General features: G+C 35.6%; 5 protein-coding genes and 1 long non-coding RNA gene across 6 annotated transcripts; 5 read left to right on the top strand and 1 right to left on the bottom strand.

Moving 5' to 3' along the window:
* Window positions 1-2: 2 nt before the first annotated feature.
* On the top strand, window positions 3-4,310 carry LOC111912453 (DNA replication licensing factor MCM4). The gene is made up of 16 exons (XM_023908188.3): window positions 3-154; window positions 287-946; window positions 1,038-1,166; window positions 1,332-1,413; window positions 1,523-1,655; window positions 1,766-1,837; window positions 1,934-2,173; window positions 2,282-2,494; window positions 2,566-2,664; window positions 2,766-2,926; window positions 3,002-3,098; window positions 3,195-3,356; window positions 3,449-3,608; window positions 3,673-3,809; window positions 3,907-3,960; window positions 4,067-4,310. The coding sequence occupies exons 1-16, from the start codon at window positions 133-135 to the stop codon at window positions 4,139-4,141; spliced, it is 2,496 nt and encodes an 831-aa protein (XP_023763956.1). The 5' UTR covers window positions 3-132; the 3' UTR covers window positions 4,142-4,310.
* Window positions 4,311-4,817: 507 nt separating this feature from the next.
* On the top strand, window positions 4,818-7,117 carry LOC122198318 (uncharacterized). The gene is made up of 2 exons (XR_006192849.2): window positions 4,818-5,269; window positions 6,403-7,117. It is a non-coding gene; the product is annotated as an uncharacterized LOC122198318 (long non-coding RNA).
* Window positions 7,118-40,316: 33,199 nt separating this feature from the next.
* Window positions 40,317-45,195, top strand: LOC111912484 (V-type proton ATPase subunit a3). The gene is made up of 16 exons (XM_042902875.2): window positions 40,317-40,742; window positions 41,408-41,452; window positions 41,641-41,763; window positions 41,851-41,958; window positions 42,025-42,135; window positions 42,218-42,637; window positions 42,734-42,841; window positions 42,934-43,082; window positions 43,202-43,355; window positions 43,456-43,616; window positions 43,706-43,912; window positions 43,994-44,177; window positions 44,262-44,345; window positions 44,440-44,636; window positions 44,716-44,775; window positions 44,888-45,195. Exons 1-16 carry the CDS (start codon window positions 40,593-40,595, stop codon window positions 45,096-45,098), a joined length of 2,472 nt encoding a protein of 823 aa, XP_042758809.1. The 5' UTR covers window positions 40,317-40,592; the 3' UTR covers window positions 45,099-45,195.
* Window positions 45,095-46,544, bottom strand: LOC111912452 (cysteine protease RD19A). Its single transcript, XM_023908187.2, has 3 exons — window positions 46,064-46,544; window positions 45,825-45,944; window positions 45,095-45,722 (listed from the first exon to the last, which is right to left on the bottom strand). Exons 1-3 carry the CDS (start codon window positions 46,520-46,522, stop codon window positions 45,204-45,206), a joined length of 1,098 nt encoding a protein of 365 aa, XP_023763955.1. The 5' UTR covers window positions 46,523-46,544; the 3' UTR covers window positions 45,095-45,203.
* A 15,281-nt stretch (window positions 46,545-61,825) lies between these two features.
* LOC111912451 (purple acid phosphatase 2) lies at window positions 61,826-64,374 on the top strand. Its single transcript, XM_023908186.3, has 8 exons — window positions 61,826-62,091; window positions 62,250-62,447; window positions 62,538-62,649; window positions 62,718-62,947; window positions 63,105-63,243; window positions 63,323-63,543; window positions 63,799-63,920; window positions 64,021-64,374. The coding sequence occupies exons 1-8, from the start codon at window positions 61,924-61,926 to the stop codon at window positions 64,220-64,222; spliced, it is 1,392 nt and encodes a 463-aa protein (XP_023763954.1). The 5' UTR covers window positions 61,826-61,923; the 3' UTR covers window positions 64,223-64,374.
* A 7,139-nt stretch (window positions 64,375-71,513) lies between these two features.
* Window positions 71,514-71,942, top strand: LOC111912483 (uncharacterized). Its single transcript, XM_023908223.1, has one exon. The coding sequence runs from the start codon at window positions 71,514-71,516 to the stop codon at window positions 71,940-71,942; it is 429 nt and encodes a 142-aa protein (XP_023763991.1).
* The last annotated feature ends 147 nt before the right edge of the window (window positions 71,943-72,089 follow it).

The raw sequence follows: 72,089 nt of genomic DNA, 5'->3' as shown, positions 1-72,089 counted from the left end.
TACTTTCTTGGCGCCAAGCAACAGCTCTTTCCCGCCAAAAGTTCCAAGATACCCTTTTTTACTCTCCACTGGTTAACCTACGTACCATAGTTGCATCTCAATCTCCCGCCCTCAACACTCCGGAAACTGAAAATGGCTTCCGATTCTTCTCCAGGTAATACCCCCGGCGATAATCTTCTATCTGTTTGCTTGATTTGATTTTTCGGTTGTCAATTTATCTTTTAGAAGTTTGGGGTTTTACATCGGATTTAGGTCTTAACTGAATTAACTCGATTATATTTCACAGGACCTACGTCAACTGATGATTTAATTTCAAGCCCAGGCAGGAACACACTTTCTCCTGCGAACAATACTCGCAACAGCCGTCGAAAGCGCGGTCGTCCATCTGCGGCAGTTGGGACGCCGCCAGTACCATCACATTCCCGCTATGTTAGCACGCCTGAACCATCCCCAACACCCAATTCCACGGCTCCATCATCGCGTCGTGGTGGTAGAGGGAGATCCGGCTCCGTGCCCCTGACGTCTCCTTCGACCGACGATGTAGTCCCTTCATCCGAAGGTGGAGAAGAAGACGAAGCAAATGGAGCCCCTGCAATGTTTGTTTGGGGAACTAATATCAGCGTGCAAGACGTGAATGCTGCGATCTTGAGGTTTTTGAGGCATTTCCGCGAACACGAGTCGCACACCGACGGGAAATACATGAAAGCCATCAACCATGTCATCGAGATCGAAGGGGAGTCGTTGGAAGTCGATGCTAACGATGTAGATGCCTATGATAGCGACCTGTATACGAAGATGGTGAGGTATCCCTTAGAAGTTCTTGCCATATTCGATATTGTGCTGATGGATATGGTTAGTAGAATCAATCCATTATTCGAGAAGCACATACAAGCGCGGATTTTTAATTTGAAAACGTCGACTTCCATGAGAAATCTCAACCCAGCTGGTTCGTTTATTTGATAAAGCTTTTATCTTTGAATTGAAGCTGTATTAAATTCCAGTTGCTTATTTAATTTGTAACTTTTGTGCATCATCAGATATTGAGAAAATGGTGTCATTGAAAGGAATGGTTATCAGATGCAGTTCGATCATTCCCGAAATCAGGGAAGCAGTGTTCAGATGCATAGTGTGTGGGCACTTTTCTGAACCCATTGTTGTAGACAGAGGTAACTTTCTAACTCCCACATCTTACATTAGTACTGTAGTCTACAATATTGATGCTATTAACAAATGGATTGAGTGTAGCTTGTTTTCCAATATATAGATAATGTAATATGTGATTATGTCTATTCAACCTTTTTATTTGTATTAAATTTATCATTTGTTACCAGGGCAAATCAGTGAACCAACTATATGTATGAAGGAAGAGTGCAAAACAAAGAACTCAATGACATTAGTTCACAATAGATGCAGGTATATCCATTCAACATCTATAGTCTTTAATACACCTTTCTATCAACCACACCATTTCACTAATAAATGCATATGTTTTTAGACTAAAACGTGTGATACCCTGAAACAGGTTTGCAGATAAACAAATTGTAAGACTCCAGGAGACACCTGATGAAATCCCTGAAGGGGGTACACCTCACACAGTGAGCTTGCTGATGCATGACAAATTGGTCGATGCTGGAAAACCTGGTGACAGAGTTGAGGTAAGCTTCAATATGAACTTCAAAAAGTAGTAGTCCTTTTAGCTAAAGATTGATCTTGTATTCTTGTTTACTGTTATTTGTTGTTCTAAATGATTGTTCTTGTTTAAAAGGTAACTGGGATATACAGAGCTATGAGTGTGAGGGTTGGCCCAACTCAAAGAACTGTCAAGTCTTTATTCAAGGTACTTTTTTTTTTAATCCCATTTCCATCATTCCACTAAAACTTGTTCTCTAATTATTGATATAAGATAGCTAACAACTCTTTTTTTATTTTTCAGACTTATATCGATTGTCTTCACTTAAAGAAAACTGATAATTCAAGAATGAATGCTGAAGATCCAATGGAAACTGAACAGAACTCTACTCAAAATGGTGAAGAGCCCCGTGTGGATAATGAAGAGCTTGTTGAGAAGCTGAAAGAGCTATCAAAACAGCCTGATATATATGACATGCTTACAAGATCTTTAGCTCCAAACATATGGGAGTTGGATGATGTGAAGAAAGGTCTTCTTTGTCAGGTAAAATAGTAAAATGTTTTTCCTTTTCATTTTTCATCATCCACATATACATATACATATACATATACATATACCTGACTATATTTTTGTTTTTCAATCTGAATGTAGCTTTTTGGTGGAAGTGCTTTGACACATGATACAGGAGCCACATTCAGGGGAGACATTAATATTCTTTTAGTAGGTGATCCTGGAACTAGTAAATCCCAGCTTTTACAATACATTCACAAATTAGCACCACGTGGGATTTACACAAGTGGAAGAGGAAGCTCAGCCGTTGGATTGACTGCTTATGTGTCCAAAGATCCTGAAACTGGTGAAACTGTATGTTGTTCAACTTTTAATTTTATTTTGCTAATAGAAAGTATAATATTTTTTACAACTAATCATATCAGGTTTTGGAGAGTGGGGCTTTGGTTCTTAGTGACAGAGGCATTTGCTGTATCGATGAGTTTGATAAAATGTCTGAAAATGCAAGGAGCATGTTACACGAGGTGAAATATTAATATTCATTCTTTATATTTTTTATATTCTTTCAAAACCTTAAAAAATTTGAATTTATATTAATTGGTTGTGTATATATATTTACTTGTAGGTGATGGAACAACAAACTGTGTCAATAGCAAAAGCAGGGATAATTGCGTCATTAAACGCAAGGACTTCAGTTTTAGCATGTGCAAATCCAAGTGGCTCACGTTATAATCCTCGTTTATCTGTAATTGATAACATACATCTTCCCCCAACATTGCTCTCAAGGTTAAAAAAAACGTTATATGAAATAAATTTGATTTCATAACTTTTTTTTTAAACCTTTTTCTTTGTGGATTTCAGGTTTGATTTGATTTATTTGCTTCTTGACAAAGCTGATGAGGTGACAGATAGGCGACTCGCCAAACATATTGTTGCATTGCATTTTGAAAATCCCGAGGTAACGTTTTTTAAATTTTATTTTGTGGCGACAAATACAATGTAATATAATTTAAGTATAAATAAAGATTTAACTTTTTAAATTTTTTGGTTGCAGAATTCGGAGCTGAATGCGATAGACATTCCAACCTTGACTGCTTATTTGAGTTATGCTAGAAAAAACATACACCCGGAATTGTCTGATGAAGCTGCTGAAGAGTTGACACGTGGCTATGTTGAAATGAGAAGAAGAGGGAATTTCGCAGGAAGTAGTAAAAAGGTTTAAATACTTTTCTTTTTCCTAAACCTTATTGAATTTTTTATAATGAGAAAATAGAATGAAATAAATATTTGGTTTTTGAAAATTAACAGGTGATAACAGCTACTCCTAGACAAATTGAAAGTCTGATACGTCTGAGTGAGGCTTTGGCTAGAATTAGATTTTCAGAATTGGTGGAGAAAAAAGATGTTGTGGAGGCTTTTCGGCTTCTTGAAGTTGCATTACAGCAATCTGCAACAGATCATGCTACTGGTATATATATACATTTATTTATATATATTTAAAAAAAATTATTTTTTAACTGTTTTGTTAACAGGAACTATTGACATGGATCTGATAACAACTGGTGTGTCTGCAAGTGAAAGAATGAGAAGGGACAATTTGGTAGGGATGGCTCGCAATATTATTATGGAAAAAATGCAATTGGGAGGTCCATCTACTAGAATGCTAGAGGTAACATGATTTTTTATTTTTTATTTATTTTTTAGTTTAAGATACTTATTTTATGTTATCACGAGTATCATAAAAAAATTGTGATTACTTTTAACAGTTACTGGAAGAGCTGAAGCAGCAAAGTAATAATGCTGAACTTCACCTTAATGATGTAAGTTTCGCTTCTCTTTCTTTTAATACAAATAACAAAATCAAATCTATTATAATACATGAAAAATAAATATTAACGGGATTTTGTTTTGTTTTGTTTGTGTCAGCTACGAAATGCACTTGGTACTCTTGCAAGTGAGGGATTTGTGGTGATCCATGGTGACAGTGTTAAACGAGTATGAAAAAACTTGTTGTTTTATAGGAAAGAAAGGCATGAGAAAGAGGGCTCAACTTTAAGCAATCGTATTTTATTATTATTATTTTTGTTGTTAAACCCATGACACAGATTGTTGATGATTTGTGTAGTTTTTAGCTGTGTACTGAAGATAATTATGGTTTGACTTTGTGTTACTTTAGTTGTTGAGGTTGTGGTAAACTATTTTATATCAAAGATCAAATGCAACTTATCGAAAACTCTTCCAAATATTTCTGGCTGCAATAGAAAGAGGAATGCTTCTTGAGTTAAAATGATAAGATAATGATCCTTTTGATCAAACATCGGTTTCTTGAAAGTTGAAACTCTTTAGAATATTATTTTGTTAGATAATGTCATGAAAAACTGGTTAACTCAACACTCATGGCAAAAATACAATGACTTCAAATCTTTATTAACATGTTGGCTTTGATTACGATATTAAACATACCAACCTGTCAATTATTTATAATACATTCGATTGTTTTTTTTTTATATAATAAGATTACATATTTTTTTGTCCAATACTCCTTGAAACCTCTCATAATAATGTCATGGGGTCATGGTATGTTGTTTTGTAGCTCCTATGTATGTTGTCTCCACTCTACATTAGAAATTTAGAATAATAAAGGGAATAATGACATTAGTACCAGTAGCAACTTCAAGGAAGCTTCCTAAATCAAGACTTTAGTAAGCCCCACCAATGGGTAGGAAAAAAGAGAAGGTCTTCCATTATATCCCAAATTCTTTCATTCTATTCTTCCATATCAAGTAATATGCCTTTACACTGTCTGATACTCGCAAAGGTGAAACTGATAGGGCTTTCAAAATGTCACACGTTTACTGCTACTCCAATTCTTGCCACCTTAATTTGGCCATTCTTTTTCAAACTACTACTGAGTTTGAGACCAATAAACAACATTCTTGAAGCCATGGCACAAGATTCTATCCTTTTTGTCTTTCAGTTGGGCCAAATTGTCGTGTCTCAGGCCTCCAGTAGACAAAGATGGCAACGAATCCTCCGTTTGGCTCAAGAAAGGATGGCTATGGCATTGGTCCAACAATCCTACGATGATAGCTTACATACCCTTTCCATGGTTGCACTTTAAAGTTAAAGGTATTTGCTTCATAGAAGGGTAATTTGGGTGTTTTTTTTTTTTTTTTTACCATTGTCCTCAACTCATTGATATTTCTACCAAACAAGCGTTTATATTCACATGCTACATATTGTATTGATGAAACAATTCTACAATAGTGCATATGTGTCAAGGCACATGGTCTAATACCGATATTTATGGGATCAGGCCGACTCTATGGTGAGCTTTTTTAAGCAAGGGCTTAGGGCCCCAATTCTAAGGGGCCCCATATTCTCCAAACTCCAAAAGTTTAGTCCATTAAAAAATCTAATCCGATAACTACAAAATAAATGAAGCGGAAGAATAAATCAATGATCGTTGCATTCATGAAACTAAAACGACATTGCATTCTTCTACTGATCTTGATTTTTGCGACATATTCATCTTCCGAGTATAGCAAAGGCCAAAGGGCCCCAAATTTTTTGTTCGCTTTGAGCCCCCAAAATGATTGAGCCGCCGATGATGAGCATGCCTATGTTGTATATGTAGAATGAGAAAAAGAGTCTCATCATACTTTGGAATTTGTCGAATATGTTCATGATTTTGAATTTTGTTTGCAGTTTCTCTAGAATCTATATTTATATTTATAATTATACTATCTAATAAATAAAAACAAATAAAAGAATTTATATATATGAATAAGAGAACAATGCGAAAACAAAATAACAAGGATAATAGTTTATAATATTAAATTGGATTAACATCAATAAATAAATATTAAAAAGTTATTATTTTAGACTACCATTTATTTTTTTACAGATGATATCAACTACTTTTTTTTTTTCTCCCATCTCTTAACCTTCTATCTATCGTGTAATGACATGTTACACCTTCAATTAAAAATTTATGTTTTTAAATATCCCAAAGACTTAAACAAAATGTAGCTTAAATGTTTCTATACATCATTTTACTTATAAAATAAAAACTTTTTTCAACATTATATTTCAAATGTATACTATTTTACTACAATACTTTTAAGTCTCATTTATTAAAAAGTACAATATCATTCCACATTGACAATCATACTTCAATATAGTATATTGTATTGATTTTTTTTTCTTATTTTATCAATTTACTTTCATTATCAGTCTAATAAATACATGGTTTTCTACAGGTCTCTAACCTAGTAATAGGTATAAAGGCAAATAAATAAATAAGATTAATAACATTTAATAAAAAAAAATAATTAAGAACCGAGTTTTGGGGGTTCTTGTAACTATTTTCAAAAGGAAGGACTGAATTTGGCAGCTTTGAAACTTGTTGGTGCAAACATATTTGTTGTGGGGGTAGAAACTGTCATTTTGGAAATCTAGGGAGTACTTTTTGAAAATTTCGGAATTCATCTCTTATCTGGACGACTGGACGAGATCAAGATCGGGAGGCATCTTGGAACGATTCCTTCTCCTATTTCGATCGATGGTGCACGTCTTTCATCCGACCATAGCCCTCCCTTCGTTTTCTCGATGTCATTCCACAACACAACTACCATAATTGTCGTCACCTAGTGCCACCACCATTGAAATAGTCGTACGCTGCCGCTGTTGCCACAAGGTTGTCCTTGGATTTGGTTTTATATTGTTAAGCAATGTACTTTGGGTAGTGATGTTTCGAACAACATTTTTGGCTTCTTGGTGTGCTTTGGGTGTCAATTGAATGCAACGTACTTTGGATTTTTCATTTGTAACAACATACTTTGGGTATGGTTTTTCATCAGTTACCCATATATCATCATACTTTTGATTTTTCGTTTGTAACAACATACTTTGGGATATGGTTTGAAGTGTATGTGGTCATTTTGACTTCAATGGAATGTTGCTACTGTTAAGAAATTATTTTCCAACATTAAGAGTCTATGGTTGATGACTTATTGGGTTAAGATGCCAAATTAATCCAATAAGTCAAAATTGGGAAATTATCAAAAAATACCTATTCTGTCCCTATTCAATAAAAATTATAGAAAAATTATCAGAAGTTGGATTTAGGCTCTGTAAACTCTAAATGTTCAAATTTTGAGTCTAGTATGTCCTTATTTTTTCCCTGACCTGATGTTGGTCCTAACTAAGGTGACAATTGTCATTTTCACTAATTGGTCCAAAATTAGCTGCATTTATACCCCCATCTTGTAAAATCCATAATAAATTATAGAAAAATCGTATGGACTTGTGTAAGTAGTCCCTGAAAAGGTATTGGCCTGAAATTTATGAATATAGATTCATAATCTTGTATGGATGTGTTTAAGAGGGGAAAAGGTATTGAACAGGCTGTTGCTTTGGGTTAAAATGTGAAAATCTAACCTAGTAGTTTATTTGTATGTTTAGGGTAATTCATAGCCATTTTTAATCTTGATATCTATTCTTAGGAGTGTTGAAGGGTGGTGACTTGGTGTGAGTGGGTTTTGAGCTGCAGTTAGAGGTTTATTATGCTACTCGAGGTGAGTTTCTCACTACATTGTGTGATGTTGTGCATTCTTTGCTTTAGCTCGTATGTGCTATAGGATTTTTATACGGGTAGCACTAGGCTGGGTTAGTGTTTAGTGGGAGTATGATATTTTCTTACGTACCGAGGAATACATATAAGAGGGCTCGGTGTATTTGAGGGGGGATCGGGGGTAGGCAATGTGTCATAAGGGTTCGACAAACTGATCAAAAGGGATCATGCGTATCCAATGTGTCCCAATAGGTTTGGGTTTGATGGATCGAGCTTACCCAATGTATCCGAAGGACTAGACGTACTGAGAAAGGGGGATCGTGCATAGCCAATGTGTCCTAGTAGGTGTATGATGTTTCTGATTTGTTCTTTGGCATGCCTATGTGGTTGGGTGGCTGATATTGTTGATATATGTGTATTAGGGGTAGAGCTTGTATGATATGATACTGTGTATCTGTGAAATTCACTAAGATTTGTGCTTACCTATTTTCCCTTAAAAATATTGTTTCAAGATCAAAATGTATTCAGGATGGCAATGCATGATAGTACACACTGGCTTGAGACAGATCGTTGGAGTTTTTGATGTTACATTGGTTATGTTTCCTTGTAATTGGGATTTATAACTATTAATGGTTTTTGAAACTAAATGATCTTGGGGTGTGGCTTTGAACTTAAATTGGATAAAAGATATGATTTGATTTATTATGTTGTTTTAAAAAGTTCAAATTTATTGTGAAATTGGGATGCTACAGTTTCCTCGAATTCCTTCTAGAAAAAGAAAATCTTGATTGGTTACTTCAACAATTCCTTATGGAGTGAAATATCTAGTAAAAGAGAAATGAAATAAAATTTGTAGAAGTCAGGACTTAAATGGGGGAAAACATTGTTTATATGACTTTAGCTATTAAGACCTTATTTCTATAATAATAAGTAAAAAAAGGAACACCCATATATAGTTTACCAGATTAGTCCTCTCCCCACCTTCCTTTTCCCCTCCGATTTGCGGTTGTAGGTGTATGTGGGTGTAAAGAGTGTTTTGGATCACTTTTTCGTTTTTATACAAAATTGTTTATTCGCTTATAGTGGTGGTAAAATGATTTTTTTTAAAAGTGTATGTATGAACTTTTATAGTAAAAAAACTAGTAACTCAATAAGTTAAAGAGTTTCTGGCTTAAAATCTCGTTTTTGAAGTTATTTCAGTTAAAAAACAAAAAATAGTTTTATAAAAACCAATAAAATGATTTTTTTAACAGTGTATGTATGAACTTTTATAGTAAAAAAGCTAGTAACTCAATAAGTTAAAAAGTTTTTGGCTTAAAATCTCCATTTTGAAGTTATTTCGGTTAAAAAGCAAAATTGGTTTTTATAAAACTGTTTTTTTGAAACCAATACTATTCTGAAAGTGCTTTTGAGTTTTACCATTTTTTTTAGCTTATTGACTTTTGAGTTTTACCATTTTTTTTTGGCTTATTAGCTTTTCAGAAAGCCAATAAGTCATAAGTTGTTTTGTAAAGCAATCCCAAACACCTCCTAAGTTACAACTCATCTTAGACAACCCATATTTAATTTGCTTAGTTAAGAGTTGATGAATCATGAACGGCTAAATATTATTTATGTATTTTTTTTTTCATGTTTCAATCATCTGCATACAAAATTAATGTTGGGATAAAGTCATTAAACCATTAAAAATGACAAGTTTTTATATTAATATCCCAAATAAAAATGCTTTTAATTCTCTTGTTTGTTTGGTATTAAAAGTTAAGAGAGATAAGGAAAAGAACGAATTTCATTTCCATCCATTTTTTTAAAATAATACTAAAGAAAATTAAAAAAAAAAAAAAACAAAATTAGATGAGTCATAGGACCCACCTTTATATATGGTAAAGGCGACAGTTGACAAAACTTCATATCTCTCTCCCCCTCTCTCTCTCTCTCTCTCTCTTGTTGTCAAGATCCACACATCAGATCTGCTTTTATTTTGATTTATGTTTGTTGAGTTCTCACCGAGGTAGAGTTTCATAGATCTATCTGTTGATTCTTTCCAACGTCGTCATTTCTAAGCTTTCATGTACCAGTGACAGAAAGTAAACGAAAGACGAACAGTTTAAAGGAGACGAAAGCCAGAAAGATTTATCAGAAAGGGAATGGGGAAAAGGGTGGGACCCATTTGTATTGTAATATTAATTTTATTTAGAGAATTAAAAATAATAAAACTAAAACTAAAAAAATTAATAAATCATTTAACTTTATGCATCTGACATCTATTAAAAAACGCAATAAAATTATACCATAGGAATAACCAGGGTGCAAAATAAAAGTTAGAGAACAATTTTGACATGGACAATTTCGATAATTTACTCTTTATTTTATAATTCCAAATCAACTACTTGTATTTTATAACTTAATTGTCAGCCACTTCTTTCCTTTTCACTTGCAGATATGTGTCATTAACTTAACATATGATTTCATTATAGGCATATATACCATCCATAATATTTGTCACAATAAGCAACAACTTTATTAATAATCTTAACAACACTTATAGAGATTAAACTTTAAACTATGCGATTCTTAATGTGAGGAGAAGGGAGGGGAGAGTTTTCATTGCTTTGACGGATCCCATCCTTTCCTATAATATTGCATTGATGATAACAACGACACATTACTGGATTTTTGCATTCTCCAAAGGAATGATGTCCATAGAGCTTAAGGCATACATGAATACATGCATACTTTTCACATATCGGTAAAAAATGAGTGGTAGTGCAAAATTCTTGGGCCATGAGCAACTCCATGCCTGCAAATTTCGAATACATGTATGGTTTTGTATTCATTAATAAATCTAGTGATGTAATATATCAAACTTTCATTTTTAGCAATAAATTTAAAAAAGAAAGGAAAATTTTCTTTTAATTTTAGAAAGTAATATTAATGGATTTTATGTTAGTAACTTATAGATGTTTTTGTTAAAATATAGAAAAACCATCGATCTATAGGAAATTACAAAACTTTTAACTGGAAAAAAGAGAATTGAAAATTACAAGTCACAAAACTTTTAACCGAAAAGAAAAGGATTGGAAATTACCTGTAATAACAAGAAGCACAAGAAATATGTTGAATATCATTGAAATTTTCATGTCGATGTTGTCGGCTATATGATATAACGCTTACTTATTATATAAAAAAAAAAATATCAAAGTTTGTACACCATTAATTACAATATATAACATTTATTGATGAATTAAATAATAGAAACCACCAATCAAACTCAAATACGGTAAGTGCATAATGTATATATATATATATATATATATATATATATATATATATATATATATATATATATATATATATATATATATATATATATATATATATATATATATATATATATATATATATATATATATATATATATATATATATATATAAAAGAGATATGTTTACTTACACACATGCATTTGAAACCTCTATGACTTTTCAATTTATTTCTAATAATTATTATAAATTGGTTAATAATGTTAAATTAATGCAAAGAACTAAATTTTAATAATAAATTAACTAAACTACAATGTTAAAATATCGTATTTTACTTTTACTAATAAAATTATGACTTTAACTTTGTAACATATTATAGTTAACTTATTAGTTTAGATATTTTTTCGTATGTGAGTAATTGTCATTTTAAAGACACATTTTTTGTAAGTTTATGATTTTTTGCAAAGTAGTTAAATTATTAATTTCAATTTAATGTTAACAGTTAACTTAAATAAAAATCTCAGTTAAACTTGAAAAAAAAATCGAGAGACTATTTTATAAAGGGTTTAGGTCATTTTTAGTCACTTAATTTTGGGTTTTGTTCTCATTTGGTCACTTAACTCTTTTTAAGTTTTAAAAAGTCATCAAAATTTTGGCTTTGTGCTCATTTAATTACTTAACTTTTGGTTTGGTCACTTAACTTTTGAATTTGTACACATTTAGTCACCTAACTTTTAAAATTGTGTTCATTTAGTATTTGGATGGGCTAGAGGAAAACATGCATACGTGTATCTAACAGGGGTTTCCCCTCTTGTAGGCTTGGGGAGTGGACTTTTCACTATGGGGCAAATTGCATTAAAAGCTGCATTAAGCAAAGTGGAAAAACATGAGAAAGCGTGCATGGAAAATCAACACACGTTTATAACCTTTGCATTTGATACTTTCGGTTTCCTTGCACCAGAAGCTGTGGAGCTACTCAATAAAGTCCAACGGGTCATGCATAGTAATGTTATGACTCCAAGATCTATAGATGTTGTTTTTAAAAGAATTAGTTTTGTCATTCAAAAAGGGGTTGCAGCACAACCTGTTGCTCGTTTACCCGCAACGTCTATGTAAATCTTTCTTATGAATTTGGTAATCAAATTAACGTTTAAAAAAAATTTAGTGACTAAATGAGTACAATTTTAAAAGTTAGGTGACTAAATGAGCACAAATCCAAAAGTTAAGTGACCAAACCAAAAGTTAAGTGACTAAATGAGCACAAAGCCAAAAGTTTGATGACCTTTTAAAACTTAAAAGAATTAAGTGACCAAATGAGCATAAAACCAAAAGTTAAATGACCAAAAATGACCTAAACCCTTTTATAGTTAAAAGTTATAAAGTATAGTGTTAAACATAAATTGCAATCTCAAATTAACAAAAAAGAACATGAAACTATTTTTTATAATCATTAAAAATTTTCAAATAAGTAGCTTAAAAATAACTTACAATAAGAATAGCTAAAAATAATATTATATAAAAAAAAATTATAATATTACCTTTAAAAACAAAAATAAAGTTTGTTGTTTTAAATAATTACAATCAAAGAAACTAAAAATATTCATCAAATAAATTTTAAATAAGTTAAATTTCTGAAACAAAATTAAATTAATTAAGAGTTTCCAGATATATTATTTTAAATAACTTAAAACAACAATAGTTAAAAATAATATTATACACAAACATTATAATGTTACCTTTAAAAACAAATACAATTTTTGATGTTTTCAATAATTACAATGATAAAAATTAAAATCTTAAGCAAAAAATCTTTTTAAAATTAATTAATTATAACAATAATTATAAATATCATTAAACCATATATTATATTTAATTTTATTCATGAGTAACCAACATGTAGAGACTATTGAGACAATTAGGATTATAGAATTTTAAAAGATGTATACATTGTCATATAATTCAAAACAAACAATGTTTATACCAACTTATTATAAGATTTATTATATAAGAGCTAAAAACAGTATCAATGATATATTTAAAAACATACATTTGTAAAGATTTCAAATATATTGTTGTATTCTATGCAACGTACGAGTATTTGTCTAGTTTATATATATACTTATAAAAGAGACATTTTTTCTTCAACCACATTAGTAATGACCGTCACTTGAGGTAATAATTATTTAATATTTCTTTAATTAATTGTTTGGCTAAGTATTAAATAGATGGATTAATTGAGTGGACCATTAGTGAGTGGGCCGAATAGTCGAGCTGCCCAGAAGACGTAGGCTAGGCGTAGCCTTGGCGTACACGGGGCATAGAGGAGCATTGGATGCGGGGGATGCATGCATGTACACGCAACGTACCAAGGAGTACGCGCAACGTACATGAGAATATTCCAAACCTTAATTTTTAGGGTTTAATCCATATAAATACAACATTATGACTTAAACCTTAGCCTCCTTACCAGCCTCTCAACCTCAGAAAACCCTAGAAACCCTTTCATACTTCATCCTTGTGTGTTTTTGGCCTTTTGAAGCTTACTTTGGTGATTTGGAGCTTGGAAGAAGAAGAGAGAAGTTGGAGAAGAAGAACTTGAGTATCTTGAGCTCAAGGATCTGAGATTACCTCACCTTTTGGCACTCATTAGAGGTATAAAGCTTTCAACTTTCCTCATGTATGCTTAAATCTAGTGTAGTGATGTTTTGGGATCTTTTTAGTCCCAAGAATGGATCTTTATGACTCAAACTCATTTCTAGGTCTAGGGTTGCCACCCTTAGTGACATATGATCCTATAAGCAGTAAAGTTTCGATCTTTAAGGCCCGTTTGTGATCATGCATGAGATCTAGCCATTTCCATGGATGTTAGTTGCTATATTCCAAGTTTAGGTTCATTTGGTGGGTTGCAAGCCACCAAGTAGTAGACTTTATGAGTTAAGACATGCTAAGGGACTCAGATCTGTATCTTGGACTTAATGTCTTAAGGGATTAAGCAGTTTGAAGAATATGGCTTAACAACGTAGTACGCTGGGCGTATACGTCAGTACGCGCAACGTACAAACAATGCAAACTGTACGCGTCTTTTGGGCCTCGGATTGGGCCAAATCTTTGGACTTAGCAGCCATTGGGCCTTAATGGGCCATCGGAAGTCAGATAATGGACCAAGGAGATGTTTGGGCCTAAGGGAAGGCCCATTTGAGAAGTTGGGCCCAATTTATAAAAGTGGGCCATGTTAGATGCCATTTTTTGCATCTTATATGGTAGTTTTTATTATCATTTTAGCATCATATTTTATACATTTGTATGTCATTTGTTTAAATAATGTTCAGCTCATGTCTTTCATTAGAATTCTCGTACTGCTCATGTTTTTATGTCAATTTCAGATAGTTCGAGTGGAGCAGTGCTTTGGGAGCGGTTAGATGTGCGTTTGGAGCTTAAAATGGAGCTTGGAACTTATGGAGTATGTTGAGGAATGATTGGAAGATGCTTTGGTCAAGAAACATTTGATCAAATTGATCACACAAGGATAGAATCTACAATCTAAAGTTTAAGGATGTTGCTGGCAGCTTAGAACCCATGTCAATATTTTGACCATATCTTGAGAACCGTAACTTCGATTAATGCGATTCAAAATGATTTGGAAAGTAGACGAAATTTTGGACGTCTTAGGCACAACATGCGATCGCATGTTGCCTTTATGTGATCGCATGGGGCCTTTATGTGATCACATGTTAGGTCGCAACATGGATTAATTCGAGGTTTTTTAGTGCCAAAAATCCATCCGGAAGTGAAAAATGAAATCCTGTGATCGCAGGTTGTGTACATGCGATCGCATGTTGGCCAAAAAGTGCCAAAATAGCATCCTACTTCATTAAAAAGGGACAAGACGCGTTTTCTTCTAAACCTGCGATCGCAGGTTGTGCCTATGCGATCACATGCACATCGTTTTTGCTGTTGGACGTATAAATGGACCCTGATAGCATCCCTGTAACCTAAGTTGGCGATTCCAGAGGTTCCATACGACGCAAATACGATTTTGGATGCGTTTCTTCTCCGATTTCAAAGATTTCTGAAGATCTGAAGACTGTGGATCACCTCCTTCAAGTAGATTAGTACGATTAGCTGTTTGATGTCTCTTTTCATTTGTTTTTATCAGATTTTAGCCATGTCTGGCTAAAACCTTAGTCTTCAGTTCTGCAAAGATGAGTACTTTTCATGTGATTGATCATTAGATCTGGTTATTGATTTGTGCTTCTATCTAGATTCTTAATTTTTGTTATTTTGAATGTTTGATTTTGATTCTTGTTAGTCTGATCACCTAGCTAGGGTTTTATCATTCCAATTAATCAGTTATAGAATACGTAATTGTTCTTATCAACTGGTAATAAGTAACAAGTAATAAATCGGTTCCATGTTTGGGATTTGACTTTATTATAAACTGTAAAAATCATATCTTTACGCTTTCGAGCTTGTGAGAAGTATTGGATATTGCTGAGAATTTTACATAGATCTTAATGCAACTTTTATGATCTTAATTAAGAGTTTGTTTAATTAGACAGTAAAAAGTTATGGTTAATTGAAGAGCTTGTTTTGATTAACTAGTTTAGGTAAAATAGAAATTACTAGAGCTTGTTAGTTTTTCTCAGTACCAGCTTGGATAGAAGTAGAACGCATCTCAAATAATCAGATCTAGGTTAGTTGCATTATTAAGAAAGTCGCAACAAAGCTGAAACCGTTTTTTATATTGATTTTCGTTTAGTTTAATATCACTGCAATTTTAGTTTTTAGTTTAATTCAAATCCCCCTTTTATATTTTCTGTTTCTTGACTAGATTGTGCCTGATGCAAAAATGCATTGACCATTAGGCTGTGTCCCTGAGGATTCGACTCTATTTTCCTAAGCTCTATTTTTAGTGCAACCAGCAGTGATAAATTTATTTGTTTAATACGTGCGCGGCAACGTGTTAACAAATTGGCGTCGTTGCCAGGGACACCGTACTACTAATTGTTTCGTGCCAAAATCTTTTAGTACAATTAATCTAGTCTTCAGGCTTGGTCGAGCCAACGACCTTAAAAACGGGCGGCTTTCCGAGAGGCAACCTGATGAGTAGTTTTTAGTTTTTATGCTTTCAATAAAGAGATGATCGCAGTTCCAAGTAAACTTGGGGAAATCAGAGGATCTTCAAAGTCGCTGAAATTTAAATTTTTCGCCACATTGTAGTCAAAATCAGATTTCTACTAATTTCTCAGGTACATTTATTCCTAACTGCACCTTTTTGCCCTTGTATTCTTTATTGAGTTGTTCATTCCTCTCTAAGCATTGGACAATGCATCATTTTAAGTTTGGATAGGGGTTAGTGTAAAATTTTGCATTTTTGTTTAAAATTTTAATTTTTCAGTATTTTTTATTTAAAATTTTTAAAATTTTCTTTTTGCATTTTATTTTCTGCATTGCATTTGCATATAAAAAATTCAAAAAAAGTCCAACAAATATTTTATTTTTCTGCATTCATAAATAAGAGAACAAAAAACCCAAAAATATTTTTATTTCTAGTTATTTTTTATTTTCTGGATATAAAAAAATCAAATTAAAAATCTTTAAAATTTTTACGTGAGATGAGAATATCTTTTTTACATTTGATAGCTCTGCTAAGATGAAGTGTGATAGTTATCGAAAATAACAGTATCATAACAATCAATTTTAAGAATTATATTTTCAAGTTTTAAATGTTTTCAATATGAACCAACATATGAGTCAGATAATTTTTACAATGAAAGTGTGGGATGGAAAAACGAAAAGTGTTTTGAAAATAATTTCCTTGAATGCCTTAAAAAGAACCTAGATTGGATAACCCTTATTATTCCTTGAAGTACTGAACCCTATAGTTTCTGTGCCTTTTGAAGTTAGGAGGGAACTCTTGTTATACCCACAATTTATTATCATTTTTGAAGTATTGAAGATATAGTGAGCCTCGAAGTAAAATTCGCGCCCAATCAATATATATATATATATATATATATATATATATATATATATGTTAGAAATGGTATATTAAACAACTTGAAGAAATCTACAATTCAAAGTCAAATCCTAGTCAAGTTCAAGTCGAAATCAAAAAGCAAACAAGTTAAATCTGAAGAGTTGATCAAGACAAAGAAGATGTGTGGTATAATGAGATTGATCCCTCGATAGTGGAATCATAGGGGTAAGCTTGGATTTTTTATCTATAATGGAGTTTACCGCGTTTACTGGACGAGTTCGAAAAAAAGGAGGGGTTAGTCAAGCTAAGTTTTTATAGACGAATTTTCGTGAAATTATTTTTAAAAATACAATGTTTTCACAAATTTAATTCGGCGTAAAAATTATTTGCTCAAGCTTGGTTTAACTTATTAAATATAATTATGAATCATTAATATAAAGTATTGAGACTATTGTCTAGGTAGTGATTTCATTGGGGCTTCCTTGTTGTGAAATCTGATCATGTGAACAAAAAAAAGAGTGAAGTACTTCAGTTTAAGTTTTTATTTTCTTTTATTTTATTCTAAATTTCTTTTTAGGTTATCCACATTTTTTCATCTGTTTATAATGTTTTATCTTCTTTTTACTTGAGGGCAAGTAAGGTTTAAGCTTGGGGAGATTTGTTAGATGCTATTTTTTGCATCTTATAGGGTAGTTTTTATAATCATTTTAGCATCATATTTTATACATTTGTATGTCATTTGTTTAAATAATGTTCAGCTCATGTCTTTCATTAGAATTCTTGTACTGCTCATGTTTTTATGTCAATTTCAGATAGTTCGAGTGGAGCAGTGCTTTGGGAGCAGTTAGATGTGCGCTTAGAGCTTAAAATGGAGCTTGGAACTTATGGAGTATGTTTAGGAATGATTGGATGATGCTTTGGTCAAGAAACATTCGATCGAATTGATCACACGAAGATAGAATCTACAATATAAAGTTAAAGGATGTTGCTGGCAGCTTTGACCCCCTGTCAGTATTTTGACCATATCTCGAGAACCGTAACTCCGATTGACGCGATTCAAAATGATATGGAAAGTAGACGAAATTTTGGACGTCTTAGGCACAACATGCGATCGCATGTTGCCTTTATGTGATCGCATGGGGCCTTTATGTGATCACAGGTTAGGTCGCAACATGGATTAATTCGAGGTTTTTTAGTGCCAAAAATTCATTCGGAAGTGAAAAATGAAAACCTGTGAACGCAGGTTGTGTACATGAGATCACAGGTTTGCCAAAAAGTGTCAAAATAGCATCCTACTTCATTAAAAAGGGACAAGACGCGTTTTCTTCTAAACCTGCGATCGCAGGTTGTGCCTATGCGATCACATGCACATCGTTTTTGCTGTTGGACGTATAAATGGACCCTGATAGCATCCCTGTAACCTAAGTTGGCGATTCCAGAGGTTCCATACGACGCAAATACGATTTTGGATGCGTTTCTTCTCCGATTTCAAAGATTTCTGAAGATCTGAAGACTGTGGATCACCTCCTTCAAGTAGATTAGTACGATTAGCTGTTTGATGTCTCTTTTCATTTGTTTTTATCAGATTTTAGCCATGTCTGGCTAAAACCTTAGTCTTCAGTTCTGCAAAGATGAGTACTTTTCATGTGATTGATCATTAGATCTGGTTATTGATTTGTGCTTCTATCTAGATTCTTAATTTTTGTTATTTTGAATGTTTGATTTTGATTCTTGTTAGTCTGATCACCTAGCTAGGGTTTTATCATTCCAATTAATCAGTTATAGAATACGTAATTGTTCTTATCAACTGGTAATAAGTAACAAGTAATAAATCGGTTCCGTGTTTGGGATTTGACTTTATTATAAACTGTAAAAATCATATCTTTACACTTTCGAGCTTGTGAGAAGTATTGGATATTGCTGAGAATTTTACATAGATCTTAATGCAACTTTTATGATCTTAATTAAGAGTTTGTTTAATTAGACAGTAAAAAGTTAGGGTTAATTGAAGAACTTGTTTTGATTAACTAGTTTAGGTAAAATAGAAATTACTAGAGCTTGTTAGTTTTTCTCAGTACCAGCTTGGATAGAACGTATCTCAAATAATCAGATCTAGGTTAGTTGCATTATTACGAAAGTCGCAACAAAGCTGAAACCGTTTTTTATATTGATTTTCGTTTAGTTTCATATCACTGCAATTTTAGTTTTTAGTTTAATTCAAATCCCCCTTTTATATTTTCTGTTTCTTGACTAGATTGTGCATGATGCAAAAATACATTGCCCATTAGGCTGTGTCCCTGAGGATTCGACTTTGTTTCCCTATGCTATATTTTTAGTGCAACCAGCAGTGATAAATTTATTTGTTTAATACGTGCGCGACAAAGTGTTAACATGCTATTAGTGGAATTTTATTATAAAAAAGATAATAATAAGATTATAATACTTTAATGTTTTTTATTATGCTACTAAACGGTACATTGACATTTAATGATCTAAAATGTATTTTAGAATAGAAAATTTCAAATAAACCATATCCAAAAATAAAAGTTAATTGCATATGGAGGCTCTACATTCAAATATATTTATTTAGACAAAATTGTAAACTTGGTTTCTATGGGTTGTCAAAAATTGGGACTTTGATCCAAAATGTTTTGGAGTTCCATCACGGGTCCAAAATGTTTCATTTTTTGTGATTTTGGTCCTATTTGTTTTGAAATTTTTAAAAAGACAATTATGACCTTACGTTTTTATATTTTATATTTTATTTTTCATTTCTATATTTATAAGAAAATAAAAAAATTAAAATCCTACCCACATTACATATGAACCCAAACCTACAAACACAAATTTTTTTCAGCACCGGACCTCCGACTCTGATGAAGGCCACCACCACCACTCACCGGAACTTAAGAACACCACCACCATCACCACCACCTGATGAACCCAAACACAATTTTTCCATATCTCAACCTCAAGAACTATTAGATTAAACCTACAATATTTCTCTTTTTCTTATTCTTATACATACATACAAAGATGAACAAGTTGAAGATTTGAACCAACAGATTCAACACTAACACAAACACCCAATCCATATGAAGATTTTTTTACATATTTCATGAAGATTTAACACAAAACCTAGAAATCGAGTCAAAGAAATATCATATAATACACAAATCCTATATTTTCGACATTTAATCTTGTGTTTATCTAAGAAATAACACATAAAATTGAGAAATCAAGGAAAGAAATGTCAGAAATATACAATGGTGAACAACAAATTTTGATTTTTCTTAAACAAATGAAGATCATACCTATCACACAAACCTAGACGTAACAACCTGTTCCAAATCGTTTCTCATTTGGAAGCGGGTGATATAAATTAGATGATCCGGGTGTTCGGTTTGTGTTTTGGAGCCAAGGGGTACTTCGGTAAAGTTCTAACTCGAGTTTTATGGAAATTGGATTCTTGTTCGGGAAATATTATGGCAGATATGAGTTAGTCAAAGCGTAGAACTTCTTGTTACTTTTTCAGGGATATAAGGATTGTCGGAATCGGATTTGTAACAAAGAAGTTATGGCCTTCATAGTTTCTTAGGGTTTTAGAGGGAACCCTAGTACGTGGGGTGTACCTAGGGAGGGCGTACTGCTGCAGAAGTTAGTATGCATGGCATAAAGTGGTGTAGGCTTAGCATACTGTGAATGGTGGAGCGGGAGTGCGAGGCCTCGTACGCTGGGCGTACAAGGAGTACGCTGGGCGTACGAGGGTGAGTATGAAAACCCTATTTCTCCGTAATTTACCCTATATAAGCTTTATGTTAACCTATTTTGATCATTTCTAAGCCAACCTCTATACCCTAGAAACCCTAATTCATCCCTTAGCACATGTTTGGTGATCTTGAGCTCTTGTGAGGTTTTGTGGATCTAGAAGAAGAAGAAGCTTAAAGACTTGTTATATGGATGAAGGCTTTGAGATCTAACATTAGCATCACTTTTTGGTGGCTTGGGAGGTAAGTCAAACGTTGTCACTTCATTTCATGGATCTACTTCTTAGATCATTTTTTGTCATTTTGGTCCTTTGGTTGGAGATTGGGAGTTAAGGTCGTTTTGGGAGCTTGTCTTTGAAGTCTGGATATTTTATGGGTTCCTTGGTCATAAAGGTGCAAACTTTATGGTGGTTTTGGTCCCATGAATGTATTAAGTCATGTATTAAGCTCCTTTAAGCTCTAGAGTCTCATTTAGCCATGCATGCACATAAAGTTGGCAACTTTATGTGATTAACCACCTTGGGGAAGTCATATATGAGTTGGCAACTTTATGTGAAAAAGGTCTTAAGGGATTAAGTGCTAATTTGGAAGTTGGCCATGGTTGGTAAGTATGCTAGGTGTACAAGTATGTACGCTGCACGTACAAGACTTTCATGCTGTATGTTGAGCGTACAAGCTGAGTATGCCTCGCGTACTCAGCATACTTGGGCTTCTTTGTAGCACCCATAGATCAGGGCTAGTCAATTTAGAGACGATAGACGTCAAAAATGAATTTTTGATTAAAGATTATTTAGAATGAATAATCTTAACTAAGTTATAGTATATGTTACAAGGTTTTTGTGCATATAAAGAACGCCGAAATCCGAGTTATAACGAAGAAGTTATGACCTGTCGAAGTTTCGCGACAGAACCGGCACGACACAGCGCGACGTAAAAAGTGAATTTACGTTAGAGTGATATTTAGCCTTAGCAATCTAAATGAAAGTCGTAGAATACATTAAACCATGAGCGTGCATAAAAAGAACGCCCAAATCTGACTTCGTATGAGGAAGTTATGATTTTTCGAAGTTTTGACTTAGCGGTATGCACCCCAATGCTCGATTTGAGACCGAGCGGTTTTTAGCCGAAACAATCTAAATGAGAATTAAAGATCTCATTAATTGTAGTAAAACGATAAAAAGATAGGCGAAAACGGACGTTGGATGAAGAAGTTATGATTTTATAACGGAGTTTTCCTGTCCCGGCTTACTAAAAAGAAATAATAAAAATAAATTTAAAATTAGCCGACGGAGTCTAAACGAAAGTTGTAGAGCGTAGTCTCACCTACGCGGGGATATAAAGAACGTCGAAAACGGAGTTCGTATGAGGAAGATATGAATTTTTGAAGTTTATTAAATATTTTCGATATCTAATTTAAATATATATTGGCCGATATTATCCATGGGGGGAGTCAGCGACCTTATCGTCGTTACGCCCAGCGTAATCTCAAGTTACACCCAGCGTAATTCGACCTTCCAGCCCCTATAAAAGGGTGTCGAGGGCAGCCGAGTAGTTTGCTCATTTCTTCCCTTTTTCTCGTGTTTTTGCATCGTTTTTCGTGCAAGAATTATCCCGAAGCCCTGGTATCATTCCTGAGCCCCGAAGCAAGTCCCGAGGCCCCGAAGATGTAACAGCCCGAAATCTCAGGTATTGTTTAAATTATGTTTTGGGATGATTTAAGAGGGGACTCGGCGAGTTGGGGCCAAGACTCGCCGAGTAGGATCGCAGACTTGGTCGCGGGTCCGCGACTGGACTCGACGAGTCCAGATATGGACTCGGCGAGTCGACGCTGTTTAGTGGAAACCCTAACCGTTCAGGTTTGGGACGTATAAAAGGGGTCCATTGGCCGTCATTGTTCGTTTTAGCCTTCTGAGAAGAACCCTAAATCGATTAGTGCAGCAGGAGCAAGGATCTTAGGCCATTGTTGGTTATAGAAGAGTGGGTGTGCAAGGAAGAGGAAGGATTGGCTAAAAGAGCAGCAAGGGGTCACATTCTGAGGATTGGGAATAAAGAGAATACATCATCCAGGTAAGAATTCGTGTATGCTCTGCTATAATGATGTATTTATGAAATTAGGGTTTATAGAACCCATTTAGTGAATTGATGAAGTAATGCCTTGTTATCCCACGACTATAATCTTGTATTAGGACCTTTAGAGGTCCAGAAGGTCCCATGCATGTGTACTTCGGGACGAGACTTATCTCAGGAAGCAGTTACTCGTCTGCATGGCATGGACTCGCCGAGTTGTTCTTCAGACTCGGCGAGTAGCTTGAAGATTTACTGGGACTCGCCGAGTTGTTCATCAGACTCGGCGAGTGGAGTCGGGGTGGCCCCGCGACTCTTTCACGAGGACCTCGTCGAGTCAAGAGGGATACTCGACGAGTAGAAAGGGAATATTCAGGAATTTGTGAGGACGACTAGACTCGCCGAGTCGCCATGGTACTCGCCGAGTCCAGTCGGGTTGACCGTTGACCGTTGACCAGAGTTGGCCTAAGTCTGACTTCTTAGGGATAGTCACACTTAGATGATATGAGTGTTAATGAGTTATGTAATGTTATAGGAGGGTTGTAGCTCGTTGGTTTGTGCACGAGTGATTTCGGGAGTTGCTAGTTTTCAGCATTTACGAGGTGAGTCTTCTCACTATACTGTACCCAGAAGGGTTTGACTGTGTGACCGGAAGGTCGGATATGTTATGTGATATGCATGCTATATGTGGTAAGTTAATTGTTATGTGTGTTATGTATGATATGTGGGCCGGAAGGCAATATATTATGGGCCGGAAGGCGATTATGTTATGAGGACCGGAAGGTCAGGGCCTGGAAAGGCGTATGTGCGTAAGTGTATATTGGGGAACTCACTAAGCATTTATGCTTACAGTTGTTGTGCATGTATTTCAGGTACTAGCGAGGACCGTGGGAAGGCGCCGGTATGATCGATACACACTGAAGATTGTCTTTATGATCTTGGGATTTTGAATATTTGTATTTGACAGAATGATTAATCTATTTATGCCTTGTTTAAAATGTAGACAATTATGTTTTTAAAAATGAAAAATTTGTTTGAAAAATTTGAGCTGTTACAATTGGTATCAGAGCCTTGGTTTGAGGGATTCGGGTGCACCTTAGGGGGGGTAACTGAACTCAAACCGAGGATTTGAGGAACTTTTCAAATAAAGGCATAAACTTTTGTAAATGGTTTTGTGGTAAGCAAGAAAGAAGCAGTGTGTACGATCAGTCAGCGCCCGAACGGTAAAGATCCCCAAAATACCTTACAAAATTATATAATATGAATTGTTATGCATGCTAGAAGACTAGGTATTCATGATAGGACTAGAATGGCCTGATTTGTGATGCCTTAGTCTAGGGAAGTTGCCTATATGAGATGCTTTGCTAGTATGCGGGTGGATAGAGCGTATCAGAAGTAGAGTACTCACTATCCGGAGTTTGGGGAGGAGGACTCGGGATGAACATTGATGCGGTGTGGTCGGTAGTATTGGGCCCGTACTACCGAGGACACCGGGTCAGTGGGAGGCCCAAGTAAGAATCCCTGGATATCTGGGACTGAGTAGGGTTGCGTATCGAGTACGATTATACTCGGTAGAATCTCTGATAGTTTTATGTTGTATTTCAGAGATATCATGGTTAGACCGCGTCACGGAGCAAGTACGAGCGGTGTGAGTGACGAGGATATTCGTCAGATGATCCACGAGGAGGTGGCGGCGGCGATCCGGGCTGAGATCCCGGAGATGTTTGGGTCTATCAAGACCACCCTGATGGAGACGTTCGACGAGCGGTACGCCGCATTGACTGAGGCCGCAACCGCTGCAGCTACCGCAGCTGTGGCCGCTGCTAGGCCACAGGGGGGTGATTCATTGCTGTTCCGAGAGTTCAGCAACACGAAGCCACCAGAGTTCGATGGGACGCAGGATCCGATTGCTGCGATGAGGTGGATCGCAGATATAGAGGGGTGCTTTTACACTTGTTCATGCCCGGAGCACCTGAGGGTGCGGTTCGCTTTGAACCAGCTCCGTCTGGGAGCAAAGGACTGGTGGAAGTTCGTGACGGCGAACTTCACTTTGGCAGAGACTGCGGCAGTGACATGGGAGGGGTTCACTTCCATGTTCAGGGAGGAGTACGTTCCCCCGGTGGAGCGGGAACGATTGGTTCAGGAGTTCTTAACCCTCAAGCAGGGTACTGATTCGGTGGCGGCGATCACGCGGAAGTTCCATGAGAGGGCGATGTTTTGCCCCGAGCTGGTGGCCACAGAGCAGGCTCGGATGAGCCGGTACTTGGGTGTTCTGAGGAGGGAGATCCGGGAGTTTGTGTCAAACTCCACTTACCATACTTTTACTGAGCTGCAGGCGAATGCCAGGAAGCGTGAGATTGAGTTAGAGACTCAGGCCAGGGAGGAGGCCGAGTCTCAGCAGGCAGACCGGCGACCGGCTCAGTCTCAGCCGGCAGCCAAGCGGATCAAGTCCGCCGATTCGAGGACGGGAGGTTCGAAGAACCGCACTTGTGTAAAGTGCGGCAAGGGTCACGATGGGGCGTGTCGAGCCGGTGCCTGCTACAAGTGCGGCAAGGAGGGGCACATTGCTAGGGAGTGCCCCAAGGGATTTATGGTTTGCTTCCATTGCAACCAGACCGGCCATCGGAAGGCCGAGTGTCCGCAGCTTCGTCAGGGATCTGCACCTGTTGCCAGGACTACTGAGACTCGACCGGTGAAGGTCGAGGCCCCGAGGGCTCGTGGGAGAGCCTTTCAGCTGACTGCGGAGGAGGTCCGCGCTGCGCCCGATGTTGTGGCAGGTATGTTGTAATTCGTGTAATTATTTTAATGTCGATATGTTATGCTTATGTTATTATGCGCGTAGGTACTTTCCTTGTGAACTCTGTGCCTGCCTTAGTGTTATTCGACTCGGGTGCGAGTAGGTCCTTTGTGTCCTTAGCCTTTAGTCAGCAGATCGACGTTAGTCGTGAGTCGTTGAGTCGACCTTTGCGAGTTTCTATAGCTGACGAGAAAGTGATTCGTGCTACGGAGGTTCTTCGGGGATGTGTACTAGAGATTTTCGGGGTTGAATTCCCGATTGACCTGATTCCTATTGCGATGGGGGATGTCTGTGTTATCGTGGGCATGGACTGGTTGAGCCGATTCGGCGCTGTCATCGACTGCGAGCGTCAGTTGGTGACCATACGAGACCATAGTGGGGGAGTTCTTTCGGTGTACGGCGAGGGTACCCGTTCAGGATCAGCTTTTTATTCGGCCGCTAGGGCGAGGCAGTGTCTACAACAGGGCTGTAAGGGTTTTGTGGCGTATGTGATGGATACGCGGGAGGTTTCCGAGAGACCGAAGTCAGTTAAGGAGGTCCCTGTGGTGCGTGAGTTTTCAGATGTTTTTCCCGAGGAACTGCCGGGAGTACCTCCTGTGAGGCAAGTAGAGTTTGGTATCGATCTGGTTCCGGGGGCCGCGCCTATTGCTAAAGTGCCCTATCGTCTTGCACCTCCAGAGATGCAAGAGTTGTCCTCGCAACTCCAGGAGTTGCTGGGAAAAGGATTCATTCGGCCGAGCAGCTCGCCATGGGGAGCACCTATTCTGTTCGTCAAGAAGAAGGATGGTTCACACCGGATGTGCATTGATTACCGGGAGTTGAACAAGCTAACGGTCAAGAACCGTTACCCGTTGCCTAGGATCGATGATTTATTCGATCAGTTGCAGGGAGCATCTTGGTTTTCCAAGATCGATCTGAGATCAGGATACCATCAGGTGAGGGTACGGGAAGAGGACGTCCAGAAGACAGCGTTTAGGACGCGATATGGGCATTATGAGTTTGTGGTGATGCCTTTTGGACTCACCAATGCCCCGGCTGTGTTCATGGATCTCATGAACAGGGTATGCAGGCCGATGTTGGATCGGTCAGTGATTGTATTTATCGACGACATTCTGGTGTATTCGAGATCTAGAGAGCAGCATGAGGAGCATTTGAGGGAGGTCCTTGAGGTATTGAGGTCGGAGAAGCTTTATGCAAAGTTCTCCAAATGTGACTTCTGGTTGCGGGAGGTCCAGTTTCTAGGACATGTGGTTAATCAGAAAGCGATATTAGTCGATCCGGCCAAGGTTGAGGCGGTGATGAGTTGGGAGGTGCCGAAGTCACCCTCTGAGATCAGGAGTTTCCTTGGGTTGGCAGGGTATTATCGGAGATTTATCAAGGATTTCTCCAAGATCGCAGTGCCACTCACCAGATTGACCCGGAAGGGTGTTACATTCTCATGGGGACCCGAGCAGCAGACCTCCTTTGAGACACTTCGCCAGAGATTGTGCGAAGCCCCGGTATTAGCTCTCCCAGAAGGGATGGAAGATTTCGTGGTATATTGCGACGCATCGATTTCGGGATTGGGTGCAGTATTGATGCAGAGGGGTCATGTGATAGCTTATGCGTCGAGGCAGTTGAAGCCTCATGAGACGAGATATCCCACGCATGATTTAGAGTTGGGGGCAGTAGTGTTCGCTCTCAAAATTTGGCGTCACTACTTGTATGGGGTTCGATGTACGATATACACGGACCATAAGAGTCTGAAGTATTTGATGGATCAACCCAACCTAAATATGCGTCAGAGGAGGTGGTTGGATGTGGTCAAGGATTATGATTGTGAGATCCTGTACCACCCAGGCAAGGCTAATGTGGTAGCCGATGCATTGAGCCGCAGGGCGGAGAGCACTCCATTGCGAGATGTATGCTTGAGACTGACCGTGATGACTCCAGTATTGGACGCTATTCGTGGAGCCCAGGCAGAGGCTGCACGACCAGAAATACGGAGGAAAGAGCGGGTTGTGGGGTTAATCTCAGAGTTTGTCAAGGATAGTCGAGGCCTTATGACGTTTCAGGGTCGGATTTGGGTACCGTTCGTGGGCGGTACGCGTATTACGTTGATGGAAGAGGCTCATAAATCGAAATTCTCGATCCATCCCGGTGCTACAAAGATGTATTTCGATTTAAGGAAGGAATATTGGTGGCCCTGTATGAAGAGGGACGTAGCATGGTTCGTTGAGAGGTGCTTGACCTGCCGTAGGGTTAAGGCCGAACACCAGAGACCGCATGGCAAGTTGCAGCCATTGGAGATCCCCGAGTGGAAGTGGGAACAGATCACTATGGATTTTATCACCAAATTGCCAAGGACTGCTAGGGGAGTTGACGCAATTTGGGTGATTGTGGATAGATTGACGAAGAGTGCTCACTTCCTTGCCATCAGTGAGAGTTCTTCAGCGGAAAAGTTAGCAGAGATATACGTGAAAGAGGTGGTGTCTAGGCACGGGGTGCCGATCTCGATTGTGTCAGACCGCGATGTGCGCTTCACTTCCAGGTTCTGGAAGAAATTCCATGAGGAGCTGGGTACTAAATTGCATTTTAGTACCGCATACCATCCCCAGACAGACGGTCAGAGTGAGCGGACGATTCAGACGCTGGAGGACATGCTCCGAGCGTGTGTGTTAGACTTCGGGGGTAGTTGGGATGCGTATTTACCGTTGGCGGAGTTCTCCTACAACAACAGCCACCATTCGAGCATTGGTATGCCGCCTTTCGAGCTGTTGTATGGTAGGCGGTGTCGGACTCCCATTTGCTGGGGAGAGGTGGGACAGAGAGTGATGGGCAGCACGGAGATCATACTCCAGACGACAGAACAAATTCAACAAGTGAGACAAAGATTATTGACTGCCCAGAGCCGACAGAAGAGTTATGCAGACAGGCGCCGATCCGAGCTTGAATTTCAGGTCGGCGACTTCGTTCTCCTGAAGGTCTCTCCTTGGAAAGGAGTGATTCGGTTCAGGAAGAGAGGCAAATTGGGGCCCCGGTATATTGGGCCATTTCGTGTGATTGCAAGGATAGGCCGGGTAGCCTATCGGTTGGAGTTGCCAGCGGAGTTAGGTCAGATCCATGACACTTTTCATGTGTCGCAGTTGAGAAAGTGCATAGCCGATGAGTCGGCAGTGGTTCCATTGGAGGATATTCAGGTGGATGCGAGCCTGAATTACGCGGAGAGACCAGTGGCGATCAGAGATCGGAAGATCAAGGTTCTGAGGAACAAGGAGGTACCCTTGGTGTTGGTTCAATGGCAACACCGTAAAGGATCGGAAATGACTTGGGAACCGGAACGCGAGATGCGGGGGCAGCATCCGGAACTATTTGCGGAGTGAGACTTCGAGGGCGAAGTCTAATCCAAGTGGGAGAGAGTTGTAACAGCCCGAAATCTCAGGTATTGTTTAAATTATGTTTTTGGATGATTTAAGAGGGGACTCGGCGAGTTGGGGCCAAGACTCGCCGAGTAGGATCGCAGACTTGGTCGCGGGTCCGCGACTGGACTCGACGAGTCCAGATATGGACTCGGCGAGTCGACGCTGTTTAGTGGAAACCCTAACCGTTCAGGTTTGGGACGTATAAAAGGGGTCCATTGGCCGTCATTGTTCGTTTTAGCCTTCTGAGAAGAACCCTAAATCGATTAGTGCAGCAGGAGCAAGGATCTTAGGCCATTGTTGGTTATAGAAGAGTGGGTGTGCAAGGAAGAGGAAGGATTGGCTAAAAGAGCAGCAAGGGGTCACATTCTGAGGATTGGGAATAAAGAGAATACATCATCCAGGTAAGAATTCGTGTATGCTCTGCTATAATGATGTATTTATGAAATTAGGGTTTATAGAACCCATTTAGTGAATTGATGAAGTAATGCCTTGTTATCCCACGACTATAATCTTGTATTAGGACCTTTAGAGGTCCAGAAGGTCCCATGCATGTGTACTTCGGGACGAGACTTATCTCAGGAAGCAGTTACTCGTCTGCATGGCATGGACTCGCCGAGTTGTTCTTCAGACTCGGCGAGTAGCTTGAAGATTTACTGGGACTCGCCGAGTTGTTCATCAGACTCGGCGAGTGGAGTCGGGGTGGCCCCGTGACTCTTTCACGAGGACCTCGTCGAGTCAAGAGGGATACTCGACGAGTAGAAAGGGAATATTCAGGAATTTGTGAGGACGACTAGACTCGCCGAGTCGCCATGGTACTCGCCGAGTCCAGTCGAGTTGACCGTTGACCGTTGACCAGAGTTGGCCTAAGTCTGACTTCTTAGGGATAGTCACACTTAGATGATATGAGTGTTAATGAGTTATGTAATGTTATAGGAGGGTTGTAGCTCGTTGGTTTGTGCACGAGTGATTTCGGGAGTTGCTAGTTTTCAGCATTTACGAGGTGAGTCTTCTCACTATACTGTACCCAGAAGGGTTTGAGTGTGTGACCGGAAGGTCGGATATGTTATGTGATATGCATGCTATATGTGGTAAGTTAATTGTTATGTGTGTTATGTATGATATGTGGGCCGGAAGGCAATATATTATGGGCCGGAAGGCGATTATGTTATGAGGACCGGAAGGTCAGGGCCTGGAAAGGCGTATGTGCGTAAGTGTATATTGGGGAACTCACTAAGCATTTATGCTTACAGTTGTTGTGCATGTATTTCAGGTACTAGCGAGGACCGTGGGAAGGCGCCGGTATGATCGATACACACTGAAGATTGTCTTTATGATCTTGGGATTTTGAATATTTGTATTTGACAGAATGATTAATCTATTTATGCCTTGTTTAAAATGGAGACAATTATGTTTTTAAAAATGAAAAATTTGTTTGAAAAATTTGAGCTGTTACAGAAGATCCCGAGAGTGAAATTCCCGAGCTGAAGCTCTGCCCGCGAGGAGTCCGGTTTTTGTGAAGATCTTCCAGATCTGCTGAAAATTACTACTTCTACAAGCCGTAGTTGTGTCCGATCATCTTCTAATCAAGTAGGTGTGTAGTTACTTTCTTCTAACACATAAATATTAAGTATTTGCTATGAAATACGTGCTACGTGTATAGTATTTTGTTGTTTATTTGAGATGATTGTGGAACGGGTGAATTATATAACTTTTAATGAGTTAAACTATATACGTATTTTGCATTTAAAGATATGTTGGGTAGAACATGAGTAGATGAGGTTGTTGGTAGGTGATAAAAGGTGGGTTGGACCATGATATAAAATGATAAAGAGATAAACTTGTTTTAGATCCGAGAGTATGGATCAGAGCAGGAGGTTAGTTTTAGATCCACGGGTATGGATCAGATCAAGAGGTTAGTTTTAGATCTAGGAATATGGATTAGGTAATGAGGCAAATTTAAGATCCGGGAGTACAGATTATGTATTTTTGAATTACGTGTTCATACGATAAGGTATCATGCGTATAGTCCCTTTTAGGAATGTGATTTTTATACGTGTATTGATTAAAGTATGAAATATACATATGTATGTAAAGTATTTGTTATCGTCCGAAATACGGGTTAGATATATTTGATAATATACAACGTGCGAATCAGTTATGGTTCAATATGTGTTAAGATGTGAATATATGATATTATTACTTAAAACTCTGTGTTAAGTATACACTAGTTAGAATTGCCTAAATGGAGTTAATATCGAAAATTGATTATAAGAATTGTAGGCTTGCCTAGTGATGGGTTAAGTCTTAAATAGGGATGTTTAGTTCAATTAAGTTTGGACATTGGGTAGTCTCTTATTAAGAGTACGTGCGTTGCGAGATTGATGATCGGTGGAGTACGTCCTACGTACAAAAGTACATTTTATGTACGAAGTCTTTTTCAAAGCTCTGTGTCTTGGGTGCTGCTTGTGCCAGGGTACCATTATGTTCTCGGGTACGATTCTTTCGCATACCAGAGTACTATAATGTGCCAGAAGTACTATCATGTACAAAGTCTTTTTGGCAATTTTGTGTGTCGGTTACGGGAGCGTACGGGAGTACTCTAGTAGTATTTCCCCATACTTTTATTTTGAGAGAGCTTTGGAGTCAGCGTTTCTTTTATGAAGTGATCGACCGAGCTTCATATGTCAGCGTTTTCTTTCACGAAGTAATTAAGGGAACTTCGTAGACTGCCTAATAAAGCGTGTCGGTTATAGACCACTGATAGGTATGTCTGGTGTTATATTGCTGGATAGGGTGAGTCTGGGGATGAAATACCTCATGTATTCAGGCTACTGCTAGGCAAAGTTCGATGCTGGTATAGGTAAAGTCTGGGGGTATAATACCTCATGATAGTCAGACCACGCCTAGGCATTGTTATCTAGATAACTACCCCTGACTTAAAATGTCTTGTGGTTCTTTCTTTTACGAACGAAGGTTTGTGGTGAAAGTCATTCTATTCCCCTCATTTGATGTCTTTATTGATCCTCGTTTGCTGCTAGGGAATTTCCGAAGCAGCTTCGTCAGTTGTTGTTCATATCGATTTCCTTAGGCTAGACCTCGTAAGATCATTGTATAGGGTCAGTATGTGGGGATCGACGGGATGGGATAGATTGTTTTAGAAATATGATTTATATGTGTTAATAATATTAGTGGTTTTGTAGGATCGAGATATACATTATAATCACGTGGTTTGAACTAAGAGCTTCCGTACTCTGTGTTCCTTAGGTGATTGAGTTCACAAGGGATATTTGAACTAGGTGTTCATTAGGTATTATTGAAAGGAGTGTGTTCAATGGGTGTTCTTGAACTAGGTGTTTATTAATTATTTTAAACTGCGTGTTCACCAAAGGTAATCTAAGAACCATGGCAGCACTAGACTTTGTGCCAATTCCTTAGGGCAATTCTTAGGAATGAATGGGAGAAGGGTATTCGGTTCTTAGGGTAAATCTTTACTAAATAAATGGAGATAATGGGGGTGGGTAATTGGATTAATTGTTTGATAATTAAATATAATAATTATATTATTGTGGGTTGAAAACGCTATATGCTCACCAGGCTCCCAAGCCTGACCCACTCAGTTTTCTTTGCATTACAGGTAATGGCACAAGAGTATAAGTTGGTGGACTTGACGAGAGATTTTGGATTATAGGCCAGTAGTTATGAATAATTGTTGTAAGGTCTATTTTGTTCTGTTTATGCTTTTGGTCTGTATTGAACATGACATCCCGAGATTTTGTTATATAATGAAAATACATTTCTTTAAGGAAATGCTTTGATAATTTTTATCATATTTTGTTTTGGGAACAAATTCCGCAACTGTTTTCTTTAAAAGATTACTCTAATTTTATAAAACAAAGCATAAATAAATCGGTCTTTTCTGGCCGTGAAAATGGGAATGTCATAGTTGGTATCAGAGCATTAGTTTAAGCGAACTAGGAATTTGTAGGAAATTTCTAGACTTAAACTTAGAATGTTATGTAATGATTGTGAGGAGTGTGTCTAATATATGTTAGGTAGTACACCTAAATTGACACAAGCACTAGTTTATTTTAGGAATGATGCCTAAAATGCTTTTATGTGCTAATTGTTTTGTGTGATAGCTAAATTGATGCTATTATTTGTTCGGGTCTATGGTCTGTTGCCGACCGGATCTGGAAACCTTATGTGTTTAGGATTCTAAGCGTACGACTACAATATTAGAACTAGCATGTAAACGTTTCGGAGGGATAAGGAGATTTATACGTTTATCGTAATTAAAGCTTTCTTATCTTAAAATTCTCGCTTGGTACACCGAATGTCTGCTTGGATGTACAAGGGGTCATGGTGAAGACTCGTAGAGAAATTGAGTATATGGAGGAAATGAAGAAGGCTTATGATAGTGAATGACACCTATCAGAAGATATCGTAAGAGTGGTATCTTGCCTTTACAGTATGTCTTATGAAATAAAAGTACGTTTAGAGGAGTACGGTACGTCTAAAGTACACCTTCGATTGGCAGGATAATGGAACGATTGGTGAAATTCTTGAAGTTGTCTCATCGTCTGATATTCTCATCACCAATCGAGTTGAAGTAGAGTTGATGATTGAAGATTGAGCAATGAAGAAGTCCTAGTAGAGTCTAGGGAAATTGTTTATGATTACTTGGACACATTCATATGTGTTAAATTGTTTTGTGATTTTCTTATATGGTGACTTGGTCGACTACGGGACAATACTTGGGACGAGTATGAGTAGGTGTGAAAGGTAGTAGATGCATATACTACCAGAAGCACAGGACTCGCACTTGGATCAGGGAAAGTCACAAGGTTACCAAGAAGCTAGTGATTAATTCCATTTTATTCTGGTATGTCATTACCATTGTTTCGGTAATGACTAGTAAGATGGTTCTTGTTCCGACCCTAGTGGTCATATTTAAATTTGAGTTCAACTACGAGGAGTATGTTACGTGGTCTAGAGGACTAAGTTAGATGTAACATCTGACTTAAGTCAGAAGGTTGAAGTTAATGCGATTGATAGTGTCGCGCTCGTTGTTAAAAGAAGTTTGCTGGTAGAAATGCTACACGCTGAAATGTGATTATATCACATTAGAATATGAAGGAAGTTATATTCCATTATGGAATTTAACTTTATTAAAGACCGAGTCTAAGCGTCGCATCGTGCGATGTGAGGTCAATAGAGCACGACTCATAGGTTTGTTACAATAGATAAAGGAAAGTATTTATCCTGAGAAGAAGAAGGAGTCCACAATAAGGACTTATTTGGTAACTTGAAGGTTACGATTGAAAGTACAACATAGTACGATAAGCAGATGCAAGATTTGGCATCTTCTACGGTCAAGAAAGCCATAGAGTTAAATACTCTTTCGAGGAAACATAGAAGTTACGGTTATTACCTAGGTTGAATAAATAACGTGTGGAATCATTATGCAAGTCCTATTTCGTTGATGATTACGAGACGTAATCATCCTAAGGGGGAGATAATTGTAACGCCCGTAGATCAGGGCTAGTCAATTTAGAGACGATAGGCGTCAAAAATGAATTTTTGATTAAAGATTATTTAGAATGAATAATCTTAACTAAGTTTTAGTATATGTTACAAGGCTTTCGTGCATATAAAGAACGTCGAAATCCGAGTTATAACGAAGAAGTTATGACCTGTCGAAGTTTCGCGACAGAACCGGCACGGCACAGCGCGACGTAAAAAGTGAATTTACGTTAGAGTGATATTTAGCCTTAGCAATCTAAATGAAAGTCGTAGAATACATTAAACCATGAGCGTGCATAAAAAGAACGCCCAAATCTGACTTCGTATGAGGAAGTTATGATTTTTCGAAGTTTCGACTTAGCGGTATGCAACCCGAATGCTCGATTTGAGACCGAGCGGTTTTTAGCCGAAAAAATCTAAATGAGAATTGAAGATCTCATTAACTGTAGTAAACCGATAAAAAGATAGGCGAAAATGGACGTCGGATGAAGAAGTTATGATTTTATAACGGAGTTTTCCTGTCCCGGCCTACTAAAAATAAATAATAAAAATAAAGTCAAAATTAGCCGACGGAGTCTTAATGAAAGTTGTAGAGCGTAGTCTCACCTACGCGGGGATATAAAAAACGTCGAAAACGGAGTTCGTATGAGGAAGATATGAATTTTTAAAGTTTATTAAATATTTTCGATATTTAATTTAAATATATATTGGCCGATATTATCCATGGGGGGAGTCAGCGACCTTATCGTCGTTATGCCTAGCGTAATCTCAAGTTACGCCCAGCGTAATTCGACCTTCCAGCCCCTATAAAAGGGTGTCGAGGGCAGCCGAGTAGTTTGCTCATTTCTTCCCTTTTTCTCGCGTTTTGCATCGTTTTTCGTGCAAGAATTATCCCGAAGCCCCGGTATCATTCCCGAGCCCCGAAGCAAGTCCCGAGGCCCCGAAGATCCCGAGAAGTGAAATTCCCGAGCCAAAGCTCTGCCCGCGAGGAGTCCGGTTTTTGTGAAGATCTTCCAGATCTGCTGAAAAGTACTACTTCTACAAGTCGTAGTGCTGTCCGATCATCTTCTAATCAAGTAGGTGTGTAGTTACTTTCTTCTAACACATAAATATTAAGTATTTGCTATGAAATACGTGCTACGTGTATAATATTTTGTTGTTTATTTGAGATGATTGTGGAACGGGTGAATTATATAACTTTTAATGAGTTAAACTATATACGTATTTTGCATCTAAAGATATGTTGGGTAGAACATGAGTAGACGAGGTTGTTGGTAGGTGATAAAAGGTGGGTTGGACCATGAGATAAAATGATAAAGAGATAAACTTGTTTTAGATCCGAGAGTATGGATCAGAGCAGGAGGTTAGTTTTAGATCCAAGGGTATGGATCAGATCAAGAGGTTAGTTTTAGATCTAGGAATATGGATTAGGTAATGAGGCAAATTTAAGATCCGGGAGTACGGATTATGTATTTTTGAATTACGTGTTCATACGATAAGGTATCATGTGTATAGTCCCTTTTAGGAATGTGGTTTTTATACGTGTATTGATTAAAGTATGAAATATACATATGTATGTAAAGTATTTGTTATCGTCCGAAATACGGGTTAGATATATTTGATAATATACAACGTGCGAATCAGTTATGGTTCAATATGTGTTAAGATGTGACTATATGATATTATTACTTAAAACTCTGTGTTAAGTATACACTAGTTAGCATTGCCTAAACGGAGTTAATATCGAAAATTGATTATAAGCATTGTAGGCTTGCCTAGTGATGGGTTAAGTCTTAAATAGGGATGTTTAGTTCAATTAAGTTTGGACATTGGGTAGTCTCTTATTAAGAGTACGTGCGTTGCGAGATTGATGATCGGTGGAGTACGTCCTACGTACAAAAGTACATTTTATGTACGAAGTCTTTTTCAAAGCTCTGTGTCTTGGGTGCTGCTTGTGCCAGGGTACCATTATGTTCTCGGGTACGATTCTTTCGCATACCAGAGTACTATAATGTGCCAGAAGTACTATCATGTACAAAGTCTTTTTGGCAATTTTGTGTGTCGGTTACGGGAGCGTACGGGAGTACTCTAGTAGTATTTCCCCATACTTTTATTTTGAGAGAGCTTTGGAGTCAGCGTTTCTTTTATGAAGTGATCGACCGAGCTTCATATGTCAGCGTTTTCTTTCACGAAGTAATTAAGGGAACTTCGTAGACTGCCTAATAAAGCGTGTCGGTTATAGACCACTGATAGGTATGTCTGGTGTTATATTGCTGGATAGGGTGAGTATGGGGATGAAATACCTCATGTATTCAGGCTACTGCTAGGCAAAGTTCGATGCTGGGATAGGTAAAGTCTGGGGGTATAATACCTCATGATAGTCAGACCACGCCTAGGCATTGTTATCTAGATAACTACCCCTGACTTAAAATGTCTTGTGGTTCTTTCTTTTACGAACGAAGGTTTGTGGTGAAAGTCATTCTATTCCCCTCATTTGATGTCTTTATTGATCCTCGTTTGCTGCTAGGGAATTTCCGAAGCAGCTTCGTCAGTTGTTGTTCATATCAATTTCCTTAGGCTAGACCTCGTAAGATCATTGTATAGGGTCAGTATGTGGGGATCGACGGGATGGGATAGATTGTTTTAGAAATATGATTTATATGTGTTAATAATATTAGTGGTTTTGTAGGATCGAGATATACATTATAATCACGTGGTTTGAACTAAGAGCTTCCGTACTCTGTGTTCCTTAGGTGATTGAGTTCACCAGGGATATTTGAACTAGGTGTTCATTAGGTATTATTGAACGGAGTGTGTTCAATGGGTGTTCTTGAACTAGGTGTTTATTAATTATTTTAAACTGCGTGTTCACCAAAGGTAATCTAAGAACCATGGCAGCACTAGACTTTGTGCCAATTCCTTAGGGCAATTCTTAGGAATGAATGGGAGAAGGGTATTCGGTTCTTAGGGTAAATCTTTACTAAATAAATGGAGATAATGGGGGTGGGTAATTGGATTAATTGTTTGATAATTAAATATAATAATTATATTATTGTGGGTTGAAAACGCTATATGCTCACCAGGCTCCCAAGCCTGACCCACTCAGTTTTCTTTGCATTACAGGTAATGGCACAAGAGTATAAGTTGGTGGACTTGACGAGAGATTTTGGATTATAGGCCAGTAGTTATGAATAATTGTTGTAAGGTCTATTTTGTTCTGTTTATGCTTTTGGTCTGTATTGAACATGACATCCCGAAATTTTGTTATATAATGAAAATACATTTCTTTAAGGAAATGCTTTGATATTTTTTATCATATTTTGTTTTGGGAACAAATTCCGCAACTGTTTTCTTTAAAAGATTACTCTAATTTTATAAAACAAAGCATAAACAAATCGGTCTTTTCTGGCCGTGAAAATGGGGATGTCATATTCTTTGTTTTGGGCTTCGTTGTCTTGGGCTATGTTGGGCCATCAGGATTTTGTTGTTGGGATTTTGTGACTTGTTAGACCTTCTTGGGTAAAGGCCCATGAAAGGAGTTGGGCCCAATTTGAAAAATTGGGCCATATTTGGGCCTTAGATGCTTAGTTTGGATTTTAGGTCTTGGCTGATTATCTGGCTTTTGGGACTTTCAGATTGGGAGTTTGGGCCTTAGTCTTGGACCAAGCTAGGTTAGGGGTAAAATGGTATTTTTACCCCGAGTATGGATCGTCTGTGTAGTTCAGCAGTGCGGTGTGAGTTTTCCTCACTGTACTTATGGATTGAAGCACCAAGGCTAACCCTTTGGATTGTTATCCTGATTAACGTATGATTGAGTACTATAATGATCTGCTAGATCCGTATCCTGGTAGATAGGATGATGCTATGCTTAGTGGTCTGTAAGATCCGTCTGATTGTCTGTTGACTGGTTATATGTTTAGTTGTGTATATGTTTTTGTTATATGGGTGGGTTGAGACTGTACTGCTTTCTGTCGTCAGTCAACAAACCCGATATTCAGTCAACAAACCCGATAATGTTTATATAGATACGTTGTGATGATTTACTGGTCTTACATGTGTTTTGGATAGGGGTGCAAACAAGCCAAGCTACTCGCGAGCTACTCGAGATCGGATCGTTAAAAGCTCGACTCGAAACCGATTTTAAACAAGCCCGAGCCGAGCTCGAGCTTAATATTAAGCTTGTTTATTAAACGAGCTCGAGCTCAAGCCTATGTCACAAAGCTCGATTAGGCTCGCAAGCCTAAACGAGCCTTTATATAATATTATTTATTATTACTTATATATATTAAAATAAAAACATATTAGGGGAATTATGAATTTCGGGTATTAGTAAACGAGCTTTTTAACGAGCTCGAGCCGAGCTTAAGCTTATTTAAGCACTCCTGATAAAAACGAGTCGAACCCGAGCTCGAGCCGAGCTTGTATAACTTTTTACGAGCTCGAGCCGAGCTCAGTAAAAGAAAGCTCGAATCGAGCCGAGCTCGAGCTCGAGCCTCATATAACTTAAAAGAGCCCGAGCCGAGCCTGGCCAGGCTCAGGCTCGGCTCGGCTCGTTTGCACCCCTAGTTTTGGATATGTATATGTTGACATGTTGTGTGTGGTTGGGTTGAGGAGGACCTGCTATATGCTGAAGGCCAACAGACCCAAGGCGTCCAGGATAGACTGAAGGCCAGTAGGGCTTACCAGTCAGACCGAAGGCCCGGAGAACGTTCCAAGTTGAAGGCCCGGTAAGGAGTACCAGCCATGCTGAAGGTTATGTGAGCGTACCAGATAGACTGTAGGCCGATGGGGCATTCCAGTCAGACTGAAGGCTCTGTGGGCGTACCAGATAGACTGTAGGCCGGTGTGGTGTTCCAGTCATGCTGAAGGCCTTGTTTGCATGCTGTTTGTTGGTATATGACATCTGTCTATGTGTTGGTACTTTGGGGGAACTCACTAAGTTTTGTGCTTACAGTTTTGGTTTATGGTTTCAGGTACTTCAGAGAATCGTGACAAGGCGAAAGCGTGACCGTACACATTCTGCTTTTATGACATTGATCTTAGTAGGCACTGATTTTTAAATAATGTTTTGGAAGCACTAATTTTGTAAACATTTTTATTATTAAATAGGGTCGTTTGAAAAGTTTAAAATTTTTTGAAATTTCCGGATGTTACAACGAGGGTTAGGGCTGCATCTGGGAAATATGTCAACAAATAGGAGGACTTCGATTGCCAGATGTCAGTCACCGGAGCTACAATAAACCACAAGGTCGCCACCATCTTTAGATCTGGAAAGTCAAAGCTTGAGTTTTTCAAATCCACAAATGCTATCTTCGTCACAACAATCCCTAAACTATGTTGATAACGAAGTTAGGGTTTTTCAAACCCTCAACAACGTTGAGACGGTATCCAACGGCTTGGGAAGGATAAAGGCAGTAAATCCGACAAATGATGCTTTGAAAAGACGAAAACCCTTATAACAAACCTAACGTTTTCGTCTCTCTCCTTCTTCAGTTAGTGACAATCCTCATTTTGTGTCTCCCCCTTTCCGGCGAGGCGTCAATTTTGTCGAAGCCGGACATCTGCTTTCAAGTTGAACCTAAGGTAGGTAAGGGGAGTCGTGGGGGATAAACACTCAAAGAATTTTCGTATAGTTTTTCTTTTAATTATTGTAATATTAAACAAATAGAAAAAGAAAATACTAGGGGTATATCCGTCATTTTAAATATTTTAAATTATTTTGGACCAAAACCGCAACAAAACCGCAACAAAATGTTTATTTTGGACTAGTGGTACAACTTCAAAATATCTTGGACCAAAGTCTCAATTTTTGCAAACCACAGGGACCAAATTTGCATTTTTTGTCATTTATTTATAATTTTTTTCGATTTTCTATGTACAATGGTACTTCCATATCTTTAATCATAAGTTTAGGGGGTTTATCGTAAAATTGTTTTGTGCCCAAACGTGTTGATCAACGATGTTCGGTAACTAGAATTCAAATGCCAGAGCCCAGACCAACACAATTAGCGAGCGCGAAACAGACACTGATCGATCGAGAAATCTGACGAGAGAAGCAAATAAAGAAGGCGGAATCAAGCGCCACAGATGGCGGAGGACGGAGGAGGTGGATGGTTTCCGCCGATGGATCTATTCCGTTCAGAGCCCATGCATTTGGTACAACTCATCATTCCTATAGAGTCCGTTCACTCGACAATCTCTTACCTCGGAGATATTGGCCTCATTCAATTCAAAGATGTCTGTATCCATCTCTCTCCTCTCCCTCTGATAATGAATTGTTCTAGATAGTTATCATAATCACAATGTATATTATTATCGTAGCGTATTTTGGTGCATTAGGTTGAAAATTATAGTAATTCCGAAGGTGATTTACTGAAATTAAGCTTTTGCTTGTTCGAGGACTTTTGAGTGAATGACCTGAAAGTTGCCATTAAGTAAATTGAGCACCACGGAGGTTTTCTTCCAACCGGATGTTTATGGTTGTTAGACATTCAGACATATTCAAAATTTCTAGCTAATCAGGAGCTCATATGAAAATCTGGTTACGATATAACTTCTATTTAAGTTCTGTAATTAGTTATTGTATTCTTTCCTCTTCAAATTCTAATTGATATTAAGTTGTTAGCGTTTATGTGCTAGTAATTAGCTTTCCAATCATACAAAATTGAGTATAATTAGTTATCCATAAAAGGCTATTAAGGTTATGTAAACTGTTCAGAACTAAGAAGTTTAAATTAGGAGCTGTGCTATTCATACTTTTGCTAACAAAACATTTTAGTGTGTTCTTATAAGTTCCTGATAGGTTAAGTGGAAAATTTTGCTCATGTGAACAGATCCTTTACATGTATATATATCTTCTATAGTTTGTTCTATCCTTTAATTTTTAACTTTATTGGTATCAGCTGAATGCAGACAAAAGTCCTTTCCAGAGAACATATGCAAGCCAGGTGAAACTTGCTTCTGCTTCAAGCTTCAAAAACAAGTTATCGTTACTTTGTGATTCCCAAATAAGAGATACAATTGACTTCTGGAAGTTCATTTTTGCATTCTAATCTTTAAAACTGATATTGATTGAAAAAGAGAGTGTAAGTAACGTATTGATTATTGCTTTATTTATTTTGCTTCTGTTTTGAAGATCAAAAGATGTGGAGAAATGGCACGAAAGCTGCGGTTCTTCAAAGATCAAATGTCAAAGGCGGGTACCACATGGTCATTAAAACCTAATATATTAGCTGATATTCATCTGGATGATGTAGAGGTAATTAAATATGTCATTTTATGTGCATTCATATATCTTTTATCCTTTTACAAAAAAAATCAACCCTTATGATGGATATCTTTTTAGTTGAGACTTGGAGAACTTGAAGCAGAGCTGATTGAAATAAACACAAATAATGAAAAGTTGCAGCGTAGTTATAATGAGCTTACAGAATATAAGCTAGTTCTAATAAAGGTATATACTCATTTTAACTCTATTTTCATGGCTTCAAATTAACAAGAAATTCAATCTGTTCTTCAGGCTGGAGAATTTTTCAAAGCTGCACAAAACATTGCTACAGCTAAGCAAAGAGAGTTTTCATCAAATAAACTGCCTGCTGAATCCTTGACAATTCCTCTATTGAAGGATGATGTATGTATATATATATATATATATCCATATTTTACTTATATAATTTTTTTTTATGATGACCTTTTGATGTATATATTTGTAGGAATCAGAAAATGACCTAAGCAAACAAGTGAAATTAGGGTTTCTGACTGGGCTTGTGCCTAAAGAAAAAGCTATGGCTTTTGAGAGGATTTTATTTCGTGCTACAAGGGGTAATGTGTTTTTAAGACAGGCTCCTCTTGAAGAACCTGTGGTTGATCCTACTTCAGGACAGAAGGTTCAGAAAAATGTTTTTGCTGTTTTCTTTTCTGGAGAAAGAGTGAAGAGCAAAGTTGTTAAAATAAGTGATGCTTTTGGAGCAAATCGTTACCCTTTTGCAGAAGATCTTGCAAAACAATCACAGATATTAAAAGAGGTATCTGGAAGGATATCTGAGCTAAAGATGACAATACATGCTGGACTTTTGCACCAAGGCACTTTGTTACAAAAAATAGGAGAACAACACGAACATTGGAATCAAGTGGTATTATTATTGTTGTTGTTATTATTAACTCAATTGTTAAACATGCTTAAAAGCATAGTAACAGTCACTAAAATTTGTTTCTTTTGAAATGACAAGGTAAGGAAGGAGAAAGCTATTTATCACATTTTAAACATGCTGAGTATTGATGTGACAAAAAAGTGTCTTGTGGCTGAAGGGTGGAGCCCTGTATATGCAACCAAACGGGTTAACTTACATTCCACATTTTCTTGGACTTTTATTTCTTTTATTGATTTCTCTAATATTTTTTTAAATCTTATGGAAATATAATTTTGCAGATTCGGCATGCACTTCGGAAGGCAGCAATTGACTCAAGCTCACAAGTTGGCTCCATATTCCGTGTTTTGCACACAAAAAAGTTACCTCCAACTTTTTTCCGAACAAATAAATTTACAGAGTCCTTTCAGGCAATTGTTGATGCATATGGGTACAAATTCACAATATTAATAATTTAATATCATCACACCTTTTTTGTTTATTTAATATTAATTAATTTCCATCTCTAAAAATAAAAAATAAATGTCCTGTTGTTTAAAAAAACAACAGGGTGGCTAGGTACCAAGAAGCAAACCCTGGAGTATACACTGTTGTCACATTCCCATTTCTGTTTGCTGTAATGTTTGGTGATTGGGGTCATGGTATATGCCTTCTTCTAGCAACTTTATATTTAATATCAAAGGAGAAGAAATTTTATGGTCAGGTAGCTAATTAACTATAGTAAGATTAATTAATTAATTCATTTGTTTGTTTGTTTATGTATGTATGTATTTTTACAATAATAAATTTTTTAAATGTTACAGAAGCTTGGAGACATTGTGGAGATGACATTTGGTGGGCGTTATGTCATATTGTTAATGTCACTTTTCTCCATCTACACAGGATTGATATACAATGAGTTTTTCTCTGTTCCTTTTGAGTTATTCGGTCCTTCAGCCTATGCTTGTCGGGATGATTCTTGCAGGTGCTTTTCATAACACCGTTTCTGTATTTATTTTATTTTATTTTTTTATTTCAAAAAAATAAAATAAAATTTAGTCTGGTTTGATGCAGAGATGCTACAACTATAGGGTCGATAAAGGTGCGTGATACTTACCCATTTGGTGTGGATCCTATATGGCATGGGACTCGTAGTGAGTTGCCATTTCTCAACTCGTTGAAGATGAAAATGTCGATTCTTATTGGGGTAGCACAAATGAACCTTGGGATTATTTTGAGTTTTGTCAATGCCTTGTATTTTAGAAATAGCTTGAATATATGGTAAGAAGTTTAATTTAATTTCTTACGTGCATAACATCTTGCAAATAGAATATTGATTTATAAAGTTTATGCAATTTCCAGGTTCCAATTTATTCCACAGATGATTTTTTTGAATGGTCTGTTTGGATACCTTTCCCTTCTTATAATCGCAAAGTGGTACACTGGTTCAAAAGCTGATTTATACCATATAATGATATACATGTTCCTAAGCCCCACTGATGATCTTGGTGAAAACCAGCTTTTTAATAACCAGAAGACAATTCAGGTTGTAATTTTTAATTCTTGTCTTAATTTGAGGATAATGTTTTCTTTATTTTTGATACAAATCATTTTGATTAATTATCACCAGATTGGGCTGCTACTACTTTCACTAATTGCAGTCCCATGGATGCTGTTCCCTAAGCCTTTCATTTTGAAATCACAACATAACCTGGTATGTAATATGTAATGCCAAGTGTACTACGAATCTAAGCTAATAAAAACTACAAAGCATACATTGGATCTTTTTTTTTTTTGTTGAGTTGTAGAGACATGGAGATATAGATGAGTATGAACTGCTGGAAGACATAGACGACTCTTTGCATGGAGAGGCTAATGTTGATTCGGAGGGTGATCATGAATTCGAGTTCAGTGAAGTATTTGTTCATCAACTCATCCATACAATAGAATTTGTTCTTGGGGCTGTATCAAATACAGCTTCATACCTTCGTTTATGGGCACTCAGGTATCAACTAATTAAAGCCCCCTGTTTACTTTTTTACCCAATTAAATGGAATTATTGCAACCATTCTCTTCTTTCTTAGTTTGGCACATTCGGAGTTGTCAGCTGTATTCTACGAGAAGGTTCTTCTACTTGCATGGGGGTAATTAATTAATTAAGTTGATTCTGTTTATAAGTCAAATTAAAGGTCGGTTGTCATATATAATTATCGTTGTTACAAATTATAATTGTTTTTAAATTCGATTTATTTTCAGGTATAACAACGTTGTCATCCTCATCATAGGCATCGTTGTATTCATTTTTGCAACAGCAGGAGTGTTGCTAGTAATGGAAACCCTAAGTGCTTTCCTACACGCATTAAGACTTCACTGGGTGGAATTCCAAAACAAGTTTTACGGAGGAAACGGACATCAATTTCGTCCCTTCTCCTTTCAATTACTCGGTAACGAGGATGAATCAACTTAAATCAATCATATCACTCTTTTCAATTTCGAAATGTAATAATTCGTATATACATGTTGACTGTTTAAAAATAATAGTAAAATATTGATTCATACCAGAATATTCAAACTAGTGACGATGGATTGCAGCAACAGTGGAGACCATGGAATCGACACCACAAACATTGTGACCCTTGCAGATCTTGTAATACCCGTTTTCACCCCAATTCTCTCCCCATGAGTTCTTGATAATCCAGTATGGCTTCTCCTTCAATCTTATGGGAGCATAACCAGAAGCACCATAACCAACTAATAACACACCATGGTCTAATCTCTTTGAGCATACAAACGGGCATGACACTCCCCCAATATACGTTTGCATATAAACCGCATTGATAGCAACTGCAAGAGGACCATGTTTGACCAGATTAGCAGCGATCTGGTTTTCGTCAAGTGAGACCACGCTGAAGTTGCTCACGGATGCCACGACTTTGGTTTTGTCGAATTTGCAGGTTCCATGGTCCTTGGCTGTGTAAGGGTAGTCCTTCTCTCTCATGAGTCCACCGGCTTTTAGAGTGTACTCGAATGCGCTGTTCATCAGACCTCCATTGCAGCCTGCGTCGCATGATCCTTTTTCTTCTGGATCACACTGCATGTACATAGAATTAACGAGATTAAATTTTTACGATAAATTTAAAACCAATAAATGGAGAATTGAATGAAATCTAAACGAATTCAATATCAATCAAACCTCATGATCACAATCAACGAGTTGCTGCTCGCTAAGGCTCTCTAGCTTCCCAGTCGCAAGGAAATTTGCTCCTTCTAAAGCTCCGGTTGTACTAAACGACCAGCATGATCCACATGAACCCTAATTACCATCATCATTCGAAAAACGACGTCAAATCCAACTTCGATATCAGATCATGTAAATGTATTTAAATTTTCGAGTTAGATAATTAGATGGATTTACGGAAAAAAATTAAGCACCTGATTCTTCACACCAGTAACGGCACCATGATCTCGCCAATCGAAATCGTCTGGAAGATTATCGGTCGGAAGGATCGGAGCTTCGCTAGCATCGGCGGGGAACTTGAGACGAGACCTTAATCCGAGGTGTTTACTGAACTCCTCTGGCGTCATGTCAGAGAACTGAGTAACTCCGTGGACAGCCGAAGGATCAAGCTTCTGGTGGCGCTCAGCACGGCGCAGGTTAGACTTAAAAACTGATAACCTGTAATCGTGCTCCTCCTGGGATGCGTAGGATTTCATAAACTTGCGCTTGAAGGCACCGAAGTGGTCTTCCTCGGCATTTAACTGGTGATCTTCATCCTCCACCACCTGACGGATGAATATATCGCCTCCGGATTCATCGGCAGCGAAAGAGGTGGCAGCGACGCCGGCGATCAAAAGAGAAAAAGCGAGGAGGAGTGAGAATTGACGATCCATGAGAGAAGGAATATAAATGTAGATACAATGTGGTATTTGTATATATAGGCGGGATGTATAGCATTAGCAACAATGTAGGAAGCCTTCGCTATCGTCGTGATGAGAACGGCGGTTGCTTGGAAGCGAACGGGGAAGTGGTCCCAGTGAGAACATGCCACGTGGCAGAGTTTGATTGGTAGTAGTTGCGCGAATTGCTTCTCGTTCTATATATTTCTGTTATGATTTGAATCTTATCTAGAACAAAATAGTAAATTTCACGAATGGTGCTAAGGTATAGGTTAATTTGCGTGTTTGGCCTCTAACTTATTTTCTTAACTCGTAAGATCTCTACTGTTTGTTTTTGTTACGCGCTTGGTCCATGTCTTACCTAAAAATACTATTTTTCCCTTAATTTGTTTAATTTATTTAATTAAACACACATCCAACCTTACCGTTCTCACCTTACCTACTCCATAATTTTTCCCTATTTAAATAATAGTTTTTCATTGTAAAATAGGGACCAAGTGCGTAACAAAAACAAACAGTAGGGACCAAGTGCGTAACAAAACTAAATAGTAGGGACCTTTCGAGTTAAAAAAAATAAATTAGGGACCAAGCGTGAAAATTACCCCAAACCATAAGGACCATTCGTGTAATTAACTCAAAACAAAAACCATAGACCTAAACCAAAAAAATGTAAATTTGTAACTTAGTTTTTCTTTTAAACCATTTTATGAACCATTAAAAGAAAGTATTGATGGCGTGACATGAAAAGAATATCCTTAAATACAAACATTTTCAATTAAAGAGTGTCGCACGTAATGACCGATTGGCCATGACTATGATGACTTCTATATATCATACAATGTAAAGATTAACAAAAGAAGTATGTTATATTTTCTAATTACATAAAAACAACAGTTTAAAAATAGTCGATGAAAATGTACTTTTAATCCGTATGTCTTCTTAGATTGTTCTGTTAAAAAACTTTAAAACTAAAGACATTGAAATAAAAAAAAAAAAAAAAAAAAAACAAACTAACAGTCGATTCTTTTACACTATTCTATTTTTTTAATGATATTTAAAATGAGAACCTCTTCATTTGTTTGATATAAACCAAAGTCATATTGAGTACAGTTTAATGCATTTTGAAGCGTAGAAGTCTTTATTAGGTTGCTTTAGGGGAACAATTTAGTTGATACATTCACTACGCTTAACTCTCAAACCAAAACCACAAGATTGCAATTGCACTCAAATTTAAAAGGGATATATATTAACTTCTAAAACATCTAAATCCGACTAGAATTTTTTTCCCAATGCTACTGAACATGTTCTTTTGTTTTCATTGCTACTGAACTTGAACAGATGATTAATACATGTTTAGGTAAAGTGTTCAAACTGGTATTTGTAGATATGTTAGATGGTTAAAATTCATAGTTGGTGAAATTAGGGAACTTAAATTTTTTAAATATATAGTACAAAGGACGATACTTTTCAAAATGCTAAAATATGTATTAACTTTGGGAAGAAGAAGATGAAATGATCATATCGCGTTGATGAAAACAAATATAGACTTTATACAGATCTAAAGGTACGCTACTAAAGCTATCATGCAGCATTCTCCAACTAACTTTAACATTCTTTAAGATTTTCACACTCCCTCATTTGACGTATTGTTATATAGTAGTTACATCATCTTTTACCATAAAAATGTAGTTTCTTATCGCACCCAATGAGTGATGTCACACTTGATTTTTTTCCAATAAATAAAAACTTTAATTTTAATTAAAAACATAATATTTCATTGATTAAAAATAGAAAACCATTTCATTGCATTACTTGAAAAAAAAAACATAAAATCACATTAAAAAAATCTTAAAAACTTAGGAAAAAAACTAAAAATCTTAAACCTACAAACTTAAAATAAAAAGAAAAACACACCAAACGGCATAACGTATTTTGAGGTTAGCTTTCATTGTGATAGCATTTCTAGCTCCTCTCTGGAGGTTCGACGTGTCCATCGTTAGTATTTTCAAGTGACGTTCCCTTTGTTTCTGAAGCTCTCTTTCGGAAGCAATTTGCAAAATTTGTCCATTCTATTTTTTATACCTTTCATATTGTCCCCGATTTCTTTCAAATCATCTGAATCTGACACTTAGCTTTTGCCTTTGTTTATTGTTTTGTCCCTTCCCATTGGTCAGGAAGGTGGTAGAATTTGAAAAGCTTCATCATCATTTGAGATCGAAACCAACACGAGCATCAGATGTAGAGTGCTCGAATTCGGATGTTCTAGACCATTTTGAACCACTATCGATATGCTCGTCGGATGTTTTGTTGAATTGCCATTTTTTTGTTATCTTTGACGAGATTCTAAACTTCTAAAAACTTGAAAGGCTTCTTTTTTTCCTTTTGGTATACTTTTAGAGCTTTCTGCAAAATCACATCATCATTTTCTCCGCTTTTCCACTGACGTTTCTTGTTGTTATACAAATCGCTAAACAACACGACTTCCTTGTTCATCTTCCCCCATTTCGAGTAAACTTAGTGTTTTGAACGATACTCTCCTACATTCATTCTTTTGTGGAACCTATGTCTAACTCGCATCCAAAAACGGTAATGTTTCTGGTCTTTGCCTATCTTTGCATCTTCTGAAATATTGATCCATGATTTTGCCAATTCTAAACACTCTCCGGATTCCCATCCTTTAGCCGACGTCTTCTCTTTTCTTTTTCTTAGTGCTCGAGTGGGTTGAGTTTCTTGAACAAATTTTGGTTCAGAATCAGAAATAGGTGTATGTGGTTGTGATTGTGTTTGTTGAACAAACTTAGATTGAGACAAAAAATCAAACAAATTAAAATCCAGATCGGGTTGTGGTGTTGTTTGTGTTTGTGGTTGTGTTGGTCGTTATGGTTGTGAGAATTGTTGTGGAAAATATGGTAGAATACAACTATAGTGATAAGACGGAGGCGAATAAAGCGGTTGATCATATGAAGGTCTTGGGGTTGTGGTGTTTCTAGTGGGTGTTTTTGGTTGTTTGGGATATTAGAAGAAGACATTTTGAAATTTTGTGAAGAAAAGATGGTAAAAGATGAAGAGATTTAAGTGAGATGTAACATCCCAAAAATTATAAGAAAAAAAATTTCATTTTTAATTCAACTAGAAACACCAATTATCCCTTTTTTTTTCAATTATTCAAAAGTATTTCAGAATAAAAACAGTTATCAGAGTGTAATACAAAATCATCTAGTTGCGGAAACATGGATGGATGCGTTGCGATCAAGCCGACCTCTTCCCTTTCGAATCGGAAGTACCTGAAACCATAACCATAAAACTGTAAGCATAAAGCTTAGTGAGTTCCCCAAAATACCACAAACCATACATACCATTGGCCCTATCCCTCACATTGGGCCCAACCCATCATTCAATGGGCCCAACTTGACATATCATGAAAGAGTCACAGAGACAGCTAGCATCCTACATAACATACTTTAGGCCTAGCCCTTTCTGGTCCATAAGTCCAACCCAACATACAAATGGGCCTAACCTGTCATACGATGGGCCTTGCCCAACATACCATGTAAGAGTCACAAAGACAGCTGGCATAATAGATCCTAGTGGGCCGGTATTGGTGCCTTCAACCCATGAGTACAGTGAGGAGACTCACCTCACGGTCAGACGAAATAACTGATACCACAGGCTGCTCCAAATACCAAATCTACCGATCACCTTTACAATAAATAATCACCAAAACTCAGACAACAACTCAACATACCCAAAATACCCTTAGGTCAACTTAGTCAAAATATTGGTCAAGTCGAAAGTCAAAAGTCAAAAGTCAAAATGTCAAAAGTCATCCGAGTTGACTCAGCTGAGTACACCCAACGCACTCAGCTTGTACACTTGGCATACTCAAGATCCAAAATCGAGCCTCACATCGTGTACGCACGGCGTACGCCAATGTATAACCAGCGTACGCTGGCTAACATCACTTCTTTTTAAGAGCTTATTCCATTAAGTCTTTTCGACCAAAGGAAAATATAGTCCCGAAATAACATCTTAAGTCATAAAGTTTCGAACTTTATGACTTTTTCCTGGCAAGGAAGTGCTCAATACCAAAACCCCTAACTTCTTAACTCATTAAGACATCCTAGAACATGCATGAAGGAAAACTAAGGACCAAGATTACATTTGTATGGTTCTTAATAGCTTCATAATGGATAAAGTTTCCAACTTTGTCCATTAGAATGGTCCAAAAAACCAAGATCTAGTCTTTAAGTCTCAAAGGGACCAAAAGAGCATCTTTTTCCAACTTAATCCATTAAGTCTAAGTCTCAAACCTTTAGATCTAAATCAATATGATGTTTAGATGGATAAAGCTTCCAACTTTATCCATAATAAGGTCACAAACTTTCAAGATCTAAACTTTATGCACTAAAGTGACCAAAAGCTCTTAACACCCAAGACTAGCTAGATCTAACAAATGCATCATCAAGATTCAAATACCTCTAGAAGAAAGATCAAGGTGAACAAAGTCTGCATCTACAAGCTCAAGTGCAACCAACACTTCTCCGATGAGCTCATTCTTCTCCAAGATGCACCAAGAACACTCCAAATCACTTAAAAACACATTCTTTTTGCTCATAAGGCTCAAACTAGGGTTAGGGTTTCAAGGGAGGGTGTTGGAGAGATGGAGACTAGGAATGGAATGGGTTTGGGGAAGTTAAGGAGCATAAATAATGGTCAAACCATAAAAATAGGGTTTTGGCACTGATCCTGTATGCCTAACGTGCGCAGCTTAACCCAAAACCGTCCTAACTTCAAACGGTCATAACTTCTTCGTTTCAAATTCGATTTCGACGATCTTTATATTCATGAAAAGGCATTGAGGAACTCTACAACCCTATCTAATTACTTTTAATTTAAAACACGCCAAACTAAAATCCTTAATTCATAAAAGAAGTCTGAAACACCACTTTTCTTATTATACCCTTGGGCTGCAAAACACAAACCAAACTCTTGGATCACATAATCTACATTACCCACATCCAAATGGATCTAAATCTCTCCTTCCCCAAGGCTCGAAACCTTATGATAATTGATATTCGGGTCCCGACCCCGAACTATGGAATGACTCGAAACATGATGTTACAACTCTCCCCCACTTAAATTAGATTTCGTCCTCAAAATCACTCCTTACTACCTTCTAGGAAATCAGACGATATGTCTAATTACTCTCGAACCCTGATTCGACAAAAAGTTGACTCATACTCAAAGCGACCTTCCAATGTTACTAAAACACGCATACACACAAGCTGAACACGGAAAACACACCCCATCAGAAATCTTATGGCGACAGGCGGTGGTTTGTGATGACATCTGTTAGGCGTGTCAAACCCAACAAATATAGGGGTACAAATGACTCCAAAAACACTACTACTTTGCACTAAAAATGTAATACAAGGTAAGTAGGTTCGATCCATAGAGACACGGGACAAGTGCTTATACCCTTTTTGGGCAGGGTACTATGGTCACCAATAGTAAAAAGGGGGGTTTAGAATGCAATGATTAAAACAAACAATTAAAAACACAAACAATCAACTAAATAAGTGAATTAAATTCAGAATTTGTAAGGACTCCAACTCTATGTATGACAACTTAGCAATGCAATTCCAAGATGACATGATATTTGCCCAATTCTATCTAAGTTGGTACTTGAAAGTGTTAACAAGCTCCAACACATTCCATTCACCACATTAATTAACCAAAACAAGCTCTTTGATTAACCCTAACCTTACTAACCTAATCTAAACAAGCTCTTAGAATTAGATTGAAAGATTGCATTAAACTTTATGTGAATGTTCCCAACAACACCCAATACTCATCACAAGCTTGGCAGCGTAAGAGTGTGTGAATAAGATTTACACTAATTTCACTAAATGGAAATCAGTTTAATGCTTGTTACTTAGTCCAATTCATAAAACAATTACAGATTTTGTAATTAGATAACTTGAATGATCTAACCCTGATTCAAATGGCCAATAAGAATCATAATTAGAATCAAACATTCAATTGAAACAAAATCAAATTCACTAGATAGAAAATTGAAAGTAAGCATCAAGTCATATGATTGAAATCACAACTAGAAGTCAAGACATAAAGTTGGAGAATCTAGGGTTGTAGCCACTCATGACTAGAACAATATCACAAATCTAGAAAATGAAATTAAAGTTCTTACAAAATGAAATCAAATGTTCCCAAGTGTTTTCAAACAACAATTTCCTTCAAAATGCTCCCCAAAATCGCCTCTAGAACTCATAAAATCGACCCCCCTTTTTCTGGAACAGGTTGCTCCTTTTTAGAAAGAAGAAAAACTATTTTAAATCTGTGACCACGTTTACATAGCCGTGTAAATGCAAAAAGTACACTGCGAAAATTGGCCAGACTTTCAAAGTACAATGCTTGAGAGACTTCGTTTACACGGCCGTGTAAACCTCTAAAAATCCAACATCTTCATTTCTTTAATATCTTCCTCCTCGATGCTCCATAAGTCCCAAAAATCCATCCAAATCTCTTATTCATCACCTCAACTAAGATCCTACCTTCAAAAGTCCCTGAAATATCACAAAAGTGTGTGAATGAAATTGCATTATGAAAAATCCCGAAAAATATGCAAAATGCATGAGTTTAAACCTAAATGCAATGCACTTTTATGAAGTAAAACTACAAAATAGGTGCATGAAATGCACCTAACAATAGCCACCACCTCGCGGTGGTGTTGAGTTTTCTTGAGTTTTATTTAAGCAACACACGTCCACACGAACACCTACTCGTCGTGAGCTCAACACCGAAGTGCACCCTAATCTCAGCCACTCTCATGGTGGCGCAAGGCAGTCGGGGAATAACGCTAGGCGCAATAGCTGCCCAGAATGCCGATTACGGTGACCGTGCAACGGCAGAAGAAGACAGAGAAGAGCGATGCAGTTCGATCGATCGTTGGGAGCAGCAGCGACATAAAAGAAGTAGAAAAAGATGTTTGCTCATGGTTCTCGTTGGCAGTTGGGCAGCGACGGTGCTGGATGGCGGCTCCTGACGACGGCGTGGACGTCGGCTGAGGATTGGCGGTCGTTCAGAGCTTCTTCTGGTCAGAAAACGAGAGTGAATCAGGTGGCGGCTAGCAATATTTTAGGGTTAAGGTTTGCTCAATGATACACCTTCAAACAGGAATGGAAGGCACAAGTTTAAGTCCCGTGACTCCATTCAAAATAGTAAACGAATTTGGTAGCTCTGGTCCCTTCCATTCACAATCTTTTCAATTTATATCCAAAATTTGCCATTTAGCCCCTACTCCCATAAATCCTTTCATAATATGTCCAACAATTACCAATCATACCCTAACTTCTAAAATCCTTTTCAAATTAAATCCATAATTTACCAAACAACCTTCAGCCTTCAAAATCCTTTACAAACTAATCCAGAAATTATATTTTAACCCCCAAACTCTCAATTATGACTTTTTAACCCCCAAAACCAATGCATTGCTAAATTATTCCGCATTTAGGGCTACTATTCATTTATTAATCTTATTTATTTATTTATTTGATAAACAAAATGTTACATATAGATCATAGATTCGAAGTTAAGTACATTCATTAAGCATAATATCATGCTCCTCACTAGACAAGGAACACCAAATTTGGATTTCTCCATCTAGGGTTTAGAAGTCCCATCAAAAAATTCCAATCATCTAAACCAAATGTGAAATTCCATGAAGACCTTAAGGATGATGATTAAACTTCATGATAACATAAAAAAACTTCATGACTCATCATAATCTATGGATTTAAGATCTATAACTCCTTGGGTAAGAAAAAACCCCAAATTATGACAAAAAATTAGTTAAATCCAGATGAGAGTATGAATTGCAATTATAACAATGGATAATGATTTAAAAAAATTACATGAACATGAAACACCAAGAATTGTCCAATAAGATGACAAATTTTGGATTCCACCATTGACGGTTAAGAAAACCCACCAAATCACACCCAAACTTCCAAATCTCACAACTATTAGCTAGTTGGAGCTTAAAGATAGTTCTAGGAGGTAAAATGCAAAATAAAAATAATGAAAACATCATAACTGAAATGAAAAACTCAGAATTGTAAAATCACATAAATCCATACATGAATTTAAAAGAAAAATGAAAGGAGAAACTACCTCTAAATGTTAGGTTGTAAGAGAAATTGACCAATGCTTCAAACATGGACTTCAAGCATCATTACACCATGGATTAAGAAGTGAAATTTTTTCAATGGAGGGAGGATTTGGCTAATTTACTTGAGGAAGAAGAATGAGGGAGAAAGAAGCTTCAAATAGACCCATCTATGCCCACTTATACAACTTTAGTCACTCTTTACCAAAGTTCCTTCAAAAAAGATCCCAAACTAACCAAGGAACTTCCAATAACTCACATATGGTCGCTCTTCATCATAAGCTTTACAAACTGGGTCAAGATACCTAATTGGTAAACTCTCAAGTCAAGCCTGAGTTTGACTTGTTTGATGCAAATGACCCTTTTAACCAAAATACATCGTTAGACATTAAAATTCAATTATTTTAAAAAAATACCAATTAATGATAAGATTATCATCATCATCATCGTCATCATTTCCTCATATTTCATTATTTAATTTATTTCACTTTGATTTATTTTATTTTAAATTAAAGAAAAAAATTTAATTTACTAAAAAAAAACCCACAACTTTTAGCCTAAAAAACAAGATGTTACAGATAGAACGACGAAAATATTAGGGCTCTTATTTACATGGCCGGATTATAGCATGGGCAAACAAGACATGTGCACATGGCCCACTTTTTATAGGGGCCCATTATATATATATATATATATATATATATATATATATATATATATATATATATATATATATATATATATATATATATATATATATATATATATATATATACGACCTAACAAGAAATGGACAAGGCTGGAGACTCATCAGTCGCTTTAATTTGAATGCTCCAACACATCCTCATATGAAATATTCCAAAACCCTAGTTCAGATCACAAAAGTAGTTGATTAGTTTTTTCTGGCCTAAAAACCCTACAAATATATATCTTTGAATTAAATTTGGGTTGTTCAGCTAACAGCAATAGGGATGAGCATTTGGACGGGGGAACTGATAGTTTATTTTATTTACTTCTTTTTATAGTTTATTTTAGAATTTTTAGATGTTTTTATTATTAATGCATTGTATATTCTTTATTTTCTTTATTATGGATCGTATCGGGTGCTTTTTATTTTGCATAAGGTATTTTGCAGGTTTTTGGTGTTCGTTGCGGTTGTGGGTTGGTTGGAGATGGGCTTAGTGGGGTCTCGAGGCATTGTTGGGCTTGGTGGATCCATAAAATAAGATTTGGGCCTTAATAGTGAAAGACTTGGATATTTTGGGCTTGTGAAGATGGGCCATAAACTTTTATTTTGGGTCTGGAGTATCCATTTTTGTAGCTAAATGATGATTTGGTGGTTTAAATCACATGGATATGGAGGGGACCAAAGGAATCTTTGGTAGTGGAAGGGTGGAGTGGAGGAATGATGAGCCAATATCATTACAACAACACTTGCACGGGTAGAATTTCCGTCGCGCGGGTACCCGCACAACTGCCCAATTTGGGCATTTTGGTCATTTGGCACACCATAACCTTGGGGGATCCGATCTAGCAGCCATCACTTCGATTTTACACCATTAAAGACTAGGAGGAGGCGATTTTGAAGCTCAAGACTCATTTCTTTTCATCTTTCCAAGTTGTTGGTAGTTTCTTTATTCAATTAGACTTTTGTGATTGTTGCTCTATTGCCATGAGTGGCTAAACTCTCTATTTTGGTAGCCTTGGCTAAAACCTTTGAATGTTTGTGGGTTTTTGAAGAATTTATGCTTATTTATCATTTGTCTTATGTCTATAATTCTAGTTCATATATGCTTGTTTAATGCTTTGATCATGAGCTTGGTACTTTAATAAGCAATTGTTAGTTTATTTATTTGGTTTGGCATTGAACCATTGAATTTTACTTAGAACAAGGGCTTTATGATGATAAAAATCATCTCTAGATTATGAATCATAACTCCTTTATGGATGTGTAAGCATTGACATCCTCTAGGAATTGAGGATTTCTTCGTTCTTAAGGCTAATCAACTTCTTGGGCTCAATTGCTTCAATTGGATCTTTGATTTTGATTAAGAAGGTGTGTTATGGGCTTCCCCAACCTCCATACTACCCATGAGATATCTTGGCATATCATGATTCATGATTGCTATAACCAATTTGGGATGAATGATAAGCTTCATATTAAATCCTAATGATAAACACACAGATGTTCATTGTGTTGAATAGCCTTGGTTTACCAATTCTCTCTAATATTTGAGCATCTCACTTTCTTGCTTAATTGCAAGTTTTTAGTTATTCAAGTCTTTTAGTTTCAAGCAATTATAACACCCCCTTTTAGTTTAATTGTAGTTAGTTAGTTTATTTACAATAGTTCTTTTAGATTGCATTGGTGATTGAATACAACCATTTCCCCGATGATCGATACCCTTTTTACCATTATATTACGTTTTATTTGCAAACAAAGGGTGTAATTTGCTTGGTGGACTTGACATCCCACCAAGTTTTGGTTCCGTTGCTGGGGAAATTGGTTATTGTTATTTGATTGTTTATGCCTAGGTCTACAAGAACCGGTGAACTACTCTACAATCCGGAAATTGAAAAAGAAGCAAAAAGGTTGAAAAAGTTAGCCAAACAAGCAAAGCAACAACAACTCGTTCAAGCTTCTTCCTCTTCTCCACTAATCAACATAGAAGACTAAGTTCATACTTGAAGTGATACCGACACCGAGCCGCGTTCTCTAATTGTTGGTCAATCCCTTGAAGACATTCCGTTTAAAAACTACATAGCCATGAATCACACTCCACCTCACAATCCCAACCCAAACCCAAACAATCAAGATGCCAATACCCCACCCCAACAACCAAGACAACAACAACAACAACAAGAACCTCTCAGTGATATGCCACCTTGGAATCAAGCTCCTCCTCAAAACCAACCCAATTATCAACCACCACAACCACAAAACCAACAATTCCACCAAAACAACCAACCTCAAACCAATGCTTTTCAAGTTCAACAATAAGTACATTACCCAAATCAACCTAATTACCAACACCCTCCAATATACCAAAACCCAATGTACCCACAACAACAACCTCCTTACAACCAATACCCTAACTACCAACCTTATCCACCACCAATCTACAATCACCAACAATACCCATACCTACCTTACCAATAACATCCCAATTACATGCAATAATATCCCAATACCAATCACCCCAGTCCACCCAATCCCCCTCAAGAGTTGACACTTAGACAAATGATGGAGACATATGTTACTCACACAGCTCTTGGTATTGTTTATTCCGCAAACCGCCGATGGATTGAATTGAAGTAAATTTTCATACATCAACTAACCAAGTTCCATGGTTTGGATAGAGAAGACCCTCAAAATCATTTGAAATCATTTGAACCGGTTGTAACCGGTACCAGAATCGGATAGAACCGATCGGGCCTGGACTGGGACGATATTCTTGTGGATTTTTGGAACCGAGAACTGGTAGAAATCGGAACCGATGGAACCGGAAAAAGCCGGTAGAACTGGCAAAAACCGAAACCGTATGTTTCTATTTCTTGTGGACCTGTTCTAACATTAAAGACCCAACAAGAACCGGTGGGAACTGGTAGAACCGGCAGTCCGATTCGGTTCTTTATTTCGGCCGACTTCGGTTCCCGGGCCGGGTCCAGCCGAGTCGGTTCCTTTGCTCATCCCTAAACAACAACAATAATCGTAGGATCTGCTGCAAATCTCTTTTTCTTTTAGATCTCCAACTCAAAAATCGATTGGTTTCAGCTTACCACCTTCACCACCAACCTTGAATTTAATTCTACCACCTTAGCTTGCTTAATTGGAGATAGATTGTTTGTTTTTGCAGAAATCAAAACAAATGAGAGCGAGAAATGGGCATTTTGTAGTTGTTTACTGTTTGTTTTTGGAAGGAGGTGAGATGATTCCTTTAAAGAAATCCCATTTTCGAGGCTTTTGTGAAGTTTGGTTGACTCAGTTTATGGCATCTTCTTTCAGCTTACTTCGAAAAGTGGAGTAGTAGTAGTTAGAAGAAAACTTTTCATAACTAGTCCTTCCATTTAATCCATATAGCATTATCAGTCTTTGTTATGTTAGTCTGATTGTTTGAATTTAATACTGTGGATTTTTGAAATATAGTTGTCAATTTTAATTGCTTTATATAAGAATGACTTAATTTAGGAATTAGGATACTAATTTATAGATAAGATAAATAGCTTTAGACAATATAGATAAACAAAATTAGGTATAAGCGAGTAGAAGTTGTTTAAAAATTAAAATGTATTTACATATTTTGAATCTTATACTTAATTTTATAGAACACGTGAAGTGTGTTCAGTTTAGGTCTTATATAGATTTCTTACGCAATAAGTAATTCCTGGTAAATCTTCAGGACCGACCTTACTTATTTAAGTTATTTATTTATTTCTTTACACACTTGGTCTTTGTATTTTTTTTTTTAAAATTATGAACTAACACAAAATACAAAATTAAGGATAACTTAGTCATTTGATTTAGATTTAATGTCTCATTTCTAACGGAGTTAGAGAAAATGACCAACTATACATAATTTTGAAATGATAAGGACCAAACATGTAATATTTTTAATAGTTATCTTAAGATGATATTTTTTGTAAACCATATCATTAATTTTTTTTCTTTTACAGATTATAAATAATACTTTATAGTGTATTGTTTAAATCATAAAAATATCTAGGAGTGTTCGTTTGGATGAATCGGTTTGATCCGATCCAATCAAGTGAATTCAAATTGATTTCGGTTTCAAAACATGAATCCGAATAGTCCAAACTAAATTTATATCCAATCCGATTACAATTTGATTGGATCGGTTTTTATAATTCGGTTTTCAAAAACTGAAACATTTTAAAATGACAAATAATTATAATATTACTAAACTTACACAAGAAGCAAAAAACAAATTACTTAGTTGTGATTTAAAATTTATAAACAACTAATAAGAATATATATTATAGTTAAATATTTTATATATAGAAAACTTTTGAGTGAAAATGCATATTAATGTTTTTTTATCGGGTGAAACGTTCCTATTTGAAAAAATAAATTACAAAATTAATAAAAAAACTATATATATATATATATATATATATATATATATATATATATATATATATATATATATAATAAATGTTTATTCGGTTTTTTTGACTATTTGGTTTTTATTTTATGAACCAAAACAATCTGAAATCCAAAATAATAATTCGGTTTTGTTGAAACCAATCCAAAAATCCGAATATTCGAACCAAATAGTCTAATCCAAATTTTCCAATTAGATAATTCGGTTTTATCCGAATGATAAACGATTCTAAAAATATCCAACTTTTTAACCCGTTTTAACCTACATATATGTATTCGTTACATACTTTTTTCTTTATCAAAATATAGTTTAAGAATATTTTAAAAGCTATATCTATATCGTGATGTATAACCTGCCAATTTAATGATCGCTTCAAAAGCAAATATCACAAAGTTTGTTTTTAAAAATAAAGAAATCTAATATAAAATCATTATATTTTTACTTCATATTTAATTAAGTTGTTATATAACTTTTTTTTATTTTTGATTATATGTCGAATACCGTAAATGTGTTCATTTTCATCTTTGTTTCCGGTTAATAGTTCTTTACACTTTCAAAATTTATATTTTTGACCTAGGTTTTAAATTTTATTACAAATTTGATAGAAAATTTACATTTTTTGTCTATATTTCAAAATTTTGTTACAAATTTATCGTAAATTTAGTTTTTTTTTTTATATATTTTTTTCAAAATTTTGTTCCAAATATTTTCTTTTTGCTGTATAAAATCATATTTATACAAAAAAATATATTTTCATATGAGAAAATATGTTTTTTCGTTTTTGTATAAATATGATTTTATAAAACACATATTTGGAAAAGAATTTGAAAAAAAATATTTAAAAAAATTGAATTTATAATGATTTTGTAATAAAATTTTGAAATTCAGACCAAAAGTATAAATTTTAGACCAAATTAATAATAAAATTCAAAATCTTGTGAAGCCTTTTTTTAACCAAAAATGTTTTTTTAAAGGTTTTTATATAGAAAAAGAAGGTTTTCTATGAGAAAATATGTTTTTTTGTTTTTGTATAAATATGATTTTATAAAACACATATTCGGAAAAGAATTTGTAAAAAATATTTAAAAAAACATGAATTTATAATGATTTTGTAATAAATTTTTGAAATTCAGACAAAAGTATTAATTTTAGACCAAATTAATAATAAAATTCAAAATCTTGATCAAAAGTTTAAATTTTAAAAATGGTTCACCTGTTAAGCCTTAAAAATAATGAAAAATGAATACAATCACCGGTTTTCGGGACGTAATAAAAAAACATTAATATAAATACTTAATTGAATATGAAGAATTTATAGTAGATTTCATATGATGACTATAAACAAAAAATTCTAACTTTTTTAAAAGATGCCATTAACGGTTCGTTCTCAATATGAGAAAGGGTTTTATCAAAAAAAAATAAAAATATTAATGTCGGATTTTGTTATCATTCATGTTCAAAAAGTCATATCTATTATTGATGATGATCTTAAATAAAACCAGATTCACATTCATATGATGTAGTTTCACACACACATAAAATTATTATTTGAGGTTAATCAAAGATTTAATCATACATATGGAAAACGGGCCTTTCCGTTCTGAGTTAAAAGTTAAAAGGACTCAATTATTTTTGTGTGGTTTATATTTATCTATAACTTTTTTTTTTGTCATTGCTATTACTAAATGAATGATTAACACAATAAATGAAACTATAAAAATTATACTATTAAGATAATGATATAATTTAATATTGTATTGTAAAAGCCGTAAATAAATACATTTTTAACTTCTTACCAAAAAAATATAAAAAAGATCAATTTATTTCCATATAAGTTACATCTCTAATCAAACAAACATGTTGGTCAAAATTACTTAAAAATAATACTATATAGTTAAATCGACGGATAACATACAAAGACAAAAGTCTTTATGAAACCAAACGAACATATACTCTTATTTTTATTCGATTAAATATCGGCCTCCCGAATATTATACCAAAAGTGTTGACTCTCACTCTCATCTGCTTATAAAATACTCTCTTCCCTCCCCCCAAAACACGATCCACCCCTGTGTTTTCACTCACAAATGGGGGTTTACGCTTATTTCTTGGTTCTCCTGCTAACGATCTACCATGGAGCATTCTCCAATGGCGGAATCACAAGCTCTTTCGTTAGGAAAGAAGCTAAATCCATCGACATGCCTTTCCATAGCGATGTCTTCTCTCATCCTCCCGGTTACAATGCCCCTCAACAGGTACTCTTTTTTGCGCTTTCTCCGATTCGAAACAGTTTATTATCGAAATGGGTTAATGTAGAATCCATTAATGAATCCTGTGGAATAGTGAAAACAGTTGTGTTAGAATGACTGTAACTTGTGCATTAAATGTTGTACGTTGATTGGGTATGTGATAGGTGCACATAACACAAGGAGACCATGTGGGAAGAGCTGTTATAGTGTCTTGGGTGACTCAAGATGAGCCTGGTTCGAGCACAGTGGTTTATTGGTCCCAAAACAATAAAAAATTCAAGTCAACAGGCAGAATCACTACTTACAAATACTATAATTACACTTCTGGATTCATTCATCACTGCAAAATCAAGAACTTAGAGGTGGGATTAAGATTAGGATTTCAATTATTTCATATTCAATCTTTAAATTCCAAACTTCATCGTTTAATTTGACAAAACAAATCGACGCAGTTTAACACCAAGTACTATTACGAGGTCGGAAGCGGTGGCACCACACGGCGGTTCTGGTTCACGACTCCTCCGCCGGTCGGACCTGATGTTCCCTACACTTTCGGGATCATGGGTAAGCTTTCGGTTTGAATTCTCGATAACTAGTTCACAACTTCACCCTAATTGACAAATTTTTTGCAGGGGATCTTGGTCAAACGTATGATTCGAATCTTACCCTTACGCATTATGAAATGAATCCGGTGAAAGGGCAAGCGGTGTTGTTTGTTGGTGATCTATCGTACGCCGATCATTACGAGTTCCATGATAATTCACGATGGGATAGTTGGGGAAGATTCGCTGAACGTAGTACAGCGTTTCAACCATGGATTTGGACTGCTGGAAATCATGAGCTCGATTATGAACCAAGTATCGTAAGTCCCCCCTTCAAACAAATTTGTCATTTTATTAAGTCCAAAATGGATAATGCATTTTAATTTTTTTCCTTATATTCTTTTACCAATAATAGCTAACTTTTTTATATATTTTGAAACCTGTAAAATTTATTTCAAGCAATATGTTATGATGCAGGGTGAAACGAAGCCGTTTAAGCCGTTTCTTCACCGTTACCGAGTCCCTTTTAAGGAATCGGGAAGTACGGAGCCACTTTGGTATTCAATTAAGCGAGCTTCGGCGTATATTATTGTATTGTCTTCTTATTCGGCTTATGGTAATGAATTAGTATGATTTTGAAAATAAGTTAATAGAAAAGTTTATAAAAAAAAATTTATATAATGTGTCACGTGTAGGTATGTATACACCTCAATACCAATGGCTCCTTGAGGAGTTCCCAAAGGTGAATAGAAAGGAAACCCCATGGTTAATTGTTCTCATGCATTCTCCATGGTACAATAGTAATAGTTACCATTATATGGAAGGCGAGACCATGAGAGTCATGTTCGAGCCATGGTTCGTGCAATACAAAGTCGATCTTGTGTTCGCCGGTCATGTTCATGCTTATGAACGCTCAGTAAGTTAGAAAACTCATACTGTGTTTGGTGTGTATTAGACTGAGACTGATGTCTGACAAAATCTGTAATTTTGTGTCCCATCCAAAAAGGTAAAATGTAGGACAGGGACTTGCTTTCTCGAGTGCAAAAGTCGTTAACGCCCTCTTCTCATGATTAGGGAAAATTGTCCTAGAAAGTTTGTCCTAAAATATCAAAAAGGTTGCTACCACATTACATTTATATATGAATCTAAAATTTTAGGAATTATTATGTAGGAACGTATATCGAATATTGCATATAACATTGTGAATGGCGAATGCACCCCGGCGCATGACCAATCTGCCCCTGTGTATATAACCATTGGAGACGGCGGAAACATTGAAGGGTTAGCAAACAAGTGAGAATAAAGTTTGGATACTTTTTATATTAAATAAAAAGTTGATTATTTTAAAATATAATTTGAATAACAATTTTTTTTTTTTTTAATGAACGTGTAGTATGACAGAGCCACAACCAAAATATTCAGCATTTAGAGAAGCGAGCTTTGGTCACGCAACATTAGAGATCAAGAATCGAACGCATGCTTATTACAGCTGGCACCGTAATTCAGATGGATATGCTGTTAGAGCCGACACAGTCATGTTTTACAATAGATTTTGGCACCCTGTGGATGATTCTACAACCAAAAACTATCAATAAGATTAGAGGCAAAATTAAACGGGAATCTACGAATGTGATGTTAAACGTCATTTGAAGTGACAAATGGAGAATTGTTAGTTTTGTTGCCCAAATTTTCTTTTCGTATTGTCCTATCTTAGTTTGAATAAAAGATGATATGATGATTTAAACAAGTGTGTCTGGATTTTAAAGTGGTGTGGAAATGAATAGAGATAAAATGATTGATAGGATAGGGATAAAAGGCAAAGGTGCACTGCACCACTGGAGGCCGGGAGAGGGTGGTGGTTGTGGTCCAGTCCACACTCCACACAAGCGCACACGATTCTAGTCCATTGTGGGTGCTGCACCCCTGCCCTTTCGCTTCTTTCTCAGTAAAGGTATCAATGCTTTTTTTTCCATGACACTATATCTTAAAGATTTTCACGACCCTGATTTTGTTCTATTATATTTTAGAAAATACATAATGTCTTGAATTTAAAATTGTTATGTTTGAAAAGTCAATTAAAAATGAAGGAATTTACAAAATAACCAAATTTTTTAATGACTTGGTCAAAAATTAGTGTTATACAAAAATAGCCAACGAAACTGCAAAATCATCATTTCATCTGTAGTTTCATGTTATCTACATAAAAAAATTACATTGTCCATTTTCGAAGACACGAAATTACAGATGACATTTGCGGTTTCCAATCAAGTCGTCTGTGAATGTACAATTCGTTGAAGGACACATTGTGTGCATTAAAGACTTATACCATCACAAACGGCCATGCCATTTGTGGTTTTAAATTTCCATTTGTGGGATTCTTTAGCCATTAGATAGAGAATTCTCATATCCTTCAATTGAAAAATGATCTAGAAATTTTTTTAGGGTTTAAATATATTGAGCTAATAGGCTGGGAAGCTGTAGGCTGCAACCCGTTTGACAAAATCGAATACGAGTTACTATGTCAAACGATGAAATTTTAGACAAGTTGACGAAACCACAGACGCCTTAGCCATATATGTGGTTTTGTTGACTATTTTTGGTTAAATAATAATAATTTTTTGCTATTTTTGGCTAAGTCGCTAAAAAATTAAGTTATTTTTGTGAATTATATATATATATATATATATATATATATATATATATATATATATATATATATATATATATATATATATATATATATATATATTAAATCCCGTGGGATGCATGAATAGTAATGTTTTCAACTTCTCATTTGTGACACATGATTTTTAAATTGTTCATTTGTTTCATTTTTTTTTTAATTTTGCCACATAATTTTAACAATAGATTGTCAAATTTCACAATAATGTTTTCAACTTCTCATTTTTGCCACATGTTTTTTAAATTGGTGCCTTTTTTTTATTTGTTTTTTAATTTTGCCACATAAATTTAATAATAGATTGTCAAATTTCTTCCATTGACCGGGTCAATATTGTTTCATGTGTGAGGCGGTCCATCACCGACTCAAATTCCTATAGAAGTTTTGCATAAAATTCCACGGTCTCTACGTTCCAATCACCCATCTCCACCACCGTTTCATTTATGTTCTATCGGTGGTTGGAGAATGTGTTCTCCATTGTCTTCATTTTTCTCTGTGTTTCCTCCGTTCCGTTCTGCACCATGGAATTTTGTTTGGAGTTGCCTTGCTTTTAAAGCCGACCGCCGTTTGTACAATTTGTAGTCCTAATTCCAGTCCCTTGCAGAGGCTGTCCCGACGAGGTCGAAGCCTCCAACAAAAAGCATTTCCGACCCATGCGGAGCATGGGTCCTTTTCCTAGTTTATCTTAAAGTAAGTCCAACGTCGAACTAGAGTCGAGTGGTGATCAGTTGTAATTGTCATTTGAACACAAAAAGCTAATTATACCTTCTTTTGTTGACTTCTTTCTTGTTTTTTATTACGTGACGTCTAGTTTAAAGGAAAGTGGAGAAATGGAATCTCAACTTTTGTTTGACCAAGTTCTAGATATTTAAAGGTTGTGTTCGGATGGAGGTGAACGTGAATTCTATTGCAACGATCAATTTGTTACGTAGAAAAATTTGTTGTTTCTTACTAGTATGGATGAATTTATTTATCAACATTTTAGTTCCAATGAAGTATATTTTAGTAAAAACTTATCCTTTTTCGAATTAACAAATATTACTCGTATTTTAATCCTTCCTAATAAATGAAAATAATTTTGCCAAATATCATTTTATTATATTTTTTATTTTCATAAATTTAAAATCCACATTTTAGTAATATATATATATATATATATATATATATATATATATATATATATATATATATATATATATATATATATATATATATATATATATATATATAAAAGGTAAGTCATTTTATTTAATTTCATAATAAATGTTCTATAATCTTTCAAATCTCCTATATTATATATTAAATTACTTACTTTATTTATTATATCTTTTATATTTATATAAAACTATTACTTTAAAAAATACTCGATTATGACCCGCGTTAAACGCGGAAGAACGTATAAAAAAACATATAAAGTTATAAAAAGTCGACACAATAAAAAAAATGATAAAGTAACCTAAAAAAATTAATATCATTAAACAAAATAAAACATGAGTTGACGATTAAAATATATTTCTACTTGGCACAATCACTATCTCAAAATCTAATTGAAATGAAAATACTTCTTGAGAAACGATGTGCCGGAACAACATATTTAATCGTATTTCCTTTAGACAATAAGATGTAAACCACATATGATGGATGAGTGATCTTGTGCATCATTACTTTTATTGTTTGAAGTGTAATCCATTATTAATTTGATAAATTGAAGTGATTTGATAAGTCGAATTGACAATTAGTAAGCAAAACATCATGTAATAGTTGTCTTTCAATGTGTGTCAAGTAAAAAAATTGATATTGTATACACAAAAAGAATAAAATCACTAACCTTGTGTATTTCTCGGTATCTTGATTCCGATATTAGAGAGTTTTGATGTTCACAGTGAATAACAGTATTCGTTAAGGAAGTTATATACAATATATACAACAGAAGTTTAAAGACAATTTTGGAAATTATTACCCGTATATTATAGATGTCAACAAAATTGTTTCTATACTTAATTTCAAAGGATGCATAAATAGATTATATATTATTTACTATTAAATCAACCTAAAAGTATAATAAGATCATACCAAAATATTTTAAAATCATACCAAAATTAATCCGATTCTTATAACATAATATTTAAAAAAATCATAATCATCTCTAATATATAAAAATGATATTTTCGTAATTAGTATCAAATCCAAATATAATTAACTTCGATTTTGTTAAAATTAATTAAAATTAAAATTTAATATACATCTAAAAAATTATACCAAAAATATTCAACATCATACCAAAATTAATAAACATTTTATAATATTTTCATTAAAATAAAAAAATGATATCATACCATATTTAGATAGAATCTTAATATATCTTTCAAATTATAATTAAATAATATCGATAAAATAAAAATTATATCATTTAAAAATTCGTTTTTCTAAATGTTAATAAAAAATTAAAATAACCAATAGATTAAACGTAATTTCATCTTTAGTTATAACTAATTGTAATAACTAAGTTTACACCAAAATTCTAATTTGACACTATGTTTATTTTTATCTCAAATTTGACACTGTGTTTTTCAATTTTTTACAATTCTGACCACTTGACCGTTCAACCTGATTGGCTGTTGACGTGGCATGATGACGTGACAAGCTAACATGACATGTCAAAATTAAATTTATTTCCCACGAAAGACACTAAGTTATTGTTTTTTTTTTTGAAATTTTGACACTAAATGTAATTTTTTTTTCCAGTTTTGACACTTTGCATTTTTGTTCCAAATCAAACATCATTTTATCCAATTTTATTCAATGTTGACCATTTTCCATTTGAAATCATATAAATATGTTTTTATTACATTTTAAACCATATAAATATATATTTTTTTGTTTAAAACCCACATTTTTATTTAAATAAAAGTTTTTTTCTATTATTATTTTTACATTCAAAGCATAATGTTATGCATAAATATGCATTACTTATATCATGAGAACCAAACTAACCATAAGCTTCAAATAAAATGCAAAAATTTCACAGGTTGCAAATCTGACATCTGGGCCTTGATCGAATAGCCAAATAGCTAAAAATGTCTCTAATCATATTTTTATAATTTTAGATTAAAACATTTTGCTATTTCAGATTAACAAAAATAATTCCTTGAAGATCGAATCTCGCACAAACCAAAAAATAAAACTTTTTTGTTTTATAAAGACGTATACACAAATAGCATAGTACTTTGCTATAAATAAAAAAAAATGAAAAAAAAAACTATAAACCATACACTTGCACCAAAAGCCAAGAAAATTATCAAATTTTCACAAAGGAATATGAAACTAACCAAATCAGTCAGCAAAAATGACCCAAAACAAAGGATTAATGTGTGTTATTGTATAAAAATTAACGAAAATGTCCCTATATTGTTTCCTAATAGATCGATATACTCCATCACAATCAGTTTATGCCATAATTCTATTGCAAATTGAATGACAATAAACAAATAAATGTTCCTAATTCTCAATAAATAATAAGGAATAAGAGCTGATTAACCATTTCAATAAATAATTAGAAAATAGGAGGTGTGATTTTATATTAAATTCAAATATTTGTCAAAAATAGATGAATTAGATGCATATTTAATGAGATTTGATTAAATGATGGTTTTGAACATTATAAGGGTCAACGATTTTAAATGATTTAAAGATATTATTTCCTTAATAAACATTTTAATCATAAATGTCGGAATCCAAAAAAATAATTATTTCCTTAATCAACATTTGAAAGGATTAAAAAAAATCCTATTAACATTGATGACATCATCAAATTGATCTAAGGGTGGAAAACTATAAGGAAAAGCCAATCAACAGACCTGATTTTTGAAGATGATGTAATCAGGTTTCTCTTTTAATATATATAGAGATTAAAAATAACATAATTATTGATATGCTTATTTAATGAGTTTTTTTAAAAAAGAAAAACTAATCAGGTTTAAATTTTGAAGCCAAAAACTATAAATAATGGAATTAAATTATGATCAATATTAATTAGGGTTAATGATGACATAGATCGTCAAAAGATGTCTTGATGGAGATGCTTGCTTCAGTTTGTAGAGATTTGTGTGAAGCCAAAGCAGAGGTGTGATAATTAGAGATGCAAGGAAGAGGCAATACGCAAATTCTAAGAATACATGAGAAAAAGGAACCACGTTATGGTGCTACATTTTGTTATGAACACACAAAACATTAATTGAAGCACAACCATTGACATGAGGAAGAAGAGGATTAGGGAATTCTGGTTTAAGAGAAAAAATAGAGGAGAAAGATGGGGGCGGTTATTCATGTTTTTGGCTAGATTTATGGAGAAACCGATGTCTCATATATAAATAAAATGATATGCTTTAATTGATAACATAATTGCTGATTTTAAAGATTCTATAATTAAATGTAATTATGCCCGAATTGTAATTGTGAATAGATTCTATAATTAAAGATTCTATAATTTAATGTAATTGTGTTTGAAATGTAATTGGTAAATTTAAAGATTCTATAATTAAATGTTTGAATTCTATGTTGAGAAGATGATGTCATCAATTTGATCTAATAGTGAAAATCATATGATTGAAATACAATCAAGGGCCTTGATTGCTTCATTGATGAATTAAAGGTTCTCTTTTAATAATATTTAGAGATATAATTCTTATAACTTTCAATTAAACTTTTGCTTTTAATAAACTCGTGTAATACGGGTCTCAAACCTAAGGAGTTATTAACCATACAAAATGGTTGTATGTAATATTGTATTGATCTTGTCCGGATGATACAAGATCTTTTCATAATCCTCCCTAATAAATAAAAAAACTTTTTGTCATATGTCATCTTCTCCTTCATTTGGACACATGACATTTTCTAGAATTTTTGAATTTTTTCTATTTTCCACTTGTCATTTTATTGTATTTTTTATTTTATTAAATTAAAATTTCACGTTTAATATGTAAGGTAATATAGATGTAAGGTATTTATTAGAAAAAGTTTATATATGTAATGTATTCAATACATTAAAACCTCATTAATTTTAATAATTCAAACTTTTTTCTTATTTTTCTTATAAATTCAAACTTTTCAAATTGTTAAAATTTCATATAATTTTTTTCAAATAAACTCATCTAATACATGAGTCTCACACCTAGTATTCTAATATTTTCACTACCACATTTTCAAGTAAAGAGGCTCAACAAAGGTCTAAACTACTAGAATGAACGGTACATTTCGGCTTTTTCCATATATATTAAAAAAAAATTGCTAACAAGTATTATAAGCTCTATTGGTCATCGAAAAGTTTGCATCTCGTTCTACATAGTAATGCCGCCAAAGCTCTAAAACATATATAGCACTGTTGCAAGCTATAAATCACGTATCAAATAATTTTCTTCGTGGGCTTTTACTTGTCAATAAGTGTAGGTGATAACCTTATTATGTTTGCGCGAACACATCCCAAACCTTGTTGAATGTGTCGCTAAAAATAGCAAAATCTTTCATTCCCTTGAGTAAGGTAAGAATCGGGGCTTCACATGAGATACTCTTTAACACTTCGAAAGCTTTTTCTTGGTTCTCGGTTCAGTTACAAGTCACAACTCACACCTTTATGGGCCAAATAAGTCACTAACAAAACAATTTAAAAAAATCTTTTATGAATCTTCGATGCTAGTCCTATTGAACTTCAAGATTAAAGATAATTATCATTTTGTTATATTTATCTTATTCATAGTAGTTATCTTGTATTTGCGTATGTTTAGGATTCTTGTTATGATCCTATTTAAATATTTCTTTGTAACCGGCTCAATCAATTAATTGGAATAAGAAAATCGTTTTCTACTATAAAATTTTCATGGTAACAAAGCAAAGTCCGGGATTACAAACCTAAGTTTTCAAAGTAATGGTCGATGGTGATGCATCAATGCCGCCACCAAGCAAGACCACCATAGACGTGTCGTCTCCATATTATCTCACTTCCTCCGATCATCCTGGATTGAACTTCGTTGGAGAAAATCTCCTCCACGATGGAAATTACAGTGATTGGAAGAATGTGATGATCAATGCCCTCTTTGCCAAGAATAATATGGGGTTTGTCGGTAACTCTTCCCATGCCGGAAGAGGGATCAGATGACTTGATGAACTGGAAGCGATGCAATGCCATGGTGAGAGGATGGCTCCTTGGCACAATGGAGAAGGAACTCAAACGTAGTGTTAAGTATGCTGTCACAACTCTTGACATATGGCTCGACCTTCAAGAAAGATTTGAAAGGGAGAATGTTCCAAGAGCATATGAACTAAGAAGAACGATCACAACCATCAAACAAGACAACATGACAATTTCATCGTATTACATGAAATTAAGAGCCGTTTGGGATGATGTGCAGTCAATTAATCCCTTACCATCATGTACCTACCAAGGCTGTTCTTGCAATATCACAAAGGAGATCTTGAAGGCACGAGAAAAGGAGCGTTTGTATGACTTCTTGATGGGCCTCAATGAAGAATACGCATCCTTGAGAACTCAAATCCTAAGTACCGATTCATTGCCCATATTAAACAGTGCATATCATCTGCTTAATCAATATGAGCATCAAAGGAAGATTGGTGGATCTTAAGGATCAGTGGGCGAAGCAGCAGCCTTCTTCACCAACAATAAGACTTCCTCTTCTAAAGTCAGTGCGAAAGGAACATAAGTGGAAGAAACGGCGACAAATGGTGTTCACATTGCCAAAAGACAGGACATATGACTGAAGGATGTTTTG

The sequence above is a fragment of the Lactuca sativa genome, chromosome 5, assembly GCF_002870075.4.
Source record: "Lactuca sativa cultivar Salinas chromosome 5, Lsat_Salinas_v11, whole genome shotgun sequence".
Lineage (NCBI taxonomy): Eukaryota > Viridiplantae > Streptophyta > Magnoliopsida > Asterales > Asteraceae > Lactuca > Lactuca sativa.
The sequence above is the reverse complement of the archived record's forward strand: the minus strand, read 5'-3'. Positions and strand labels throughout refer to the sequence as shown.

Bases quoted from the DNA above. Each gene is read 5' to 3' on its own strand.
- LOC111912453 (XM_023908188.3), top strand. From the start codon at position 133: ATGGCTTCCGATTCTTCTCCAG. The intron at 1,414-1,522 runs GTATATCCATTC...ACCCTGAAACAG, and splicing joins TTAGTTCACAATAGATGCAG to GTTTGCAGATAAACAAATTG. The intron at 2,495-2,565 runs GTATGTTGTTCA...TAATCATATCAG, and splicing joins ATCCTGAAACTGGTGAAACT to GTTTTGGAGAGTGGGGCTTT.
- LOC111912484 (XM_042902875.2), top strand. From the start codon at position 40,593: ATGGCGGAGGACGGAGGAGGTGGATGGTTTCCGCCGATGGATCTATTC. The intron at 43,617-43,705 runs GTGCTTTTCATA...GGTTTGATGCAG, and splicing joins TGTCGGGATGATTCTTGCAG to AGATGCTACAACTATAGGGT. The intron at 44,637-44,715 runs GTATCAACTAAT...CTTCTTTCTTAG, and splicing joins CTTCGTTTATGGGCACTCAG to TTTGGCACATTCGGAGTTGT.
- LOC111912452 (XM_023908187.2), bottom strand. From the start codon at position 46,522: ATGGATCGTCAATTCTCACTCCTCCTCGCTTTTTCTCTTTTGATCGCC. The intron at 45,945-46,063 runs GTGCTTAATTTT...GATGGTAATTAG, and splicing joins TTACTGGTGTGAAGAATCAG to GGTTCATGTGGATCATGCTG. The intron at 45,723-45,824 runs GTTTGATTGATA...ATGTACATGCAG, and splicing joins TCGTTGATTGTGATCATGAG to TGTGATCCAGAAGAAAAAGG.
- LOC111912451 (XM_023908186.3), top strand. From the start codon at position 61,924: ATGGGGGTTTACGCTTATTTCTTGGTTCTCCTGCTAACGATCTACCAT. The intron at 62,650-62,717 runs GTAAGCTTTCGG...AATTTTTTGCAG, and splicing joins CTACACTTTCGGGATCATGG to GGGATCTTGGTCAAACGTAT. The intron at 63,921-64,020 runs GTGAGAATAAAG...ATGAACGTGTAG, and splicing joins ATTGAAGGGTTAGCAAACAA to TATGACAGAGCCACAACCAA.
- LOC111912483 (XM_023908223.1), top strand. From the start codon at position 71,514: ATGGAGAAGGAACTCAAACGTAGTGTTAAGTATGCTGTCACAACTCTT.